The sequence below is a fragment of the Mobula birostris genome, chromosome 18, assembly GCF_030028105.1.
Source record: "Mobula birostris isolate sMobBir1 chromosome 18, sMobBir1.hap1, whole genome shotgun sequence".
NCBI lineage: Eukaryota > Metazoa > Chordata > Chondrichthyes > Myliobatiformes > Myliobatidae > Mobula > Mobula birostris.
In genome coordinates, this window is record NC_092387.1 from 27,421,426 (window position 1) to 27,493,514 (window position 72,089).

The 72,089-nt window shown below is 41.0% G+C and overlaps 1 protein-coding gene across 3 annotated transcripts; it reads right to left on the reverse strand.

Annotated features, from left to right (window-relative positions):
* Window positions 1-340: 340 nt before the first annotated feature.
* On the reverse strand, window positions 341-28,777 carry pkma (pyruvate kinase M1/2a). 3 transcript variants are annotated; one of them, XM_072282370.1, is made up of 11 exons: window positions 28,673-28,777; window positions 20,387-20,568; window positions 18,851-18,942; window positions 14,948-15,079; window positions 13,211-13,397; window positions 12,044-12,314; window positions 11,487-11,637; window positions 10,682-10,834; window positions 4,994-5,160; window positions 1,030-1,211; window positions 341-876 (listed from the first exon to the last, which is right to left on the reverse strand). In XM_072282370.1, the coding sequence occupies exons 2-11, from the start codon at window positions 20,547-20,549 to the stop codon at window positions 770-772; spliced, it is 1,605 nt and encodes a 534-aa protein (XP_072138471.1). In that variant the 5' UTR covers window positions 20,550-20,568; window positions 28,673-28,777; the 3' UTR covers window positions 341-769. The 3 variants fall into 3 exon arrangements, with proteins under 3 accessions (XP_072138471.1, XP_072138469.1, XP_072138470.1); XM_072282368.1 differs by lacking the exon at window positions 28,673-28,777 and adding an exon at window positions 27,256-27,338; XM_072282369.1 differs by lacking the exons at window positions 4,994-5,160; window positions 28,673-28,777 and adding exons at window positions 5,518-5,684; window positions 27,256-27,338.
* Window positions 28,778-72,089: the final 43,312 nt, after the last annotated feature.

A 72,089-nucleotide genomic window follows, 5' to 3' on the forward strand; every position in this document is an offset into this window, starting at 1 on the left:
TCTAGATAGCCACTGACCTCTTTACAAACTGGTAGTGACATGACCCAGTCTTGAGTGGTTCATGTCACTCGTGAATTTTAATAGTCCAAATTGTTTACTGCCTGTACTTAGACTCTTGCATCAGACAGTATGAATAATCATTCTTACATGCAGCAACCTAGCCCAGCATTTTGTACATTTCCATAGAAATGGGGAAATGCTATTTAAAGGTTGCCGTGTACCTTTTGATATGTGCCTCAAAAGGATTAATGTTTTCTGAACATGACACTGGCTAAATTTACATGAACCAAGCTGTAGGATAATCCAGACTAAAACATCTGGTCAGAAAAGAAACAACATACACTGAGGAAGAAAGCATTTATTGATGTCTTCTGCAAACATACAACATTTAAACAGAATTCTACTGCTATAAATCACAACAGCATGTTGCACTGACAAACCAGACTGATTCAGGGAGGATTTAAACAGTTTAAATCTGGAACTAAAAATAATTGACATATAATAGTGTATTATTGGACACTAATTTTAACCAAAATATAAATAAAGGGTTGTATGGGTATGGTACACTTACAGTGCACTGACTGAAGCATATAGTCTTACATCAGGCAGTCAGGTGCTGCACAGCAGAGCAATCAGGTGCAGAACACATTACAAGGGTTGCATTCGCTTTAATTTGCTGAAGTGAAGATGCTCTGCAGTACACAAAGCTATGGCTGCCTAGGAGGAGGTGATACTGCAGTGGACATCAGATATCCAGTCCTTAGCACGCTCAGGAAACTTGCAGTACGCGCATGGTGTTGGTGGATCCAGATCCTGGGCGCCAGCCAGTCAATACAATCACTAGGTCACATGGCTTGAAGAAACCACGAGCCTTGCCTGAAAGTCAAGTTGATCAATTAATTATGCAGCCTTGTTTCAAGCATACTTTGTCTTGACTCCTAAAAATAATTCATGCACATATGCTACCACCTCTCACTACCCCCTCCCCCCACTATATTACAAGAAAATAAGTTTCTAGACTTGACCTACCAACTTCCATTGCAAAATTCACTCTGTGATCAACATCATCAGACCAGACAGCATCGGCTGGTGGTTTGAAGAGGACTGGGAAAACACCCCGGTAAAGATGGGCCTGCCGTGCAGTCTGAGGTTCACGAGTTACAGCAAGGATAGGAGCTCGCGGGCGATATCTGGACACCAGGTGTGCAGACCTAAACAGAAACAAGGTTAGGAACCAAAAGGCAACTAGGTAAGATCATACAAGTTTCATATCAATTCCACTCAATATTACTTTAAAGCTTCAGCCTAACTTGTGCTATAGACAAAAGCCAAGTTATTTTTAATATTTTCCCCAGACAGCAACTAAGAAATGGCAAATGGAGGCCAAAACAAGCCAGTCTATGGCATCAGGGTCTCAACTATTTTTAAACTATGGTCTGTAGGTCATTGTTTCTGCCAAGCAGAAAACTAGCTAAGAGTTTTGTCAGGCAGATTTCCTGCATTAACAGAATACTCAGGATTCAGCCAGTCAGCTGAATAAACTACAGGAGTTATGGAACTAAAAAACTTGGACTCGCTACTTAATGACATAGTTGGGGTCTGTTTATGCAAGCTATCTGACTGAACTTAGCAACACCACTCAACCAACCTGCAGAGGAAGGTAACTACTTCATTCAGGATATGGGCATTCCACGTTAAATTTATTAGAAAATAAAATCAATTTAAAACAATTACGAAAATAGCTGATAGCATCAAGTTAAAATTTCCACCATGTCACATGAATTGGGATATCATTAGATTTTATACAATAGGCATTTTGCCCACTTTAATCTTTTTAAATGTACATCTAGCACCCAGTACTAACAAACCTTAGTTTAAGCCCCTTTTAATAGCTCAAGGATGTTGACAGTTTACGGGTAACAAAAATACAATCAGTACAGCACATTCAAATTATGGTCTCACTCTATACAGTATAATTCCCAATTGTTACATTACTTAGATTAAGCAAAAAGTGTTCTTCCTGCCCAAACTCAGTCATGAAACAGCAAGGGTGAGGTGATTTATTTTCTCACAATATTCTTTTCCAACTTAGCCTCCCTTTCCAACTGCCCTGTCATAAGATACAGCTGTTAGAAACTAGCACTCAATTTAGACCAACAATACACCCACATTTAGAAATTTTCACAAAATTTTTCAGCACTGATTTGGAACCCACCTTGACCTTATACTGCTAAATAGGCCTTCAGCCTCACACCCCCGAAAATAAGTTAAAATATTCAAGGAATTCAAAGTACACTTTCAGAGGCTGAAAATTCAAATCCAAATCTTTCAATAACCACATTCCACTAGCCAAATGGATAAAGATCCTTCTTACACAATGTTATGGAATCGAAAACCCATATGCAGTCAGTTATTTGCCTGTAAAGACGATTTGACAGCAGGCCATCAGTTCAGGAGAAACCCAAGATGGTGAAAAGAGCAGCTAGATTTTGTACTGTCAGCTCTGCCACTACACCAAAAAACCACTGAAAAGGTCAGGTCAAAGAAACCAACGTTGTTTCAGAATGCCAAGAGAAAGCGTGCGACAGGCACTCAGCAGCAGTGTTGACCACATGTCAGAGTCCACAAAATCTTGGACACTACCAGTGCTTAAAGAATCCAAAGCACAATTATATCTGGCACTGCAACAATTGCTACCATGGGCCACATGTATAGCAAGAAAGCAATGTCATAGATATATAAACAAGAATGAAATGAAATCCAAAGAATAAAGCCATTCAAAAAGCACAAAGCAGATGAAAACAAGCACCTTGGAAAATACTAGCTGGACAATTAAGGTAGCCAGAAAAAAAAGGTACAAGCAGACAAGCAAAGGTAGAATGAAGATAACATTAGGTATCAAGGAAAAAAAACTACGGATCATTTCTCAAATTAAGATGCTAAAGCAGAAGCGTAACAGAGTTATCTGCAGGATAAAAGATGCAGTGGATAGGCCCAAAATCCAGGGAGAAACAGCAATCCATGTATACGATTTAAAGTAATAGGGGCAAATCAAACAGGAACTAATATAACCCCTTTATAAAGACAGAAGTTCAGAATGGATAATATACGATAAACTTTAAGAGCTGATGAAGTTTCTAAAAGAGCAAAATCAGATTTGCGTAAAGTTCATTTTGAATTATTTAGTCCTGAGTTTGAGGAGGCCGATGACAAATAATACCATAAAGTTTAAATTGGGGAGAAAGGAGATTGGCCAGAAAGACAGAAAAGGCAAGAGTCTGGAAAATAGAATATTGTAGCGGTCTGAGACAAACAAGCTGAACAGACTGAAGTCTTGTTGAAATTTGCATATATCAGCAAATTAGGATAGTTATTAAGAGCAACACCAAAACAGGAAAAGCAAGATTGGCTTCAAAGTGAGAAGGTAAATTGCAATGTTGCCCATTTCATATAGAGGAAAGAACAATCTTCAGAAGCAATGGAACTTGAGGGACAGCTCAGAAACGAAACTTAGAATAATATAACAGAGTGCAAAGAACTGGTCAACCAACATGCAAGATAATTGTGGTAAGGAACCAAATTACACCGTGCAATATGGAGTTCTGGACAATAAACAATGACTGGGGTTCTCTTTAGGTTTACTCAGAAATACATTTATTGTAATGACCAGACCAATTTACCCAGTCTATGCTGGCTCATAGCAAAGCCAGTGTCATTCCTCTCAACCATGCCCCTGCAATTCATTATTTTATGTCCATCAGGTTCCTCCCAATTTTCCTACCACTCAACTACACAAGGAGCAACTTATAGTACCCAATTATCCTCCAGCACACCTTTGGGACGAAATGAGAAACAGCATCAGTCAGAGTATGGACAAACTCTACATGGACTTCAGAGGTTAGGGCCAAACCTTAGATCTGAAGCCCAGCAATAACACTTACTGTCACTGCACCATGTTAGTGCTCATGACAGTAAATACCAATTCCTAACTTGAGTAAAATCTTGAAGGTGATAATGAAAATAAAGTACAAGCTCCTTTATAGTGGAAGATGAAATAACTGACATATGGAGTGGATTCTGCAGTGATTACTGGTGTATTTGGGGCAAGACATAATGCATAAAAGCAGGGGCAAGCTGAAATAAGGCATATAGAAGAGACTTGATTATAAATAAATGGGACAACTTAAGCCAAAAATGTCTGATGTCACTTGTGAATTTTACAGAACTTAACTTGTTCATTGTTTCAAAGTTGATCTAATTACATTGCTTATTACACATTAATAAGGTAAGCAATATGAGCATGCTTATAGAAATGTCATTACTTTTTAAAAACTTTTCCAGTTTTCTATACAATCGGAAAACAAGGCAACTTCAGATGGGTGGATTGAGGAAGGACACAGGTTGGAGAACATTTCTAAAAAGTGCACCTGTAAGACCAACCAACTATGAAACATGGAGCCATGAAGCCCAGAGCAATCCCACCCCACCATTACAAAGTCTTGCAACTTGATCACAGGTCCATCAATGTTATTGGTCTACAGAGGGACAATCTTCATTATCCAATTAACCTCCTTAGACTTAAAAAATCCTAAAATTGGTTGTTGAGCATTATATCCAAGCTTCATGTTACAAAGGACAGCAAATGAAGATGACTCCCAAATTTGCCCATGTGCTAAGGCAGCTTTGACTGGAGGAAAAAGTTGATACCGTTTATGCCAGAATACTCAAATGAGTGGGGTCATGCTCAGATTAGTTGTATGCCAGTCTCAAATGTCATGTGCATAACAGTACATACATGGTATTGAATACTCTGAGATAAGGTCTTGCACCAACTTTAACAGATATTGCTCATAGGAACTGCATAAAAGCCAGATTGACATTAAGTTGGTCAGCTCTTTGCACTCTACAAGGAGAAAGGATAACCAGCTGATGGGACAAAAATAGGCTTGCAAAATGTCAGAAGTTCAGGGACAAGCAATGGAATCATTCCTACCTTCCAGACTTAGTCAGCACTATCACAGCTGCAGCACAGCACTTGAAAGATGCCTCCACAGCACCAATGGCTGCCACATCAGATGGATCGTGAGAAAGAGGTGACAAGCGACGCAGCTCTTCAAATAGCTGCCTGTGGTACATGGCTGCTTCAGCCTCTCGAGCAATCTGCAGATGCCATACAAAACAGCACCAGGGAAGGGAACAGTCCAGTCAGTTACCACTTCTGCTATGTCAATCCTAACATCACCCTGAGCAGCTTATCAGACAACTTTCACCTACCTTCCAAGCCTAACTCAACCAAAATTGATCTGCACCAATTGTTGGACATGGTGAAGATAACCCGATAGTATGTTGAGCATACAACATCTGGATGTATGAAGATAATTTTCTATAGCCAACCTACATGGCATTACATTTCTCCCATGCCAATTGGAATAGCTTCAAACTTGATTGGCTAGCCAACCACCTGCAAGGAGAAATGGTTAACTCATCCTGCACAGAATTATTCATTTACTACTCTACCTGCCAGATTTGGTCAGGACTATAATACCAGCAGCAAGGCATTTAAAAGAGGCCTGCACAGCACCAATGGCAGCAGTCTCCGTTGTGTCTACCGTGGGAGGTGCTAGATGAGCGATCTCCGAATACAATTGTCGATGATACATTGCAGCCTCTGCCTCACGAGCTATCTGTGGGCCACAAAATAAGACAGGAACAGAAAGATGCAAGAGTGTGTCAGGTTACATGCAATATTAGCGAAAGCAAGATGTAGGTAGTTGTGCAATAATTGCATTGTAAAAGTGTTTAGTAGAATGAAATAAAAGTCTACTCTATTTGATTATGAAGGGAAGGATAGTTTCCAAATTTTTAATGTCGAGTTGGTTTCAAATATTGGAAACTAATTCACTATTGTAACTTTCAATTAGCGAAGATGTTCCAAGTTTTATAAATCAAAATTGTAAAATTTTTAAACAATGGTCCTAGTCTACTGCATGCAAATTGCACGACTAGCCAGACTAACACTAAACCAGGCAAGCGAGAGAAATACATGCAAATTTAGTGCTCTATTGCAAAATTAAACTTTAAGCAACTTAAGATGGAGACCACTATTGTCCAACATAACTGGTTGGGTCTTTGCAAAATTAAAATGAGAGGCTGGGTGTAGGGTTAGGGAAGAAAAAGCAGAAAGAAAGAGAGCACATCTTTGAAGTGTTGTTGACACTTCTCACTGATACTTGTTCTCCCTGGGGAGGAACTGTCATCTTGTATCAAGGCATTTGTAAACAATGGAACTTTGATCTTGTGCAAGAGATTTCAAACCAATTTTTCTCTCAATCTTTCTTACCCAATACCAATGAAGTGCAATATTGGGTTTGGGCTGGGCTAGGCAGGAGAGGAGAGAAACTGAAAATACAGCATGTTTTCTTTCACAGTAGCAGAGGTGCCCAAACATTTCCAATGAAAATAGTATACAGACTCCATATGAGTAAATATGTTTCAGATTCAAGCAAGCAAACTTTACAGCATGCAAGTGCTTCAAGTATTAAGCTACTACAAACTCATTGTTTACACCATTTTTATCAAAGTAATTATATAGGGTATAAGATTTAAATTCAGATTCAGGTAGAGGCCATGGTTCCAAAGAAGTGAATTAGGGAATTTTTCTCTACATGACTGAACAAATAAAACAAAAATCCATTTTCAGGATTAGAAATTGTCATGCATTTAACACATTTTATTTTCTTTAAATCTGGAAACCAATCATTGTAAAATGCATCCTTTTCCAATCAATTTGCACTACTACATAGGCGTACCACCATATCTATTCCATTTACTAGAAAACTCAAAGCAGCAATTTAAAATTTATACTTTTCTCCAATCCTTGACATCTGGACCCAACGCAACCAGCTTTATTAGTCTTCTCAGCACCCTACAAGTAATGATTCAGTTGCATGGGGAAGGTATAGAGGAGGATTCATCAGCATGTTTGAACTTGTTCCAGTGGAAATTTGGAGCATTTTCACCAATGAGTGATCATAGAATCAGAAATCTACAGCACATTACAGGCCCTTCAGCCCACAATGTTGTGCCAACCTTGTAACCTACTCCAGAAACTGCCAATTACCCTACTGCATAACCTTCTATTAAGTTGGATTTTCCTTGGAGCTGTGAAAGCCGTTGAGATGACAGATGTACAAAATTCTGAGAGGCACAGATAGGATAGTGGGAAATTTATGACTAGATAGCATAATAGATGATGGAAGCTAGGAAAGAATTTTATCTAAGGATTATGGAACTGGGGAATAAACTGAGCTGAGTATTTAGTTTAATTGCAATGCTGAACAATCAAAATAATATACACAAGTCTTGTTAGCAGTATTCATGTTAAATAGAAGGGCCCAATTCCATGCTTTTACTGCTTCCTTTCCAATATTCATGTTAGCTCAGGGCACTAGAGTTGTATTGTAAATAAAGATTTGGATGCTGTTAAACTAATTTGATAGGGAAATATCCAGCAGCTAGTTCCTCAGAGGCAACATTAATCATGCTGTGCAAAGAACTTTTCATGGCCTAAAGCAGACGCAACCTTTTTTTTGGATGTGCATGACTGAAGGCAGCATACGTAAACAACTACAAAGTTAAAAGCAGGATTATTAAGGCCAGCAAGTCAGTAATAAATGCAAAATTAGTTTTACATATGAGCAGAATGAACAATGCAGCTAAAAGTCAAAACAACATCTAGAGTCACCAGGAGTTGAATAGTATCACTTCCACAATTCCCAATTTCAGCTAAACATTAGGTAAAGCTAAAGTTTTCTTAAAAGAAAAATCTTCAAGTTAGTGGTTTAGACATTTCAAGTCATTAGAATCTCCATCTGCCACTACTACATCGCAAAGTCCAATGGCATAGAAGGTCTTGCTAAGAGATCCTAACATTTCTTGATGTGGACAAGTTATTACTAATCCCACACCAGGGGAATGAACACCTGCTAGTGTCTGGGATGGGAAGGAAGACAGCAGTCGTGACAAATAAATATTGTTCTGCGGGAGACATTTCACTTCTGGTATAGAAAGATGGTAGGGATTTCAAGTTTGTGCATTAGGCAGGAAAGAGAAAGAAATTTAACCATCTGAAACAATTTTTTAAAAATTTCTAAATGCTTGATTTTTAACTAACCAAAAAAGTTCATTTCAATTTTAATTACGATTTCTGAATGTTCAAGACCTATTATTACTAAGAAATTTAAAAATGAGAAGACTTCACTGCTATATTTTACAAGTTAGTTGGGGGGCTTCCTTTGTACGATTGCTTGGCGAAACACAAGGATAATCAGTTCAGTGTAGGTATGGAGACCATAGGCCAAATCCATCACAATCCAGCTAAATTCAAACACCTTGAAAAACTATTAGAACTGAAAACAAGTATTCTCCCCACCCCCAACAAAACAAGATCAGGTCAGTGGGTCTTTCCTTTCCAATCAATTATTTCTTGTCTGACTATTAAATCACCGGAACAAGCTCAATATTTATTGATCAAGCATGAATGCGAGGAAAGGAAAAGCGAAAAGGTTCCCAAAGTAGAAGTTAACAGCATTGATACAGAGTCTACATGCTGCGCTGGTGGAGACCTCCAATCTACTGAGTCATATCTAAAATGTCTGTTTTTCTATTGCTCTTGAACATCGAGAAGTTGCATACTTAAATTTGCAGTTCATTAACTGGCAAAACTACACCCACTGTGCATGACAACATTTCGTTCACAAGGATGAAATAGCACACCAAACCCAAATTAAAAGTATCCGATCTCCACGTCAGCGCAGCACCAAATGAAGCTGCTGCAATCTTAACTGAATATTCTATAAATGGCAGTTGCATTTTGTTAAGATAGATTTTCATGCAACAGGATAGGTTGAATCTGTAAAAAAAAAGCCATATAGCCTATTAAGGATTTTCCACTTGAATTATCCACTATTAAGTATACACACAGAAATTTTGTTAAGAGAAGCCAGTCTTTGGACATGAAGTAACTAGTTGATCCACCAAGTACAAAATTTCAATGTACAATACTAGTTCAATGCACTTAAAATTTAATTAATATACCGAACCTCAAACTTTAAATTTGTCAAACGAAAATTAACGTTTGACAAATTCAGTTGGTTGTGCTCTCAGATTTGGTTTGATGTGGGGATTTCAGATAATGTGCAGGAGTCAGTAACAGTTGCTTGATGATCTGAACCACAAGCTTTTCAAAGAATGGGAAAGTGAGATTCAATTTGGGAGAAAAAAACAATGATAATAGTGTGAAGACTATGGGTAAGCAGCTAAGAAAAAAAAAATTCCAGTGCAGCTTAAGAATTTCTATTCTTGTGAAGCGATGGGATAAAAATGGCTGTGAGGCAAGAAATCGCAAATACATGACAAAAAACTAAATAAGCTAATTGAGAATATTAGTTCAGACAAACAGAATGCAAACAAGCAATAAATAAAGGAATAAATACAATGAGCTTAGAAAATGTTTGTGATTTGACAAGCTTTGACTTCCCTTCGAGTAGGAATATTCACAAGAAAACTACAGAACACTTAAGGGTCAATAAAACATCCATAGTTAGACAATCTTGAACCTTTTTTTTTAAATCTTAAAATGTTGTGTGCATGAAGAATGACTGATCCTTGTGAAAAGATATTTAAGCTACATGTCTTTGGGAAACGGACAAACAGAACTTGATCACATGTAACCAAAATGAGTTAATTCCTTGCAAGCATTTGTCTACCCATGATACAAGGTGCTGCTTAGCCAACTCAAATGAAAATCATTGTAGAACAAGATCAATGCAGCTATAATAGAAAAGACAATGCAGGGTGTATGGTAGTTCTCAGTAAGTACAAGCTGTCACTCAGTGATATTACCATATTTTCCTCCCTCCAATCCCAATACAGTGGATCCTGATTAACAGAGACACATTTGGACCAGTATGTATTTTGGCCCAAGTGCATTTTGGCAAGTCTCCTAGCTATTTTCTTAATTATTTTTTGTTCTTTAGGAGTTATCACAATTAAGTGGTTGCTCTGATTAACTGATGGCTCAATTAATCAGAATACACTGTATTTTAGTTTTTTTTCTTATCCCAAACTTCGTGTAATTTGGTTAGGAAGAAAAGCACATGCTATGAAACAAATATTGTAATAGTGAACAATTTGATGGACCAGCTGGATCTTCACTGCTTAGCACATTTAACTGTTAAAGAACATGGATATTACAAGGATCCTGAAATACACTTCATTGAATAATCCACCAAGTAAAACTCAACATGCTTAAAACCAATAGCTTAATTTAGAAAACTGAACCAGTAGTGTTTTTTTAAACTTAAAAAGCTCATGCTAATTTAAACTGTCAATGTGGCAAATTAATAACTAGTATAAGTACAATCAACTTGCTAATATGATGGCTGAGATAAATGAAACAAAACATAGCTCAAAGCAGAAAGCAAGGCATCAACTATTTCAATAATTACAATTTATGAAACAGTTCAATTGTCAAGGAATGTGCAGACTAAGATTAACAATCCTCATAGCTACTTGCAAATTGAAACTGAGTCTTAAAACCACTACTATGGCCTCTACCTTCCATGAGTATTAACGGCAACCAAAAACTGATCAAGAAACATGGTTAATGTTAACTACATACCAAGTGCTGCATTTTTACAGCCTCCAGGGGATAATCTCCTTTAGCAGTTTCTCCGGACAACATGATGCAATCCGCACCATCTAGTACAGCATTAGCTACATCACTGCCCTCGGCTCGGGTGGGTCTGGGTTTCTTGATCATGCTCTCCAACATCTGCAAGTACAAATTAAAAACACATAGGTATAGATATTCTTCATGAATGTTTCATTCCCTGTACCTAGTCTCACATACCAACAGAAGCCAATTCTCCCATCACCCCCTACACTAGGGCAATTTAGAGACAGCATGGTAACAGGCCTTTCCAGTCCAACAAATCTGTGCTGCCTGATTACACGCATGTGACCAATTAACATACCAACTCATATCCTATGTCATTGGACAGAGAGAAACGGAGACCACCTGGAGGAAGCTCAAAGTCACAGGGAGAATGCACAACTTTTTTCAGAACTCTGGTTACTGGTGCTATGATAGCATGTTAACCACTACGGTGCCATGCTGCCCATACAGTAGCCAATTTAGTAGCTGAGCTTTGAAAAGTAGTTATGAAATTTGTGTAACTGGGAAGGCGATTCCATGAGTAATTAGAAGACAAAGCAAAACTGCAAATATGAAGTGCTGGGGATCAAACCTGTATTACTAATTGCCAAACGGTGACAGATACAAATGTCTGTAATCTGTACAAGCTTAATACAAATATCCTTCACAAACATAGAATGCAGCCACACTAGGAACACTATTCATCACAGGCCCACAATTTTAGACCTAATTTTGGGAAATGGGCAGGGAAGAAAGGAGAAAACTATACCTGGGTAGCACAGATGACAGGTTTGCCTGCTCTGTTACAACGTCCAATCATCATTTTCTGAGCGAGGAAGACTTTCTCACTTGGGATTTCAATGCCCAGGTCACCACGAGCAACCATGATGCCATCACTGGCCTCCAGGACCTCATCAAATCTGAAATAAAAATAGTAGCCAGTAGAGACTCTTCATAAATCACACAGCCTATAAATGGAAAAACAAAAGATGGCTGCATGTTCAAAATAATTGGATAAAAACAACTACTTCCACTTGATAGGCTACCTGTCTTAAAACCACTCTAATAAATTAGTCAGATCTTTTCAAAAGACAAAACACCTGCGTGAAAAGATGTGATGTTTAACACCTCCACGAACAGCAAATGAATCCAGGCTTAATTCAATTCCATGGAAGTGCGTGGAATAGTTACTTAGAGTTAGGATTACTGATGATGCATCAGCAGGTCTTAGAGCTCAATAGGTGTATTCGGGATGTTATAATCTGTACTGCATTTTGCAACTGAAGCTGTATTTATCATATAATTGTAATGCTATTGACCACTCACCGACGAACTCCCTCGTGATTCTCTATTTTGCTGATGATCTTGATCTGCTTTCCTTTCTCACCAAGAACTGCTCGCACAGCATCAACATCAGCACCCTTACGAATAAAGGAGGCAAACACCATGTCTACTCCTTGCTCCACACCAAATTTCAGATCTTGAATATCTTTCTCTGATACTGCTGGAAGGTCAACTGCTGCTCCTGGCAAGTTGACACCTTTCTTGCTGCCCAAAAGACCACCATTCTCAACCTCAGTATTACAATAATCTACACCTGTAAAGGAATAAAGCAATGTAAATGACAATAAGCAAACCAACGACACAGATCAAGGTAAAGCAACTCAATGACAGAAATTCACCAAGAGCTAGACAAAAACATGTTTGCAGCCCAACAACCTTCCAAGATTTGATTAAGTAAACAAATTTACTATTCTTGCCTGTCTAAGGCTGGTATGGTAATGTAGCAGTTAGCTTAATGCTTTACAGCACCAGCAGTCAGAAGATCAGGGTTGAATTCCTGCCACTTGATTGTAAGGCGATTGTATGTTCTCATGACTATGTGGGTTTCCTCCAGGTACTCTAGTTTTCTCCCACATTCTAAATACACAGGTTAGGTTTAGTAAATTGTGGACATGCTACAATGACATCTCAAGCACGGTGTCACTTGTGACCTACCCACAGAACATCGGACTGTATTGATCATGATCGCAAATGACATTTTCCACTGAATGTTTCGATATTTTGATGTACATGTGACAAATAAAGCTAATCTTTAAATCTCCTATCTAGAATTGCACAGATTTGAAGCAGTGGTCAACTTAAACATCCTCCAAAATATTCTAACAAGCCATTCAGTTCAGGGAAGCTTAAGGATAAACACTTGTCTTCAAGAATGTCCCAATTTCCTGAAGCAACTTAAAAAATCCAGTTATAAATAATAATGAAACAAAATCCAAAATTTAAATGCTCAAGCATCATGCCATCACACGTCAGGAGATGTGATGGAAATGAATTGCTAACAAATCTCAAGGTAAAGCAGGCAGAATATAGTAATTAATGCCAGAGAGCAGAAAATGTTTGTGTTTTTTTTTCAAATCTGAAGTATATGACATTAATCAACCAAAATTGCAATGCTCCTAATATTAGGATAGTCTATTACACAACACTGACCTTTGTCCAACACGCGGAGGCTAATTAAGCCATCATCTACATAGATTCGGCTGTTTTTTTCAACCACTTTAATCAGATTCTTGTAGTCCAACCACAGAATTTTTTCATCACATTTGTCTTTATAGGCATCATCAAGTGTGATTTTAAGCTTAGCTCCTTTCTTAAGTTCAACTTCAGCAGTGCCACTCTGCAGGAAAACAAAAAGGCAAATCAGACAAGTCAAGGTAAGTCGACACAAGCAAATGCAGATGCTGCTGTCCGGAAAGTAGAGGAACTCAGTGGAGCAATCAATCACTTCCATAGGAGGAAAAGAATAATTGACATTTTGGGTCAAAAACCTGCATCAGGATCGAGAGCAGTGGAGTGAGATGGCTAATATGAAGAGCATTAAGATTGCACCAACTTTGGGGTCACGTAGATAGATGTAATACAATTTAAATCTGTTGTGATTACTTAACAAATACAAAATGCACACCATATTCTGTAAAGAGAAACCTCTGTAATCCTAGCATACTTAGTCAACAATGATGGACAACTAAACAGCTAACGAGGTTGCAATTCCAATTTCAATGATGGCAGGGATCAGCTCAAATGTGAAGGCAGAGGCATTCCCAAGCATATTCAGCCAGAATAACAAAACCAAAGATAGCCTTGTTTCCAATGGGCACGTGGGCACTTGTGTAATGCACACTGGGACATCATAATTACAAGTGCAGGAATGTACTGGAAGCTACAGTAGAGTGCTCAGTCTCCCAATCATGAAGGGGGGAAAACAAAGGTGATGACTGTTGATCAAATCACTGATCACTTCACTTTACATAACTGCTGGATGTGGCAGTGCTCAGCCTGGCAGCAACATTTGGGGATTGTTAGAAGAAAACTCCTTTTTGCCCTCAGTACCACGATGGAGCAGATCTACCAGCTTCAAGTCCCAGCTCAGAGTGGAAAGTTGAAGGTGGGTGAACTGCTGCTAGCATCCTTAGGTGAATGAGACTGCCTGGAAGCAAATGACCTTCCTTCCCCCCCACCCCACCCCACCCCCAATGTACCCAAACAGTATACCAGCAATGCACACTAAAAGTCTGCAGATAAAGATACTTAAAAAAACCTGTGCCAAAAGAACACAAATCCTGCCATGTCTGATTAAACAAGCAATTGAGACTGAAATTAAAGGACTTCCTACTTTAAACAGTATGTACAATGGCTGCAAGGTCAAATTAACAGCTCCTATTCCTGATCCTTGTAGACTCATGACTTAAAATTGTCATTTATCAAATAAACTTAAACTGATAAAATCAGTGCAAAAACAGTAAATGAAGATTTACAACACTGGTTCTCTGGCTTAAACACTACATCCGAAATCAAATACGATCATTTCCAAATTGTAATTATTTGCATTTTCTACACTGAGGCATGGCTGTTTTCTCCCCTAAAAAACTTGACAACTAGCTTTAATCAGAAGTACATTAAATAAGACAAGTTCATTTTTCTAACCATCTACAGTACACATCACGCTCAGAAAGAAATGGAACAGGATTTGAATGCAAATTGAACTTAGTGACAAATTTAGCCTATGTTAGTGTTGCCCATTTCAACTGCCAGATAAAAATCAGCAGATTTACCATACCATTTTACCACAAAGACTAACCACATTGTAACAATGTATGCTAGTCTACCTCTAACTTAACAAACCCACAAGCACTGAATTCAAATGAAATATTTAAATAGAATACTTACTCCCTTGATGAGTCCAGTGCGGATTTCTGGTCCTTTTGTGTCCAAAGCAATGGCAACTGGCCTATAGTTGATGGGGTTGTCAGCAAAGCTTTCTGTGGCTTCACGGACATTCTTGATAGTTTCTGCATGGTACTGCAAGGGAGAGTTCAATTTAGTTTATTCTGCAATTTGAAAGATTTTTTAAGCTACTGAAGAAAAATTTTGAACGAAGTTGTTACAGTTCAATACTATACATGGACATCCTACTGCAATAGCGTATACTTCACAACATAATTTGACAATATTTTTGAAAGTGGAATGTCCAATTTTATGCAAAAATTTGAACTGGAAAAATAAATGGAAATGCTTAACCTTTAATATCCTGCACAAATAAAGACCATTTAAAAATGGACAACATTAATCAACTTAATTCATCTGCAAGAAACATACAACACAGATGAAGCACTCCAATCCTCCCTAGCAAGGTCACTTTCAGCCACTGCTTTCCACCTTACAATCCCAAACCACCAAGACTTTTGATACAAAAAATTAGCACCTGAAATAAACATTAGAACATTTGGAACTCCTCTCATTACAACAGCAATGTATCTACATATATACAGGCAAGTCTTTGAAAGAAACAAGGTGCCAACTACAAAATTTGATCTGGGTAAATAGAACACAAGAAATAGGAGCAGGAGTAGGCCATCTGGCCTGCCGAGCCTGTCTGCCATTCAATAAAATCATGGCTGATCTTACCATGGACTCATCTCCACCTACTTCCCTTTTCCCTATAGTCCTTAATTCTCCTACTATTAAAAAATCTATCCAATCTTGCCTTAAATGTATTTAGAGGTAGCCTCTGCTGCTTCATTGGACAGAGAATTCTACAGATTCACTACTCTCTGCGAAAAGCAGTTTCTCATCTCCGTCATAAATTTATTCCCCCGAATCTTGATGCTATGTCCCCTAGTTCTAGACTCACCTAACATTGGAAACAACTTTCCTGCCTCTATCTTATCTATCCCTTTCATAATGTTTCTATAAAGATCTTCTCGCATCCTTCTGAATACCAGCGAGTACAGTCACAGGCGACTCAATCTCCTCTCAGTCTAAAGTAGAGGGGGTCAGAACCATTTACTGTGCAAATTCTTCCAACGGCAAAACTAAAACAATTCACAGATTAATCCAGTCCCAATATTACCTTTATTGACAAGGATCACAAGCAAATTTACATTATTTTCACTACACTGATTGCTGGCCATATGAACAATTATAATACTTTGTGCCAACAATTTACATGAGAACACAGGATCAGGGCAATTATGTTGCCAAGGCTAGACAAGAATAAATCTATTCAAAGGACTGACATATTCCCAAATAGCTTTGTTAACAATTCTAGTTATCACTCTAGTTCTTGTTATTGTACTGAATGTCAAAATCCTCCAGTTCCATTGAAAAGCAAATAAAGAGCTTTATTCAAACTCGAGACCAAATAAAACCTTGAATTTTTAAATTAGTATTTCATGGGTGCAGATTTCAGACATCTGGGAAAGGAATGGATACCAATAATTTCTGACCTGTAGCATCTTATAGGTGCAAGATCTGAAGTTCAATTTAAGTTTGTTTAATGGCAGGTTGTACAACTGTTGTTAGAGCTCCATCTAAAGTGCATTCATAATTCCTTTCGTGCTGTATGCCTTTATCTGCATGCATTCCCAGGTGCACTGGTTTTCTCTCAAATCCCCAAGTGTGGGTGGGCATTTAATTGGGTATTAATTCGTCCTCTACGAGAGCAGGACTGGCAGGAAGGGAAATAATTAAAGTTAGGGGAATGTGGGGTGGAAACAAAGATTACAGGGAAAATTAGTGGGCAAATGAGATGATGCAAACTAGCATAAGGCCAAACAAAATGGCCTCCACATCTCAAGGAAAAAAATACTTAAGACGAACTAATTCTACCAGTATTCCATTACTGTTCATTTATGATATAAAAGGAAATTAAGCATGAAAGGAAATTATTAAAGGAAATTAAGCATGCTGGAATTTCACCACGTGACAGTGCCAAAATACAGCCAATATTCTGGGACAGCAGGGTGGTAATCCAGTAGAGCTACTAGGACTTGATATTTGGTATTCAATGAAGCTAGGACATCAGACTAGATCAATTAAGTTACACACGTCATGAGAGGAACTTAAATAAAGAAAATACCTTATGTTATTTCTGCAAACAAACACCAATAGAATGATTCTTTCATGAATTATGGTACAGTATACTTGAAGCATTCAGTGCTGGCTTGAAATGTATGAAGTGGATACAAGTTGTTACATGAATGCCACAAGATCCATATATAGGCAAGCTTGATCAATGGATCATATTACATTTCTTTTGACCTATATCATGCCGACAGTTTTAACAGCTGAAAAGATCTAGTAGTCACAGCTGTCCTTGCTGACTAGCCAGTTTTTGATAGGTCAAACAAGTAAAACCCTGATCTTTGACCTAATATTCTCCAATTGCTTTGAACTTTCTAAACAAATTTTATCTTACAATATGTCAGGGATCCCTGCAATTTGTACATAAAAATCCAAAATTGACCGCTTCCAGTGGTTATGGTTGAAACACAGATACAACCAGATTAACCTTTAAACTAGTAATTTGCCAGATGATTTCCTCCTTCCTCCCACTCAGTTACTGGAGGTTATCACTGCCAGACCAAAGAAAGCAAATCACTAGATAAGTATAAATCTGTATTTAAACCACAGTATCAGAATAATCCACAAAAATCCATTATGTTTAAAAAGATGCTACACCAAATTTTTTTTTAAACCCATGATGAAATTTTAGAATTCAATGTGGAAAAATTTATCTGCTCAACATTCTTTGTAGTTTTGACCAACTTCATATTCCTATACAAATTTTGTCTCCTGTACCATTAAATTTCAATCATAGCATTCCAGGGGGTACAACCTTCATTAAACCTTGCCCCTCCTGTCTTTCTGGTAACCTACACTGCAATGTCTCAAAAGGTTAATACATTCTTTCAAAGTTGCAATGCCCAGAATGTTTTTAGTGATACAAGTGCAATCCAATTCTATTCTTAGAAATAAACTGGTTATAATTCTCTATTCTGACACCCAGATCAGCAGGAGCATCTTTTTAAATACATTCTTCCGAAGTTGCAATGCCCAGAATGTTTTTAGTGATACAAGTGCAATCCAATTCTATTCTTAGCAATAAACTGGTTATAATTCTCTATTCTGATACCCAGATCAGCATGAGCATTTTTTTAAAATTTGCCTCAGCAACCAAAATTCAGCAAGAAACTTTAAGTACAAGCAGTATTGCTATCATGTGTTACATCAGTAAGAAACCTCATGTTATAGAAGCTACAATTGCTTTCAAATCAAATTTAAACATGTTTTCCTGATCATGCTATGACCAATTTAGCCTGCATAATGCAAGTAGATCTCCCCTCATGCATTAATCATAACATGGAATGTCACATTACAGTAGATCTACCTGTATTGAAACTGCCTTGGAGAAGGAAACAAGAGCTATATCTTTTTTGTTCAGTTAGGCCTCCCATTACCTTCATAAAAATGTTCAATTTGTAACCTCACTCTCCAGAACTACCAAGTTTAGTAGTTTTTTTTTTGTACCGAGACTGCAAAATTGTATGCACCTTGATAGTATCTACACAATAGCAGCAGAATGAGTCAAAGCTGTTTATGGGTTGAAATTGACAACTCGTTACAAAACAAAGCCCTGGCTTATTTTCCACTCTCTGTTGAAGGTGTACAATTACTTTGTGCAATTAAAATATCTGGCTTTAGAGCAGAATGAAAACCAGACCTGCTGACTTGTTTTATGTACTTGTATCAGCACAAAACCATTCATGTTCCAGTTCAGAGCTGAATTACCTCGTGTGTTCCATGTGAAAAATTCATCCGTGCAACATTCATTCCAGCTTTGATCATCTCTTTCAGCGTCTCCACAGATCTTGATGCAGGGCCTGAAAATAATCACAATGGGAAGAGAGCAAAGACCAGTCAGAGGCTTCTGAATGACTGAAACCCAATGTAACATGAACTTAAGATATGCAACTAACATTTCCAAGTTACAAATAACGATCAAGAATGTGAAAAGCTAATCAAGTCAAAATGGAAATGATTAATCAATTTTAAAAAAATTATCAGCTTTAATTTGGATAAATAGATCACAAATCTACACAAAAACTGTGCACTCCAGAAGGGAAACAATAGAATACTCAAAGTAATTGGCAAGTAAAAACTTCACAGATGAATTGGAGTGAGAACATTTGTGGGCATTCATAAAATGAATTACAGCAATCATTAGGAGGATGGGCAAATCAGATCCATTTAGACACACAAGCCCATATTGCTTTGACCAACATCCTCCAATAAATTTGCCCAACAAAACATTAAAACTTTATTACTATCTGCAGAAATAACTTCAAATACCCATGATGCTCATATAGAATTTTCCATTTACAAAACCATTCCCAAGTTCTCATATTAACAAAATAAGGAACTACACATCAACCATTCCCATTCCAGCAATCAGGTTCTATGCTGATTCTGACAATTATTACCAGCCTAATTTCAAATTTCCTGCGTCGCCGCAACAACCCATCGCTACTGTTTTGGTAGCGCAATTACCAAAATCAGCTGTTGGAACGATCTTTAAAAGAAGCAAGTCATTTCTTGGTGTTACTCTGTATTGACTTTTAATAACCTGAGCAGATCTAGCCCCAGTCATGTCTTCATTGAAGAAAGGAAGTGATTCTCGTGGTGTAAAGTGCAAACACCACAAGTTATCTATACAAGGAAGTTCTGAAAAAACTCAGTAGTTCAAATGTGAAAAGTATGTGACTTATATAACATTGGCTCTTCAACTTGTACCATTTACAGTTTACTCTAAAGGTAGGGTGAAGTGATCAAGTGGGTTAAGAGGTGTGTGTATATACACATGCATATAAAAAAAATTCTAACGAAACTACCAGTAATTCAACAAAAATCACTAGGCTGGCACTGCACAGGTCCCAATCATTCCACATTTCTGGTGGTCAACCTGTACTACGTTGGGTGTCTTTTAATATCCCTAAAACTTCAACCAAATCCCCCTCTATACAACCCTAGTGAGTGCACTCTTTTTTGCCGAACTACACTTCAACTTGTACTCCACACTTTCATAAAGACAATAGGGCAGATGATTTATTTTAAAGCCAACATGCAAATCTTTTCAATAATTCCTCTAATCCTAGTGCAAGTGTTGAACCCGAACAATTGACTTTGTTTAAATATAGCACGATCCTGTACATAAATATTTTGCAGCTGAAAGTCAGTGAACTACTGTCATCAAATATGGATTTTAATTTCAAACAACAGCATACCAATGCTGTCATGCAGAAAGCTTTGACTTTTTTGTAAACTTACCAATGGTACAAACAATGCCAGTGTTGCGAGCAGTTGTTGCTTCAGAGTCTATATCCAACAAGCACAGGTGCTCCAGAAAAGTGTCAGCCATAGCAGCATGCAACTGCTGCCGTTGAATGAAGGCTGTTCCCATTTCGTGCTGCGCATCTTTTGATGTTGGCATGGTTGCTGCTGATTCTACCCTGGAAGGGACAAAGACAACATTAGCCTGGGCCATGCAGTGAGGTCTCCATCAGTCAGGGTCGACCATGGATATTGTGTCCTAGCTGTCCAGATAAGCAAGCCACAGCAGTACAATATGTAGAGCAAGCTGTTGCCCATGTATGAAGCTCCCACTCTCCACTCATCTGATGAACCCAAAGGGACGACAGATACCAATACAGTGTGGTACCAGCAGCGTCGCAGGAGTTACTAGTCAGCGTTTAACTTAACATTAGAGACTCACCCAACCCCCCCTCCCAGTTTACTCCCAAAACCTTCTCCATGAGTGGATATAGCCGCAAGGCAGCAGAGGTTTGAGATCAGAGTTTCCCTTCTTCTAGATGAGCTGCCAACCATGGCAGACAATTTCCATCTGCCCGATGCAGTGGTCAGTCAATAAATACGACCTTGATGCTAGAATCCTGAGCAACACACAAAACAATGGAGGAACTTAACAAATCAAGCATCACTGATGGAGGAGAATGAACAGTCAATATTTCAGGCTAAGAACCTTCAACAGACCTGGTAAAACAAATAATTTGTGGGTTGGGACTAGAAGGGTGGTAGCAATAGGTGACAGATTTCCAACCTGTCCCTTAATTCAACCTCCACATATTTCAGTCCCAATGAAGGGCCTCAGCTCCAAAACATCAGTGTTTATTCCCATCAACAGATGCTGACTAATTTGCTGAGTTCCTTTAGGATTTTGTATTTCCCTAACGGTAAGCATGTTTTTTTTTTAAAACCACACCATCAATTCTGCAAAAAACGACACAAAACAGTAATTTTTCTTTGGGGGGAAAAAACAGCTACGGAAAGGTACAAGCACGCAACTGCCCTAGTTCGTAACAGGAAAGGAATTGTCAAGTTACTGCCTTTTGTTAATAGCGCAGATGTCATGATACAAGAAAATTAATAACTTCATTTAAAATAATAATTAAGCATCAGAAGAGATGCCCAAACTTTTTTGATTGAATTTCATTTTTAAATCAGTTTCTTTTAATACTAGAGAATTTCTAGATATTCAGTCTTCAAGGTCTCACAATGACTACCTCCCCAACGAGGGCTGAGTTGACCCACAATGAGCTAGCTAAATCTCAATCTGATCAGGTTGCAGCAGCCAAACTATCTCCAACAATACTATGCAAGGGGAAACGATGACTTAATCCAGAAAGCGTAAAGTGAAACTGCTGGCATTGAAAGAAAGTCATCCCAGTTTGAATTGAGCATTTCTTGATGTTTGTATGGCAGTTACTGACAATGCTGGAGCAAAAGGATACATCATAGCCTCTGCTTAGCACAGATCAACATCCCTTCTCTTTCTACAAAAGTATACATACACAAATATCAAATGAGAATACAAGACTCGTATTCCACACCAAATACCACTCACATTATGACTGAAAATCTGGACAGAATGCTAAAAGCATTAGCAAGAAATACAGGGTAAAAGCAACATGTGACTTTTGAATTTCACTCCCCTATTCGTATTGCAGAAACAATCCGGCTCCCCAATCTTCCTATCACACAACAGATTCTTTTGAGCGCCTTGCGTACTGTACATTCTAGACACCAACAACTGTTTCACATCAGTTTTGATTCTTTTACTGATCACCTTTATTCTACCCTACTTCATTTACACCGTTTGTAGTTCCCTGTACATCTCTTGTAGCTTCTTGTTCAAGGAGAACCACCTAGCTTTTTCAGTCTAGCTACATTAATCCTTTATCCCAGTCTAACCTCTGTTTGCTCACTCACACTTCTCCAAACCTCAGTGAAAAACTTCAAGACAGCATCTTGTATCCTAAAGGAGATATTTATTTAGCGATACAGTGTGGAGTTGGTCCTTCCAGACCTTTGAACTGCACTGCCCAGCAACACCCCAGTCCCCGATTTAACCCTCACCTAACCATGAGATGATTTACAATGACCAATTAACCTAACAACCAGGTGTTTGGACTGTGGGAGGAAACTGGAGTACCCGGAGGAAACCCACACATTTCACATGGGGGACATACATACAGATGATGTTGGAATTGAACTCTGAACTCTAAAGCCCCAAGCTGCAATAGCTTCATGCTAACCACTAGGCTACAGTACAGCCTTCAGAACATTCAATGCAGCAACCTCAGATGGTGCAATACCATCCTCTACTGCAGTTCCTTCCCCTTCTGCTCCTGAATATAATATTTTCAGCCATTTACAGCCTTCCAGACATTCTATTACCACATCTTTCAAACTATGCCCTGTTATGCCATTTAATCTCTATATTTCCTCCCCATCACTTTTACTTTCATCCTCTAACCCGCCCCCACCTTTCTATGCAACCTATACTTGAAATTTGAGATGTTTATTATCAAAATATGTAAGGTTGGTTATCTGTCATATAAGAGAGGAGAAGACGGCGGCACGACACAGCGGCCACTCCAGTGATGAATATCTGTTATTTGTCAAGTAGGGTGCCGTGCACAATCCTGATTTGATGGAGGCAGACGTGACAGCGCAGAGGAACATCTGGTGAAACTTCCGAAATGCCTGTTTTGCTGCCGCTGCTACTGTGTGATCCAGAATCTCCGGAGGGGAAGGCCCCGAGTCCTCGGCTTTGCTTGTTGCTCGGCAGCCGGGGCGAGGTCGAAGCGCTCGGCAGAGATGATGCTCGGCGGAGGCTCGAAGTTCCCGGACGGACTCAGTCGGCTGTTTCCAGGGTGCTGCATCAGCAAGTTTGCGGCGCTGGAGGTTCATAGCAGGGAGAATTTCTCCCTTCTACCGTCTGCATGAGATGATGGGGCTATCGGGACTTTGAGACTTTTTTTTTTTTTTTACCATGGCCGTGGTCTGCGCTTATCAAATTACAGTATTGCTTTGCACTATTGTAACTATATGTTATAATTATGTGGTTTTGTCAGCTTAGTCTTGGTCTGTCCTGTGTTTCTGTGATATCATACTGGAGGAACATTGTATAATTTCTTAATGCATGCATTTCTAAATGACAATAAATGAGGACTGAGTGTTCTCATAATCTAATCTAATATTCAACAATGATGGAATTCTCACATGAGAGTTTTTAGTGGAAAAGCCGTTGCACTGGGGCAGTTCTATTCCCTTGACCTCAGAAGTCTGAGTCTTGTGGTACGTGTAGTCGTCACAAACTGGGGTCTTGCTTGGTTGCAGTAAACGACTATTACTTCTTCTGTGCTTTACCATGCCCTTTCATTCTCCACAAAGTGTTGCAGAGCCACCATCCTAGGCTTTATATCTCACTGTTGATCTCATCCATCCAGTCCACCAGAGTCACCATCTCACTGGGGTATGAGGCCCACCAGCTGCCCTCAGCTGGCTGAGCCAAACTGTCAAAGAGCTGTACCAGGGCGTGGCCACTGTCATATGCAAATAGATCAGAGAACATGGCCTGGATGATGTCTTTGATGAATACTGCCTTCTTATGCCAGCACTCCATGTAAATAACAGATCCCGATTTTGATGAAATTTCCAGCATTTGCTGTCTTTATACAGAAGTCAGAATTTACTTCTACACTCTATTCCCAAAGTCAACAAAAGAATAACCTTGCTCATTCGCACTTATGTTCTGGTGATGGAGACCATTATCTTGAGATTTATACTTTAACAATTCATTTTCTTCCACACTATCTCAATACATTCCAATTATCTACCAGTAGCTCCATTACAAACACCCTTAAAATACTGGCTACAGAAACTAAATGCCAGAGTCAGTCTTGATAATTCATCCCTCAGCAGCTTTGTAGCCCACAGATTTGCAAAGTTATGCACCAATGAATGAACAGCAAATCTACTTCCTCTCCAAAACAGAAGTCAACCAAGTTGAGACGGTTATCAGTAATATGATCACAGTATCCCATATTCCAAATCAATCATGTAGAAAAAAGATTGAATTATGAAATTAAAAATAACTATTTTATTAAAAAAATTCTACCCCACTACCAAAATGAGCTAGTTGGTTAAAAAAAAATAAGAAACACAATACCTTACCATATGATATTATACTAAAAATGGCTCAGATCCATACTTTAATAACAGTTCAAAGATTGTGAAAGTAATTCAGAAAGGGTCCCCATAACATTAGAAAATCAGGTTTAGAATCAGAAATCGAACAACAAATTTTCTCTAGATCAAGGCACAACATAATGTCAGATAGAGTGGGTGGGGCGGCCTCCTTCCACTTGAGCAAGACCGCCCTCCTGGCCATAAGAGACAAAGGCCAAATACCCGCAAATTAGATGGCTTCAGTTTTGTAGCACTATCCTAAACAATACCAAACACGGCAGTCAAAGGATTGGGTTTAAAGCTGACATTGAAAAGTGCAGAGAAAGTGTGAAATATATCTTTCCAGAATTTTTCAAGGCTCGGACATGTCCAAAACATATGAATTAGTGTGGCCACTCCATTAGTACATCTATCACAGTAAGGGGAAATATCTGTGTAGAAATGAGAGCGCTTGTCTTCAGACATATGAACTCTAGGTACCACTTTGAAGTGTAATAAAGAATGACCATCACATAATGAAGAAGAATTAATCAATTTTAAAATAATCTTTCAGCTCTCTTCAGATATGAAAATCTGTAAATCCTTTTCCCAATCTCCTTTAATTTTATCTAAAGAGGCCTTTTTCAGTCCCAACAGTAGACCATAAATGTAAGATATTGAACCGTCATCAAGGGGTTTCAGGTTAAAAATTGTATTATATTTTTGTCTGGACTTGTAAGAAATGTATGTAATTTTGACCTTAAAAAATCTCTAGTCTGTAAGTATCGAAAAAAAGTGAGTGTTGGAAAAGTTAAATTTCGTTGAAAGTTGCACAAAAGAGAGATTCCCTCCATCAAACAAATCCTGAAATTGTTTAATACCCAATCTATCCCATTCTTTAAAAGATAAGTCAATTAAAGATTGTTTAAAAAAAACAATTAGAAAATATGGGACTTGAGAGGAAGAGTCTCAATAAACCAAAATGTTTTCTCAACTGTAACCAAATCCTCAACACCTGTATATGTTTAACCACCACATTGTCAATTAGTTAATTTAAAGATAAAGGAAGCAAGAATCCAAGTAAAGAAACAATGGAAATTTTTATAATAGAGTTGACTTCTAAAGAAACCCATATAGGGCAATTCTTATGGTTAATGTAATATATCCCGAACATAATATTTTGTATATTAACTGCCCAATAATACAACCTAAAATTGGGTAAGGCAAATCCTCCATTCCGTTTGGTTTTTTGAAGGTGAGCTTTATTTATACGAGGTTTTCTTATGTAATATTATCCGTATTATTTACTTGTATCTTTATGAATTTTGTATTTGTATTCATGCAATTTATATAATATCAATAAAAATATTGAAAAATAGACAGTTATGAAAATGTTAGTAGAAAAGGGAGTATTTCCAATTGTGGTAAAGAGCAAACAAGCATTTTCAAAAGAAAATCCAAAACAAAAAAATCCAACAGATTAAGAAACTGCATCAACAAATTATTGATTGTCGAATTGCTTCCAAATGACACATTAATACAAATAATGAATATGCATTCAAATTGGGCCTAGATAAGAATGTATGGAGGAATAAAAGAAAAATCAGTCATTTTGCTGAGATTTCAAGAAGAGCATTTGTGTTGATTACCAAATGCTTTTCTCTGAAAAAGGGTGTGATCTGCTTATCTATGAAAGTAATTTTAAGCTCTCAAATATACAGAGTTGCTTCATCATTTAGACACTATAAACTCTTACAGCATATTAAGATATTTACTGAGATTAGGGAAAACCTTTACCACACAATAAACCCAAACCCCAGGCAACCTGTTCAGTGGCAAATGACCATGATAACTATTGTGACAATACAAGATATAATAATGTAGTTTTTAAAATCACAAACTCTTGAGGTCTGCTCCAAAATTCAAAGTAGTTCTCAGCTTAAAACACAGCTTTCCCATCAGATATCGATTACATGCACATGGAAATTACTAGGGGAACACGGGGGGGGGGGGGGAAAGAGAGAAGAGAAAAAAAATAATCAGTAGATGCTGGAAACAGCTTTCCCAGTAGTGTTGATACAATGGCACAAGGTTATACGGTTCTGTGTTAATTCAGACCCTTTAAAACCGCCACCAACCCAAACGCTAACTCTTCACAGATGCTACTTGACCCCAGCGTTTTCAAAATTATCATTTCAGATAACAAGCAGAATTTTACTGTTATGTTACCCTTTGAAAAAATACAAGCAACGACTGGCTGAGATTAATGCTGCAGAAGCATCTCAAGCCACGTGCCAGTCACGTCGCAGTGGCACATCGCGTACGTGCCATCCGGCTCGCATTCAGAATCGGACCCAGTGAGGGGATTGGAAAGAATCATACAATGACATCACAGGAGAAAATGTGAATCATTCCGGAAATTGCTCAAAAGCTTACAAGAAAAAACGGCAACCGATACATTTCAAAATTATATGCGCTTAATCAAATCAGTATTCTTAATAGCGAATTCTTAAACCACCAAACTGCCTCGTACCGACCCCTTCTTTCACCTGGAGAATGGACATCATGGCGTCTGCTACCAGTATTCGGCTTTGAAATATCAACCTTTGTAATCAATTATAGGTTCCATTTTCCCTCTCCCCAGAAACAGAAAGAATTACAGCAACCTGCACTGATCCCTGAACCGATAGCTTCTCGGGTCCCAACGATCATTAGGACAAGTCTGTGGCTGCATTACCGTAAAGCCACGCAGCAGTTCCTAGTACCGGTAGTGCCAGCCCCACCTACACAATATTCACAATGACGTTTAAACACGCAAAGTGTTATACAAACTTGCTTTGAATTGTAATCGGAATGCGTTCCTACACAAACGGATTTATAACGGCCTCTCTAGGATTGTGCAAAAGCCATGCGCAACAAATACAAAAGGTATCTTTTTTAAATAATGCAGAATCTTTAACAGGGGAACATAGCCTGTGAGTTGCAGACCACTGGCATTTTTAAACCAAAACTCTCTTCTTGGGAGAGAGCTAAGTCATTGGGTCAGAGCGACGATCTCTCTCCAAAAAAGAAACTGGCTGGGTAATTCGATTTCAAAGTTCATTTTCAGTCTTGCTTCGCCGGCGCCAAGGTATCACATTGCTTGGCACCAGGAATCATTATTGCCGCCTTCACCATCGGTAAAGGGGATCCAACCTCTCAGGCAGATCGCGGTTACTGGAGATTTAAGTTAAACTAAGCAGCGGGCTATAATTCTCCGCCTGCCAATGCTTGAGTTGACCTTGGTCTCTAGTGAAGGCGTAAAAAAAATCTAGAAGTGCTCCAATGAGGTTCAGCAATATGACTAACGAACTAAAAGGAAATGCGAATTGATACGAATTTAATAAAACTGCGTAACTAAGTACATTTCAAGGGCAGTTGATTCTACAATAGGCCTGTCAAAAGTGGCTTCCACTGGAGAACAGTAACACCGGATAAGATAACAATTTTTTAAAAAAACTGATCAATATGGTAAATATTTAAAGCTTCTTAAAACATCTGGATTTTTAAAAATGCTAATCTCAATCCCCAGAACCTCGGCTACGTGCGAATAACCCACCGCAGGATGACTGCCCTTCAAGGAAGAAAGGTTGCAGCTCTCAAAAGAGGGGTAGGAGAATACAAATACAGATTAAAACGAAGAAAAGAATGAAGTCACAACAAGAATGAATACGAGCTGAAAAGTAATAAAATTTAAAAGCAAGACCTACATACAAATAATAAAAAAACTACGGATTATTTATAATGCAATAAAGCTTTTACGATCGAGATATGAAAATAGCTAGAACTTCACAGTCAGATTAAAACATCGGTGGAACATTTATAACCTAGTTTAACTACTGAATGGGATACTGGTTGTGAAGGTGGAAGCGGAACGGTAGGGTGGAGCCGGCTGGCCCAGATCAGGTCGGGTCACCTCGTCGGTTGCCAGGCTCGCGGACACAACCACCCTCGTCCGCCCATGGCTCCATCACCCGTGGTGCACACCGATCCAACCCGCCCTGAGTCCCCCCACCTCCGTTGAGCTACTTCACCGACACAAACCTCTCTTAACCGTACGCCAGCCAAGATGCTCCGACAAAGTGCCCGCCTCCCGTCTCTGCCGCTCCTCATATAGCGCAAGGAACCGGCGCGGAACTCCACTGGAGGACCAGCTTTTTCACTCTTGGAGGACCAGCTGCGGTTATCCATTCGCCGGTTGGCAAACCCACACAAAAAAAATCTAGCATAACTTTTTCTTTGACTTCATTAATTAATTAAGTTTGTTTGAAACGTCATAAAGTTAATAATTGTCAAAGATCTGGTTGGTATAGTTTTATTAAAAGGAACTATATTTTCTAGAGGATGGATTTCATTGCAAGCTGTGACGCAACAGCTGCCCAATAGGGAGGGTGTACTCAGATACACGTGATTGGGCTAAATTGAGGACTGAGCGGGTTCGCGTGTTCTGCGGGAGAATAGTAAAGCAGCTTACATTTCTCTTTTAGCTGTGCGCCTATCTAAGCGTCTCTTGAATGTTCCTAATGTATCTGCCTCTACCATCACTCCTGGCAGTGTGTTCTACGCATTTACCGCTCTCTGTGTTAAAAACTCTACCCCTTTCACTCTAATAAGAAAAGCCCAAACGTGCTCATTCTTTCCTTATAATACATACTATATCTCTGGGGACTTATTTATCGTAATGTTTTTGGAAATTTTCAACATATGCACTTTCTTAACCTCAACATGCACATTAGCCTGATCTACACTAATCTCCATCCATCAATATCTCCTGTACCTAATAAAGTGACCACTAAGAGTACGTTTGTGGTATCTGCTCTTGCAGACCAACCACTTTCAAAGTTCGATGGGCTGTGCACTCAGAGAGACTGTTCCGCATACCAGTGTTATAACACGTGGTTCTTGTTGAACCAGTCTGGCCTTTCTCTCCTGACCTCTTACATTAACAAGACGTTTTAACGCACTGAACTGGCTGCTTTTAGTTATTTTTCACCGTTCATTGAAACTCTAGAGACTCTTGTGTGTGAAAATCCCAGGAGATAGCAGATTCTGAGATACAATAACACCCTTTCTGGCAGCAACAATTATTCCAAGATCAACATCACTTAGATCACACTTCTTCCACACTCTGATGTTCAGTCTGAACAACAACTGAACCTCTTAACCATATCTGCATGCTTTCATGCATTGAGTTGCTGCCACATGATTAGCTGAGTAGATATTTGCATTAATGAGCAGGTGTGCCTAATTAAGTGACCATTGAGTGTGCATCAACTGTATTCATTATAATTCCAGAATAAATGTAATATGTTGAGTGTTTCCCTAATTTTATGCTTTTATTTCAGATTTCCAGAAAAAAAGAAAGTGTTTGAAAGATTGTGATCTATAGACTTCTGTTAATGTTCCATGGTGGGAAGAGGGACTGAAAATGCAGACAGCATTAATTTAAATGAAATGAAAATCAGAAAGAAACTGTGCTTGCAGGAAATCTGAAACTGGAAAATAAAACATGAGAAATATTGATTGTATTGTATTTTATTCTAGAATTATAATGAATACAGTTAACATTTACCTTTGTACAAGTCATTATATTTAACACAAAGTGTTGCATATTTATTGATTAATTTTTCCTCAAAGTAAACTCCTCTTCTGTAGTTGAAGCAAATAAAAGTACAAATGCAGGAAGTCTGAAATAAAACAGAAAATTCAGTGCATTTTGTATTCTGGAAGCCTCCAAAAACTAGGCCAAAATCCCATTCCTTATCCACTGACCTTCTGAAATTATTTGACTGTAAAGCAAATAACAATAAAGTCTGGTTCAGAGTAGCAAAAATCAGAATCAAGTTTATTTATATTGTGACATTTGTTGTTTTGTGGCAGCAGTACATTGCAATACATAATTTTAAAAAAAGTAACAAGAAGAAATATACATAAAAAATAAATGAGTAGTGTAAAAAGAGAGCAAAAAGCAAAGAAAAAGTATTGTGAGGGTCCATTCAAAAATCTGATGGCAGAGAGTAAGAAGCTGTTCCTGAAACATGGAGTGTGTGTCTTCAGGCTTCCGTACCTCCTCTTTGATGGTAGCAATGAGGAGAGGGCATTTCCTGGGTGATGGGCGTCCTTGGTGTTTGATACCACCTTTTTCAGGCATTGCCTTTTAAAGATATCCTCAGTGCTAGGGAGGCTAGTGCCCACGACGGTCTTTGGTGACATACTAATTCTCCGCAGACTCCTAATGAAGTAGAGCTCCTAATGGGCGGCCTGATAGCGTAGCAGTTTACTGCACCCATGACGGCATTCAGGGTTCAGTTCTTAATGCCGCCTATAACACGTGGGTTTCCCCTGGGTGCTCTGGATTCCTCCCACATTGCAGAGACATATGTATTAGGGTTAGTATGGGGTGTCAGGGAGGGGTAGTACCTCTGGTGGGGGAAAATGTCGCATCCTCTTCAAGACGGTTAGTCCACCTTTGGTCCCCACCTGGAACTCAGCTCTCACCTGTGGCTCCCCGTAGCTGTTTGCATGCGACAGCGGCCACACCCCAGGCAACGGCTTCGACAAGCCGGCTAAACCAGGTGAGGGTAGCCGACAGGTCTCAAACCCTCGGTGAGATAGGGAGTTGTCTATCCCAGCATGTGAAGACAGACTCCAGCGGATTGAGCAGACGACACCAATGGAAGGTCTAACGGTCAAGAAGGCGGTCTCTGCAAGCGTTGTGGAATGTGTAGAGCAGGATAAGACACAGAAGACGTCCTGGTCATCCACTGCGCCTAGTCCCATCTCCAGCCGTCTAGACTCTGTCTTGCCACTGGATCCAGATGGGAATTGGGAAGGGAGAGTGAGGCTGACGCTGCACAACTCTCCCTCACTTAAATCCAAATCACGTGCTAGTCTCGACACCATCATTATGGTGTCGAGGTCCTCATCGATGTCAACGATGGACGAACAACAACAGGGTTAGTATATTATTGGACATGCTATGTTGGCACTGTAAACGTGCGATGCTTACAGCATGCCTTAAGCACAACCCTCAGTCTGTGTTGGCCATTGTTGCAAACGCCACATTTGATTGTATGTTTGGATGTTTTGATGTACATGTGACAAATAAAGCTAAACTCTTTAATTTCTCTTTTTCATACTTATTTCATTGATTCACATACATGCTATCATTAGATACAAACCTCAAGGAGAAAATACTAATTTTCAAAAGGGGAAAAATCCTGCAGATGTTGTAAATCTGAAATAATAAACAAAATACTGGAGATGTGCTTTTTCATTGACTTGAAACCTTAACTCGGTTTCTCCTTCAAGTGTGCAGCTGGAAGATGCTAATCTTCTTAGGTGTTGTTATAGCTGGATTTATCTAGGTCAGAGACTATCCATTCTGCTTCTGACATGTGCCTTGATGGCAGAAATGTTTCGGTGAATCAATCATTTCAAGATATCTAGCATTTGACCTATTCTTACAGTCTCACTATTCATGTAACTGTTCTAGCTGAGCTTCTGCTCAATAGCAAGTCCCAGGATATGCACGTTTGGGTAATGGCAAAGGTAATGTCATTGAATATTAAGTGTGTGTGTTTAAATTACCTTTTATTAAGGATGGTCATAGTTTCATGATCAAAGTCAGATTTAATATCACTGACGTATGTTGTGAAATATTTTGCTTTGTGGCAGCAGTACAGTACAATACATAAAATATACTATAAATTATAAAAAGAACTATACATAAAAATTTAATTAATTAAGTAGTGCAAAAAGGAAACTGTGAAGTAGTGAGGTAGCGTTCGTGGGTTAGTTATTTGTCTCTTTAGACGTCTGCTGATGGAGGGGAAGAAGCTGTTCCTAAAACATTGAGTGTGTGTCTTCAGGCTCCTGTACCTCCTCTCTGAAGTTAGTAATAAGAAGTGAGCATGTCCTGGGTGCTGAGGGTTCTTCATTTCCTGGAGGTCCTGGGGGTGGAGAGGTTCATAGTTTGACATGTAATGACGTAATGACATGAATTTAAATTGCATCTTATCAAGTCTTATCTGAATGTAGGGGTTTCTTCCCACATTCCCAAGATATGCTGGTTGGTATTGTAAATTGCCCATAGAGCAGATGGCTGGTGAGATAATCAAGCAAGCACCAGGAGAAAAGAATGAGGCAACTGCTCTGAGAGCCAAGCAGCCTCCTTCCAAGTAATAAGGAAACATAATATGGTAAGTACCCAAATGCACCTCCTGACCAAATGTACTTTTGATCTTCAGTAAAATAACAGTATATGAAAATCTCTTGCAGAGAAAAGTTGCCCCGAACAATTCAATATCTGAGCAAAGTGCATGATATACTCTCTGAATGATTGTACTACAGTTGAGATGTTAAACTGAAGTTCCATCTGTTTAAAATGCTAGAAATTATTCCACATAGTACATGGAGATGACCCATACAGTAAATCCGGACCATAACAACAGTCATTGATTGGCCATTTTTCATAATACCTTGTATGTAGAATCCTATTGCCATTACCCATTTAACAAGTTACTAGATAACACATTAGTTGCGAAAGAGGTGAAACAGATAAGTGCAAGTACTCACTTCTCGCCTTGCAGGCTGTTAAAAATGTTCACAATACCTTAGGGAAAGTGGTCGTAAGTAATAGTTCATTATAGAATGTGCAGACATTGGCACTTCCTTAACACATCCAGGTATTGCTGCTTGTACATTTTAGTGTGTGGAAAACATACTGTTTTCACCACAGTTTCATTAATATAAGCTTGTACACGGTGGCAACAAATGAGTTTCTCTTTGGCCTTTAACTCTGCAAATTTAGGTTAAGAACAAGGTAAAAAATACTTTTAAGCTGCTTCATCCATTCTTCTAAATCACTATGTTCACGGCAGCATTTTAGAGTGAAGAGGTGGAATAAATGTCTGTTGGCGGCCCTTCTTTCATTCATCCTGGCTGCAAAACACTGATTGATGTTACACTGCAAATGCATATTGAGGTGGTTGCTGGGATCAACAAGGTTAGCCTTCAGCTCATGGGAAATGGGTACCATTCATTGTTGAATGAATGCATGGCAGGAAAGCTCGCAGATGTTTGTAATCTGAGCTGCTCTTCCTTTGAAAGCTACAATAGCTATTTTGTACCCTGTGCATTTCTGACCACAGGGACTGGGGAATGTTTACACAAAGGATTAGTTCACAGCTGCCCCCAACTCCCACCACCCAAATGTGATGCAGGGTTACTTCCTTCCCTTCCAAAAAAAAATAGGAATCTTTTGACACAAGAAATTTTGCAGGTCATAAACGCAAGAAATTCTGTAGATGCTGGAAATCCAATGCAACACATACAAGATGCTGGAGGAACTCAGCAGGCAAGGCAGCATCTATGGAAATGAACAAACAGTCGACATTTTGGGCTGAAATCCTTCTTCTTTGGTACTGAGAAAGGATCTCAGCCTGAGATGTTGACTGTTTATTCATTTCCACAGATGCTGCCTGATATGCTGAGGTACAGGAGCAGGGAGGTACTACTGCAGTTATACAAGGCCTTGGTGAGACCACACCTGGAGTATTGTGCGCAGTTTTGGTGCCCTAATCTAAGGAAAGACATTCTTGCCATAGAAGGAGTACAAAGAAGGTTCACCAGATTGATTCCTGGGATGGCAGGACTTTCATATGTTGAAAGACTGGATCGACTAGGCTTATACTCTCCGGAATTTAGAAGAGTGAGGGGGGGATCTTATTGAAACATATAAAATTCTAAAGGGATTGGACAGGCTAGATGCAGGAAGATTGTTCCCGATGCTGGGGAAGTCCAGAATGAGGGGTCACAGTTTGCGTATAAAGGGGAAACCCTTTAGGACCGAGATTAGGGAAAACTTCTTCACACGGAGAGTGGTGAATCTGTGGAATTCTCTGCCACAGGAAACAGTTGAGGCCAGTTCATTGGCTATATTTAAGAGGGAGTTAGATATGGCCCTTGTGGCTAAAGGGATCAGGAGGTATGGAGGGAAGGCTGGTACAGGGTTCTGAGTTGGATGATCAGCCATGATCATACTGAATGGCGGTGCAGGCTCGAAGGGCCGAATGGCCTACTCCTGAACCTACTTTCTATGTTTCTAATATGCAGACACTGGAAATCTTGAGCAACACACACAAAATGCTGGAGAAGTTCAGAACCTATGGAGGGGCATAAATTATCAATGCTTTAGAAACCGAAGGGTCATGGCTCGAAGCAAGACTGTTTATTGAGTATTTATGGTATAGCTAATTCTGTACTTTTGTGATTAATTTGACTGTAAGCCTGAGATATCATAGCAGAGTAAAACAAGGCTGTCCTTGTTGTTACTATCAAAGAATATTCCTTTATCTGTCCAGCTTGAACAGATCTTCAGTAGAAACAATGACCACGAAGAGTGCGGGTGTTACACACAATAGTTTATTGTTCTTCCTTTGTTATGAGCATCTAACAAAATAGACCGTAACCACGAGGTTTATGCTTCATTTTTATCTTCCTGAGAACCTCCTGGATGATATCATCTACAGATCCATCATACTCTACTTGGCTCCCTAGTGGTAGAATCTGAGGGGTGATGGAAAAATGGGAAGAATAAAATAGAATTAATATTAGTGTGCAACTGCTTGATATATAGTGCTGATTCATTGAGTTGTCTCTAGGACTCTAGGACAATTGTACAAATAGTAGAGATAGACCATTTATGATGAATTAAGGAGAAATTTTATTCAGTCACCAGTTGATGAATCTTTAGAATTTGCTGCCAAAAAGGCATGTGATTGTCAGCCCTGATGAAGGGTCTTGGCCCAAAGCATCAGCTGTATGCTCCTTTCCATAGATACCGCCTGGCCTGCTGAGTCTCTCCAGCATTTTGTGTGTGCTGCTTTGGGTTTCCAACATCTGCAGATTTTCTCATGTTTGTGATTGCTCAGCCATTATATTCATGACAATGATCAATAGATTGATGGATTTCAAGGAAAGCAGAGCAAATGGATTAGTACGAGAGAAGAGCACTGAGGTAAAAGATCTGTTATGGTTTTATTGAATAGTGTGGTAGATGTGGGATGGGGGAGCAGGGCAAAGTGCTTCCACTTGCTCCCATTCACTATGTTCAGTGAACATTGTGTTCATTGTGTTTGAAGTCTTTTGCAGTAATGAAGTACATGTTTGAATGATAGGAGGTGGCACTAAATTAATTGTATGATGAGCATATGTACAATTAGATCTAATTATATATAAATTTACTCATTTTACAAATTTGACGGGAAAATCACTGGTAAAGGAGCAAACTGGCAAGCTACTCAAGGTTCAAAGTTCTAAGTAAATTTATTATCACATTATGTATATGTCACAGTACTATCCCTAAAATTTATTTTATTGCAGGCATTTACATTAGAAAAAAGAAAGACCCTGATGGGAGTTATATACAGACCCCCAAAAAGTAGTAAGGATCTGGTCTACAAATTGCAACGAGTGATAGAAAACACATGCCAAAAGGGCAATGTTACAATAGTCATGGGGGATTTCAATAGCAGGTTGATTGGGAAAATCAGGTTGGCGCTGGATCCCAAGAGGGGAAAATTCTAGGACGCCTAAGAGATGGCTTTTTACTAGAGGATCAAATATTCCCTGATATATGTAATGAACCAGAATTGTTTAGAAAGCTTAAGGTAAAAGAACCCTTAGGGGAAAGTGATCATAATATGATCGAATTCAAAGGCTCAGAGGTCCAATTTACAGTCAGACAAATGTATACAATATACATCCTGAAATGCTTTTTCTTCGCAACCATTCACGAAAACAGAGGAGAGCCCCAAAGAATGAATGACCGTTAAATGTTAGAAACCCTAAGTCCCCCCTCCCTCCCCTCCCTCCCACGAGTAAGCGGCAGAAAGCAACAATCCCCCCTTCCTCCACTGGCATAAAAAAACCCATGGGCACCTGTCACTGAGCACTCAAGCATGAGAAAAGCAATAGCAAAGATACAGACTTGTAGTTACCCCAAAGACTTCGCGTTTCACCGAGTATACGACATATCACAGGCTCTCTCTCTCTTCCTAATAAGGGAGAAGGAGGTGTCTCCGTTTTCCCAGCGAGCAGGGAGACATAACAAACAACTCGCTGGTTTACGATGTTAAAGATCCTTTACGTCGCTTTTTTCGAGCTCTGTCCCCAAAGATAAGTCTCTGGGCACACAGCTGCAGATATTCTGACTCCCCCGATGACACACGGTTCTCCTGTCATGACACCGACCCTCGATCTGCCCATCTCCAGAGCACCAAGATCCTAGGCTTCCAAATCTGAGCCAGACTCTTAGGCCGAGCTCTTGGGGTGCTGAACAAAGGCCAATTGTGAAACTCCGAGAACGTGTCCCATTCTAGCAAAGAACCAAAGTCAGCATGTAACTCCCGGTCAGGGTCTTCAAAAGAACACTGAAAGGGAAAAATAAAGATATTAATGATGGAAATAGAGCTGTTTCTGAATATGCTAACAAAGGAGTCTCTGTTTAGCACCATCATTACTCCTTTCTGCTCACCCTAAAATTTGAGAAAGAGAAGCTATAAATCAGATGTATTGGTATTACAGTGGAGTAAAGGGAATTACAAAGGTATGAGAGAGGAGTTGGCCAAAATTCATAGGAAAAGAACACTGGCAAGGATGCTGGCGGAGATGCAATGTCTGGAATTTATAAAAGCAGTTCAGAAAGTGCATGATATATACATCCCAAAGAGGAAGAAGTATTCTAAAGGCAAGATAACACAACTGTAACTAACAAGAGAAGCAAAGCCAACATAAAAGCCAATGAGAGAATATATAACAGAGCAAAAATTAGTGGGAAGTTAGAGGATTAGGAAGCTTTTAAAAACCAGCAGAAGGCAACTAAAAAGATGGACTCTGAAAGTAAGCTAGCCAATAATATTAAAGAGGATACCAAAAATTTCTTCAGATATATAAAGTGTAAAAGAGAGGTGAGAGTGAATAACTGGGCCACCGGAAAAAGATGCTGGAGAGGTAGTAATGAGGGACAAGGAAAAGGGGAACAAACTATATAAGTATTTTGCATCAGTCTTCACTGTGCAAAACACTAGAAGTGTGCTGGAAGCCTGAGAGTGTCAGGGGTCAGAAGTGTGTGAAGTTGCCATTATTAGGAATAAGGTTCTTGGGAAACTGAAAGATCTGAAAGTAGGTACGCCACCTGGACCAGATGGTGCATACCCCAGGATTCTGAAAGAGGTGGCTGAAGAGATTGCGGAGGCATTAGTAATAATCTCTCAAGAATCACTAGATTCTGGAATGGTTCCGGAAGACTGGAAAATTGCAAATGTCACTCTGCTCTTCAAGAAGGGGGAGAGGCAGAAGAAAAGACATTATAGGCCAGTTAGTCTGAACTCAGTGGTTGGGAAGATGTTGGAGTCAATTGTTAAGGATGTGGTTTTGGGGTACTTGGAGGCACATGATAAAATATGCTGTAGTCAGCATGGTTTCCTCAAGGAAAAATCTTGCTTGACAAATCTGTTGGAATTCTTTGAAGAAATAAAAAGCAAGATAGACAAAGAAGAATCTGTGGATGTTGTGTATTGGATTTACAGAAGGCCTTTGACAAGGTGCCTCATATGAGGCTGCTTAACAAGCTAAGAGACCATGGTATTATAGGAAAGCTATTAGCATCAATAAACTAATAAACGATTGATAAACAACAGCTGAGTGGTAAGACACAAAGAGAGGGAATGAAAGCAAATTTTTCTGGTTGGCTGCCGGTGACTTGTAATGTTCCACAGAGATTTGTGTTGGGACCGTTTTTTTTACATTATATGTCAATGACTTGGATGACAGAATTAATGGATGACAGAATTAATGGTTTTATTTCAAAGTTTGCAGATGATATGAAGATAGGTGGAGGGACAGGTAGTTTTGATGAAGTAGAGAGGCTATAGAAGGATTTAGATAGATTAGGAGAATGGGCAAATAAGCGGCAGGTGGAATACAATGTCGGGAAGTGTATGATGATACACTTTGGTTGAAGAAATAAAAGAACGGACTATTTTCTAAATGGAGAGAAAATTTAAAAATCTGAGGTACAAATAGACCTGGGGGTCCTTGTGCAGGATTCCCAAAAGGTTAATTTGCAGACTGAATCCTTGGTGAGGAAGGAAAATGTGATGTTAGCATTCATTTCAAGGTGATTAGAATTTAAAAGCAAGGATGTAATGTTGAGATTTTATAAAGCTCTGGTGGGGCATCACTTGGAGTATTGTGTGCAGTTTTGGGCCCCTTATCTCAGAAAGGATGTGCTGACACTCGAGAGGGTTCAAATGAGGTTCACAAAAATGATTGCAAAATTGAACAGCTTGTCATATGAAGGGTGTTTGATGCCTCTAGGTCTATATTCACTAGAATTCAGAAGAATGAGGGGTGATCTCATTGAAACCTATGGTGGGAGAGTCTAGGATCAGAGGGAACACTTTCAGAATAGAGGGACATCCTTTTAGAACAGAAATGAGGAGGAATTTCTTCAGCCAGAGAGTGGTGAATCTATAGAATTTGTTGCCACAGGTATCTGTGGAGGCCAAGTCTTTACATATTTTTAAGGCAGTGGTTATCAATTCTTGATTAGTCAGGGCATGGTGGGATATGAGGAGAAAGCAGGAGATAAGGGCTGAGAGGGAAAATGGATTAGCCATGATAAAATGGCAGAGCAGATGATGAGCTGAATAGTCAAATTCCACTCCCATAGCTTATGGTCTTATGGTAAGTACAAAGGAATCAATGAAAAACTACACAAGAAACAAACACTGACAAGCAACCAATTTATTTCTGTGGAAATACAAAAATATGTTTTAAACAATATTAAGAGCATGAGTTGTAGAATCCACAAAAGTGAATCCATACGTTGTGGAATCAGTTCAGACTTGAGCTGAGTGAAGTTATCTTTGCTGCTTCAGGAGTCTGATGGTTGAAAGGTAATAACTGTTCCTAAACCAGAGGCTACTGTACCCTCTTCCCAATGGCAGCAACAAGAAGAGTGCATGGTCCGCTCCGCTACTACTTTTGACTTATTAGATCAGTAATCACAGGCGTCTTGGGAACCACCAATCTGGTTAACTTTAAACTAGTGTTTAGCTCATGAATAATCAGTTATAAAAGTATTGTTATTGCTGGTAATACATGTGAATGAATGAATGATTAATATAGCTCTTTTAAGCACTCAGTAGGTGGTAGTGGGTGGTACCCTGTGGCAGGAATCTGAGTCAGAAGGTTAAAGATTATACAGATAATCTGCTGGAGGAAATCAGTGGGTTGAGAAGCATCTGTGGGGGAGGGGAGGGGATAGAATTGTCAACTTTTGGGGTTGAAACCCTGTATCAGGATTTGATTAAGGTCCACTCATCCTGAACCTATAATTCTAACTGATGGTCATGCACCATCTTGTTTCCTCTCTCTCTTAGGTGGCACATTAAATGGAGATCCCTTCTAACTCTCAGATGTACATAAAGCAACCTGACTTATTCTTCCAAGATGTTTTTCTAGTAAGGTTTCCCACTTGAACAACTTCACTAAAAGACTGATTATCTGCTGCTGCAAAGACAACAAATATCACGACATATGTTGATGATATTAAACCTGATTCTGATTCTGATAATCAATGTTGCTTTCTGTTAATGGAGACTTGCTGTGTGTGAAATAAATCAGATAAATCTTTTTCTGGCTTTAGTCGTTGTGTTCATAGATTTTTGTAAAATCTCTGAAAAGTCACGATTTATGTCAGATCCTTGCATTAACATTAACTATTCCAATTCTCAAAATTGCAACAGCTATAGTCAGGCAAGTATGTATTTATAAAATCCACTTGACCCCATCAGAGGATGAGATTAATAAGACATCTTTAACAAATGAAATTAATATTTCCAAGGCTCTGTAGATTCCTAGGCTCAAGATAACACTAAACGTAGATTTAAAATGCATATTTTAAACATTTCTAAGAATATTGTAGCCTTAAACATCAATACTTTAGAATATTGATCAATCAGATATAGAAATATCTATTTAAATATAGATTTTGATTTGCTATACCTGCTGCATTATCTTATACTTGTAGTTTGACTTTACTTGTAACATTGCCCATCCTAAAGAAATATAATTACTGAAAATGTGGAATTTCAAAGATTTTGGGACAATTTCCCTTCACAGACCAAGAATTCAATGAATTGCTCGAGGTACTGCCAATCAGAGCAAGAGCGGAAAAAGTTGTGCTATAGCCATGATTCTCCAATTATAGGAACTGGTCGGCATTATTGATTGGCAATCAATATTGATTACTGACCAATCATTGACAAGAAGGCTAAAACTCCTAAAGCTTTATCTAATCAGATAACAGAGAGGTTGTTTTTTAAATTATTCACAAGTTTGCAAAAGTGGCTTTAAATATTTGTTGCGGGGTCTTGGATTGGGCGTGTGGTAGAGTAAGGAAGTGATTGCAAAGAGACATATGATGAGACATATGATTGTGGACTTCAGGAAGGGTAAGACGAAAGAACACATACCAACCCGCATAGAGTGATGAGAAGTGGAGAGAGTGAGCATAGAAACATAGAAAACATTGAAAACCTACAGCACAATACAGGCCCTTCGGCCCACAAAGTTGTGCCAAACACGTCCCTACTTTAGAAATTACTAGGCTTACCCATAGCCCTCTATTTTTCTAAGCTCCATTTACCTATCCAAAAGTCTCTTCAAAGACCCTATCGTATCCGCCTCCACCACCGCCGCCGGCAGCCCATTCCATGCATTTGCCACCCTCTGCATAAAAAACTTACCCCGACATCTCCTCTGACCCTACTCCCAAGCACCTTAAACCTGTGGCAGCCATTTCAGCCTTGGGAAAAAGCCTCTGACTATCCACACGAGCAACGCCTCTCATCATCTTATACACCTTTATCAGGTCATTTCTCATCCTCTGTCGCTCCAAGGAGAAGAGGCCGAGTTCACTCAACCTGTTTTCATAGGGCATGCTCCCCAATCCAGGCAACATCCTTGTAAGTCTCCTCTACACCCTTTCTATGGTTTCCACATCCTTCCTGTAGTGAGGCGACCAGAACTGAGCACAGTGCTCCAGGTGGGGCCTGACCAGGGTCAGACCCCACTTGAGCAGTTTCAAGTTCCTAGGTGTCAAGATCTCTGTGGATCTAACCTGGTCCCAACATGTTGATGCAGCTATAAAGAAGGCAAGACAGTGACTATACTTCATTAGGAGTTTGCTGAGATTTGATATGTCAACAAAATCACTCAAAAACTTTTATAGATGTACAGTGGAGAGCATTCTGTCAGGCTGCATCACAATCTGGTATGGTGGGGGGAGGGGTGGCTACTGCACTGGACCGAAAGAAGCTATAGAGGGTCGTAAATTTATATTAATGTCAGCTCCATCTTGGGTACTAGCCTACAGATTACACACAACATCTTCAAGGAGCGGTATCTCTGAAAGACAGAGTCCATTATTAAGGACCCCAGCACCCAAGGCATGCCCTTTTCTCACTGTTACCATTAGGTAGGAGGTACAGAAGCTTGAAGGCACACACTCACACTAAGTGATTCAGGAACAGCTTCTTCCCCTCTGCCATCCTAAATGGACTGAATCCATGAACACTACCTCACTTTTTTAATATATATAATTTCTGTTTTTTGCACCATTTTTATTCCATATACATATACTGTAATTAATTGATTTATTTATTGTTATTTTTGTTCTTCTCCTATATTATGTATAGCATTGAACTGCTGCTGCTAAGGTAACAAATTTCACGACACATGTCAGGGATAATAAACCTGATTTTGATTGTTTGGTGGCTGCATTGTCAATGTGGTGATTTGAATGGTCTAATTCTGCTCCTATTACACTGACAACAAAATTTTTCAAATGTGTTGCTTTCTCAGAATTTTTTTTGTGTTTATAAACCACTTGAAGCTGAACACAAATGCAATTTCAAGCTACTTGTATCACACAGAAATTTGAAGAAACCAGAAATTAACTTTTATTGAATATAATATGTTTAATTGCATAACAGTGCTGATGCTTTGCAATAGTTCAACTAAACTAAACATGTTTTGTTGATGAATTTCATTTGTACTCGGTGTCTGAAGCTTCTCAGTTTAGTGTCCAAAAATAATCAGCCAGCATTGATTGATTCCAGATACCCTGATACCATTTCTCCATGACCACAATGTCCTAGTGAAACCTTTCACCATGCTTGTCACTGACAGTGCCAAAATTTGCAGGGAAGAAGTCTAAGTGGGTAATGCAGAAAATGAATCTTTAGTGACATGTTGCACTTCCTGGTTTTGTATGCTGGAAGCATATTGTTAACCAACTGCACATAGTCGGATGCTCTGTAGTTGCCAAGAAAATTTTCAACAACATTCTTGAATGTCATCCATGTAATTTTTTCCAGACTCACTAGAAGTTCTTTGAGCTGCCTATCATTGATGACCTGTTTCCTTTGTGGACCAACAAAAATGCCTTCCTTAACCTCGCCATCAATTATTCTGACTTGAATTATGAATGGATATAATAAATATAGGCAATTTTTTAAAAAAAAATGGTGTTTGATACAGAAACTTCATGGTGATTTTCATGATCAGCAGCCCAAAGTCCAGAAGATACACCCAAATGTATTCAGGAAGCAAAATCTTTGTTGTCTAGTATTATTTGATTGGATAAAGCGTTAGAGGTCATAACTTATCCCTGCAACCAAGCTAAGTGCTACACCCTCCCCTATACTTCCTCCAACCCCACCATTCAGGGCCCTTAACAGTCCTTCCAGGTGAGGTGGTGCTTCACCTGTGAGTCTGATGTGGTCATTTAAATGAAAAAAAAAATAAATGCTGCTGATTAACTTATTTTGGGGTGCAGTAGTATGTGATGGGGAACATATTGAAGTTCAAGGCAGCCAGGAGAAAGGCAGTGGGGAAGAACCACAATCTAGGATCCTCCTGCCACTAGACACCGAGGGGCTTGGTCCTATCAATTGTATGTTTTACTGATACAGGATTAAAGGATGAAACATTAGTGATATTGATAAATTATAAAATCATGAGACAGAGGAATGGAATTGGGCCATTTGGCCTATGGGATCTGCTTTGTCATTCAATCTTGATTGATTTATTTTTCCTTTCAACCCCATTCTTCTGCCTTCTCCCAGTAACCTTTGACACCCTTACTAATGAAGAACCGATCAACCTCCACTTTAAATATACCCAATGCCTTGGACTCCTCAGCTCCGTGACATGCACACTAAAGCGTTTCACTCTATACGACCATAAGATAGAGGAGCAGAATTTTTCCATTCAGCCGAACGAGGTTGCTTTGCCATTCTTTTATGGCTGATATTTTTCAGCCCCATTTTCTTGCCTTCTCCCCATAACCTTTAACCTCTATACTAATCCAAAACCTATCAATCTCTGCCTTAAGCACGCTCAATGACATGGCCTCCACAGCACTCTCTGGCAACAAATTCCACTGATTCACCAACCTCTGGCTGAAGAAATTCTTCCTCAACTCAGTTCTAAATGAACATTGCTTTAATCTGAAGCTGTGCTGTTGAATTCTAGACTAACCCACTAACGAAAATATCCCCTCCATCCAGGCCTTTCAATATTGGTAGGTTTCAATAAGATCCTGCCTCAAAAATATATATTGCATTGTTCAGTTGAATGAATGAAGATTATTACATCTTCAGATTGCATGTATGCATGAATAAAGTATAACTTTAGGAAAATTAATTTTGAAATCTACCTAATGCTCAATATTATGGAAATTGAGGATCTCTCTGTATCCTGTTTCTGCCACAATGAGCTGGATTGCCCATGTATTTCTGAAAATCTCCAGCACTATTTCTCAGAGCTAAGCAGATGATTAGAAGGAAGATGAGGAGAATACCTTTCAAAGAATCAAAGGTGCTGATGAATCAATATATAGGAGGGAAATTGAACATTTGGCCAATTAGTGTCACAACAACAATCTCTTACTCAATGTCAGCAAAGTCAAAGAACTGATTATTGATTACAGGAGAAGGAATCCTGAGGTCTCTGAGCCAGTGCTCATCAGGGAATCAGAGGTGAGGAGGATCAGTAACATTAAATTCCTCAGCATTATTATTTCAGAGGATACTGGGCCCAGCGTGTAAGTGCCATTACGATGAAGACATGGAGTTTAAAGATTCGGCATGTTTTCTAAAACTTTGACGAACTTCTATAGATGTTTGACAGAGCGTATACTGACTGGTTGCATCAGTCCTGGTATGGAAATACCAATGCCCTTGAATGAAAATCCCCCCAAAATAGTGAATACAGCCCAGTCCATCAGGGATAAAGCCCATGTTCTTGATATTTGTTCTGCCATAGTTGGATGCATCAGCAAGGGAGATGAGGCTGAGTACAGGGCTACGGTAGGAAACTTTGTCACATGGTGTGAGCAAAATTATTTACAGCTTAATGTGAAAAAGACTAAGGAGCTGGTGGTAGACTTGAGGAGAGCTAAGGTACCGATGACCCCTGTTTCCATCCAGGGGGTCAGTGTGGACATGGTGGAGGATTACAAATACCTGGGGATACAAATTGACAATAAACTGGACTGGTCAAAGAACACTGAGGCTGTCTACAAGAAGGGTCAGAGCTGTCTCTACTTCCTGAGGAGACTGAGGTCTTTTAACATCTGCCGGACGATGCTGAGGATGTTCTACGAGTATGTGGTGGCCAGTGCGATCGTGTTTGCTGTTGTGTGCTGGGGCAGCAGGCTGAGGGTGGCAGACACCAACAGAATCAACAAACTCATTCGTAAGGCCATTGATGTTGTGGGGATGGAACTGGACTCTCTGACGGTGGTGTCTGAAAAGAGGATGCTGTCCAAGTTGCATGCCATCTTGGACAATGTCTCCCATCCACTTCATAATGTACTGGGTGGGCACAGGAGTACGTTCAGCCAGAGACTCATTCCACTGAGATGCAACACAGAGCATCATAGGAAGTCATTCCTGCCTGTGGCCATCAAACTTTACAACGCCTCCCTTGGAGGGTCAGGCATCCTGAGCCAATAGGCTGGTCCTGGACTTATTTCCTGGCATAATTTACATATTACTATTTAACTATTTATGGTTTTATTACTATTTATTATTTATGGTGCAACTGTAACAAAAACCAATTTACCCCCGGGATCAATAAAGTATGACTATGACTATGACTATTTATTGTTTCTTTCTTTTTTATTTGTTTTTAATTTCCTGCTGTACTTGTGTAGTTTGTTATCTTTTGCACGTTGTTAGTAAGTGTTTGTTGTTTGCAGCTTGTATTTTGTATTTACTGTGAATGCCCGCAAGAAAATGATTCTCAGGGCTGTATTTAGTGACATATATGTACTGTGATAATAAATTTACTTTGAAATTTGAACCTTGAACTTCTGCAATTTGAAAGCACAGGATGTAAGACGCTGCACAGTGTAATTGACTCAACCCAGTACATCATGGGCACACCCTCCCCACTATCATTAGCACATACAGGAGGTGCTGCCTCAAGAAGGCAACATCCATCATCAACAATCCCCACCATCCATGCCATGCCATCTTCTTGCAGCTACCATTGGGCAGGAGGTACAGAAGCTTGAAGTCCCACAACACCACGTTCAGGAACAGCTATTTCCCTTCAACCAGCTGGCACAACGCCAATATTTACAATTTAACAACATTATGGCCACTTTGATCACTTTGCATGAAAAGGAACTTTATTTTTTTTCTTTTAGTTGAGTTCTTATTTGTGAAAATTCTGTATAATCCATTTTTAATCTAGGGTTTTCTTGTGAATACTACTTGTATGATATCATGTGCTTCTAATAGTGGGTTTTCCCTTGCATCTGTGCATTCATGTACTTGTGTATATGACAATAAACTTGGCTTTGCCTTTCTTATTTCAAGAAAGAGTGATGGAAGCAGAATAATTCTGTAGTGAAAATTAGGCCTAACAGGATTCTGCCCATTTCAAAATTTTCTGCTGTGTGTTCCATCAGCTGGGGATTCCAGGGGTAGTTTGGACCAGTGTATTCTAAACAATGAATTCAACCTATGCCCATGCATCATTCCCTCAGAGAATAGAACTAAGTGATTTCCGTTACTCCAAATGACATTGTACTTCTCGGTTGTACTGCTAGGAAGCTGTAAGTATTAAACCTCCATGAATGTTATATATATTCTGAAAGTGTCAATTCTATAAATATTCTCCTGAATGAGTCAGCTGATGCAGTAAGCATTTAAATGTAAGGAAGGATATTATAAGGGAATGTCACTCCTAAAGATTTTGACGTTTTCCATGCTTTGTCTTAATAACAAAATAGAAAATGGGTGCCAACCTTTTAAAATTGCTTTAAATTGTAAATGGCATAGAAAAGGTGGATGTTAACAGCCTTTTCTCCAGGAGAGTAAAGTCCAAGGCTAAGCACAGAAATTTAGAGTGAGAAGAGAAAGACTTAAGAAAGATCTGTGGGGCAACTTTTTATTGCAGAGTATGGTGAGTTCCTGGAATGTGCTTCCAGAGGAAGTGGTTGAGGCAGATACATGTAAGGGGTTTCTTTTTTGTTATGTCACTGCGTAGTCTAATTAAAATGGCTTCTTTGTTATGTTAACTGCTGAGAAAGTTCTCCCGCTAGCAGTTTGTTTGGATCACGTTACTGATAAGAAAATGTTACGAACCAATTGGGATAGTTGTTATGCTTGTGGTGTGTCTGTAAGATATTGTATGTGCAGGGTTTTGGGGCAGAAGGTGGGAGAGAGAGAGACAGAGGATGGACCAGGTGCTGTGAGTCCGCTAACGGGGTCGGACCCCGAGTGGGACGGTCTGCGAGGAGAGGAGACGGAGACGGACTCGTGTGGAGCGTCTGGTCAACTACCGTTGTTGGTCCCAGGTGGCCGGTCGAGGTGGTCCGAGGGGTCGCAGGGTGAAGAAGAAGGGTCCTGAGCTCCAGCTGTTTGTGCATGAAGAGATTGAACTTTGATAAGTGTGGTGCCTTTTATTTTCCTTTTATATTTTATTCTTTATTAATTATATAGTTCCAGTAATATCTATAAACTGTAACTCATTTAATCGTATCTGGTGTTTTGTCTGTTATTTGGGCGGGGTGGGGTACATCACACAGCATCCACACAAACTAATTACCCAGTTTGGTGGGGCCGAGGGCTGTTTCCCTAGATGACAGCGAGCCAAGCGACCCTGAGGCTGGCCAGGGGGCTACATACAATAATAGAATTTAAGAAGCAGTTGGATAAGTACGCACCGAGGCAGGTCTTAGAGGGAAATGGGATGAATACGGGAGATTGGGATCAGCCTTGTGGATATCTGATTGGCATTGTCTCAAAGAGGCAAAGGTCCCAATTCTGTGCTGTATTGCTCTGTGACTTTATAATTCTAAATACAAGCTGTATATAAAATCCTGTGATCATTAATATCAACAAGATATATCATATTTCTTGTGATATTTATTACTGGCAGTATTTGTATAATTTTTCGTTAAGTTAAATATCTAGAGTGTCTGCTTTCAGCAACTAGTGATCTGAAATATTGGCATACGCAAAACCCTTGGCAATGTCAAAGATCCCTCCAATCCGTCCACCAGTCTCTTTGGCCCACTACCATCAAGCAGAAAGTACTGTAGCATTAGCTCAAGGACTGTTAGGATGGGAAACAGCTTCTTGCCCAAGACCGTGAGACTACTGATCTCCCTTCTGCCACCTGGGTCTCACCACATATGAACCGGCAGTAGTATCATAGTGTTTCTTTTTTAACCTGTGTCATAAATGCATCTTATTATTTGTTAATTTATTTATGGTAATACTGTTGTATGCACTGTGTGAGTTATATGTCCCGTGTTGTGAACTTTGTTCCAGAGGAAATTTGTTTTGTTTTGCAGTATACGTGTATAAAGTTGAAATGACAATAAAGTTATATCTAGCAAGATGGAGCCAGTGACTAATGGCAACATCCTGCAGACAGCTCATGAAACTGATAGATACTCTTCTATTTTTAAACGTACTCTTTTTTTCCTGAATTGCAATTGATTGCAGCCTGTAATTTCCATTTTAAGGATATATTTTTCAGTCGACTAAATGATCTGAGCTTTAGTGATCTCCGGCGGAAATTGGCAATATTAAGAGCAAAGTGTGCTTGGGCGGCCATCAATTCCTAATGGCGGAATGCGAACCCGGTGGTCAGGTCCATTTCTCCACGCCCATTAAAGTGTTGAGCAACATTCAAATCAACGAGGACGGGAGCGAGAAAAGAACAGTTTTCGGCACCTCTTGCAGCTGCTGGCGGAAGGTGCAGGAGTCTTGGTCCCATGCTACAAGGTCCAATCACCTTAGCGGCTTGTGGCCATGGACTCATTTTTGGGGGACTCTGCGGTTTGATTAACGTCATCAGTGCTGAATACACTCCGCAGCTATGGATTCGCTTTAGGGGATTCTGCAGTTCACGCTCCATGTGTTTTTTACTACTTGCACAATTTGATCGAGGAACTTTGACGCAGAACTGGCTCTGTGGTTATAGCCTGCAGCAATTGGTACAGTGCGGAACTGACCGATTCGGTGGCTGCGGCTCCAGGTCTGTTTCGGGGACTCTGTGGTTTGATGCATATTATCTGTGTGAAATTTACTTGCTTTTTGCTGTTTGCAGGAATTGTTCTTTTTTTCTCGTATTGGATATTTGATGTTCTTTGTTGTTTGGGGTTTTTCTTTAAATGGTTGTCCGGTGTTTCTTTGTTTCTAGGCTGCCTGCAGGAAGACAAATCTCGGGATTGTATACCTATGTTGATAATAAATGTACTTTGAAACTTGAACTTGATTAGAGATATTGCAACAGAAAGTCATTGACTTGTAGATTAGATTTTCTTGCACTCTCCACAAATGCTGTTTGACCAAACACAAGGGCTTACCTTATAGAGAGTTGAAAGCAGAGAGTCAAGAATGGGGAGTAGGTGAGTGTTGTCGGTCGGAACTTTTTGATGAATTCCCCCAACAGCGGCTTTATTCCTGACACCAGCCATGAATCTCCTTGACTTCATCCCAGAACAAACTGTCTGGGAAGTCTCACTGTCAGCCCAGACCAACAAGAAGTTTTTAATTCCATCAGTCAATTAAAAAACAGCCAGTGGATGAATAGTAGCATAGTTCAGCAATCACAAAGGCTTTGTTGGAAAGGACTACTATCTGGAGTCCAGCCACCACTAGCCACTGAGGCGCTGGATCCTGTGTAGTGTACAGCCTCTCACAGGTTTCATTGATATAATGTTTAAGGATGAAACATTACTGACATAGATGTTTAATAAGGGAATATACAGTATATAACAACTTGGTACTATGAATGAACATGCCCCAATTGGATTACTGTAGGTAGCATTATTAAAATATACTTTTTGAGGGAAAAATACAGAATAATCCTCTATAGTAAAATCTCAGCCCATGACCTTGAACTGTTGACAATAGAGTGGAGAAGTGGAGGAAGATTTTATTAAGACCGTAGTCAGGAATGAAAAGGTTGAGCATGGTGCAACTAATGTCCTGAGCTGTGTATATTTCAATGCAAGGAGTATCGTAGCAAAGGCAGATGAGCTTAGGACATGGATCAACACCTGGAATTATGATATTGTAGTCATTAGTGAGGCTTGCTTGCAGGAGGGGCAGGGCTGGCAGCTTAATATTCCAGGGTTCTGTTGTTTTAGGCTTGACAGAGCAGGAGGGATTAAAGGAGGAGGGGCGGCATTATTAGTCGGGGAAAATATCATGACAGTGCTCAGCCAGGAGAGACTGGAGAACTCGACTAGTGAGACATATGGGTATATTACAGATCACCCAACAGAGTAGGGATTTTGAGGAACAAATTTACAGAGATTGCAGATGGTTACAAGATACATAAGATATCTATAGTAGGTAATTTTAACTTTCCACATATTGACCAGGACTCCCATACTGTAAAAGGACTAGATGGGATAGAGTTCGTCAAGTGTGTTCAGGAAGGTTTTCTTAGTCAGTACCTAGAAGTCCCAATGAAAAAGTGTGCGACACTTGATCTGCTATTAGAGACGGTGACAGGGCAGGCAACAGAAGTTTGTGTCGGAGAACACTTTGCATCTAGTGATCACAATACCAATAGTTTTAAAGCATATATGCAGAAAGATAGGTCTGGACTGCAGGTTGAGATCCTAAATTGGAGAAAGGCCAATTTTGATGTTTTTAGAAAGCATCTGGCAAGTATGGATTGGAATAGGTTGTTTTCTGTCAAAACTGTACATGGTAAGTGAGAGGTCTTCAAAAGTGAAATTTTTAGAGTACAAAGCTTGTACGTGTCTGTCAGAATAAAAGATAAAGATAAAAGGTGTAGTGACATTTTGTTTTCAAGAGATATTGAGGCCCTGATTTAGAAAAAAAGAAGGTACATTGCAGGTATAGGCAGGTAGGAACAAATGAGGTGCTTATGAAGTATATGAAATGCAAGAGAACACTGAAGAAAGAAATCAGGAGGGCTCAAAGAAGGTATGAGGTTTCCTTAGCAGGCAAGTTGAAAGAGAATCCTAAGGGATTCTACAGATTTGTTAAGAGCAAAAGGATTGCAAGAGACATAATTGGTTCTTTGGAGGATCAGAATGGTAATCCATTTGTGGAGTCAAAAGAGAATGGGGAGGTCTTAAACGTATTTTTTGCTTCTGTCTACAGAAGTGAAGCGAAATAGCATTAACCATGGACTCTATACAGATTACAGAGGAGGAGATATTTGCTGTCCTGAGGAAAATTAGGGTGGTTAAAGATGCTGACAAGGTGGTCCCTCGGACCCTATGGCAGGCAAATGCAGAGAAGTTTTGATAAGTAGATGGGTGGTAGGGGTATGGAGGGCTATGGACCCAGAGCAGGTTGATGGGAGAAAGCAGTTTAAATGGCTCAGCCTGGACTGGATGGGCCTAATGCTCTTTTTCTGTGCTGTAATTGTCTAAAACTCTACGACTAATTCCCTTCCCCCCACAGATGTTGCTCGACCTAAGGATTTCCCCCAGCGGATTGTGTATTTCAATGGAAAGAAATGTGGGTTTCTTTAGATTAAAATAAAATATTTAATTATAGTAATGATTTAAATGTTACTTAGGAAGCCAATTTTATAATAAATTATTTTTAGGTTTGTTCACGATTAATGATAATGGGCTGGGGAATCACTGTTGTGGGGTATTTCACTGGATTGAGTGAAGAACTCCCTCTTCTGGTGGAGAACCGTGAATTGTCTGGCACAATGGCAGACACAGTGTACGGCAGCTGTCAAGCAGCGAATTTCATTATAGGCCCAACGCAACTCATGCAAGGTGTGATTTTTATCTCCTTAGAGGTGATCCACATAAAGACGAAGTTGACAGGTGTCACATTGGAAGTTGGTCAGTGGCAAGAAGTATGGCTGAGCGAAAGAACTGTAGCCTCTGTTCAACTTTCTTGTCTCAGCAGTACCTGAGGGACAGCTTCACTGTACTGAGACAATCTATGAAAATAATAGATTGTACATTAATATTCCCTGTTGTCCTGTCCTCATTCTGTATAATCAAATTAGAGAATCTGGCCAACATTACATTTTTGTGATAGAGTTTGCTGGGTGCCACTTCATTACCTCATTTCTTTATTCTATCTTTAAAAATTACTTCATTAAATATTCTGGAGTGAAGGATATTCTATAAATTCAACTCTCTCTCTGTCTCTCTATCTCTACTTTCTTTTCTCTCCCATGCTCTCTTCTGGACACTTGCTCTTTCCCACCCAATCTTTCTCCACCTTGTTCTCATTTTATCACTTCTCTCTATCTCTCTCCTGTTTGCCCTCCCCTCTACTTCTTTCACTTTCTCTGCCCCGTCTTTTTTCTCCTCTCCCTTCCCATCTCTCTCTCACCATCTCCTTCATAATCTCTCTCTCATTCATTTGCTGTCTCACTCTCACTCACAGCTTTATTGAATCACCTCTAGCCTTAGTAACTCATGTGTTTCCTTAAAAGGCACATACATTGTTTACTATTATAGCTCAAGGAGCTTGAAAGTGAATTGAATGGAAAGTCGTTTTCTTCACCTCCCCATGTCATTGACAAGAATAACATTATTAATTGGGAGTTTGGGCTCAAAGTAGATCTGTTCCAACTTAGCAGCAGGTGAAAGGTACAGAGGAGTGGCTTCAGAGGGAAACTCAAATCACCCATGTCATTTCGGAAGCTTCATTCATTCTCACTAGTGGTACATATTGTATAGCATGAAATGTGATCAAGAGCTTCAAATTGAGGAGTGGTGTTCGACAAGTCAATTCAGAGTAGATTTGCCAATCTCCAGGGTCCATTCATCACTTGACTTCCATCATTACAAGCCACATACCCCTCCTACCCATTTACCTGCCTCTTGTGACAATGGTGGAGTGACTGGAAAAACCAATGGAATAAAGCCTATGCAACATACATCAAAGTTGCTGGTGAACGCAGCAGGCCAGGCAGCATCTCTAGGAAGAGGTGCAGTCGACGTTTCAGGCCGAGACCCTTCGTCAGGACTAACTGAAGGAAGAGTGAGTAAGGGATTTGAAAGTTGGAGGGGGAGGGGGAGATCCAAAATGATAGGAGAAGACAGGAGGGGGAGGGATGGAGCCAAGAGCTGGACAGGTGATAGGCAAAAGGGGATACGAGAGGATCATGGGACAGGAGGTCCGGGAAGAAAGACAAGGGGGGGGGGACCCAGAGGATGGGCAAGAGGTATCCCTCCCCCTCCTGTCTTCTCCTATCATTTTGGATCTCCCCCTCCCCCTCCAACTTCCAAATCCCTTACTCACTCTTCCTTCAGTTAGTCCTGACGAAGGGTCTCGGCCTGAAACGTCGACTGCACCTCTTCCTACAGATGCTGCTTGGCCTGCTGAATTCACCAGCAACTTTGATGTGTGTTGCTTGCATTTCCAGCATCTGCAGAATTCCTGTTGTTTGGGAATAAAGCCTATTCCAGTTTCATTATTATTAAAATTATTATTATTATCATCATTATTAAAATTAACACAGTTGATTTTTTTGTTGTTTCCATCATTGTTTTGAAGGCTAACCTTCAGTTCTTGGAAAAGAGAGACACGATCGTGTTACATGAATACGGGTTTCCATGCCAACACATGTTTTGATTGTGCCCCATTTTATAAGTCTTCTTGCATATGAAACTATATGGAGAAATGGTCAAAAAGATCATTTTTGGAGGAACTTTATAAATGTCCATGGTTTTCTGTATTTAATCTGAGCATCTAGAATAATAAGACTATTAGATATAGGAGCAGAATTAGGCTGTTTGGCCCAACATGTCTGCTCCACTATTTCATCATGGCCGATTCATTTCCTTGTCAATCCCATACTTCTGCTTTCTCTCCATAACCTTTCATACCCTGACTAATCAATAACATATCAACATCCACCTTAAATACACCCAATGACCTGGCTTCCACAGCCACCAGTGGCAATCTGTTCCACAGATTCACCACCATTATAAATGAACATGCTTTATTCTGAAGCTGTGCACTCCGGTCCTAGACACCCCCATCACAGGACACATCCTCTCTACCTAGGCCTTTCAACATTTGATAGGTTTCAATGAGATTCCCTCCCATTCTTCTAAATTCCAGCGAGTACAGGCCTAGTGCCATTAAATGCTCCTCAGATGATAATCCTTTAATTCCTGGAATCATTCTCATAAACCTCCTCTGAACCCTCTCCAATGTCAGCACACAAGGGGCCCAAAACTACTCACTATACTCTAAGTGAGGCCTCACCAGTGCCTTATAAACCCTCAGCATTACTTTCTAGTTTTCTCAAAACAAACACTAACATTGCAATTGCGTTCCTCATCACCTACTTAATTTGTGATTCCTGCATAAGGATTCCCAAGTCCTTTTGCATCTCAGATTTTTGAATTTCCTCCTCATTTAGAAAATAGTATATGCTTTAATTCCCTCTACCAAAGTGCATGACCATACACTTTTCAACACTGTATTCCATCTGCCACTTCCTTGTCCATTCTCCAAATTGGTCTAAGTCCTTCTTCAACCTCCCTGCTTCCTCAACACTACCTGCCCCTCTACCTATCTTATACCCAACATGTACCAAGACATTTGGCAGCTCACCTTCCTCCTTTAGAATGCTGTGGACCTGATCTGAGATGTCCCTGACCCTGGCACCTTGGAGACAACGTATGTACCATCTGGGTGTTTTTCATGTCCACAGAATCTCGTGTCTACCCTCCTATCACTGATGTAGTCCTCTTCTCCTACCTACCCCCTCCCCCCCCCACCGAGCCACAGTCAGTGTCACTGTTGGTTTTCACAAATAAAATGGCCGAAGCAACTTAATTTTCAGAAAAACGTTAGCAGCTCATTTATTGAACACCAATAACTGCACACAAAGTGCAGTAACAGACGTTTACTTAATTACCTCATCACGTCAGACCAGCTTCTGAAAGTGAACCCCAACCCAATGTCAGTGGTTGTGAATTCTGTACGTTTCCCCAATTACATTACCCTATACTGCCCGCACAGAATTCACAAAAACCGGCACTGTGAACCAGTCAGGAGATTAGATGAGCCGCCCGGCTCAGGTCCTATGTTCCATAGGTGGAGGAACAGTAGGTGCCTCTGGCTCGTCCAGAGGTATGTTGACACGTTCGTGGTTATGTTGTGATGGCAAGGTCATGGTAGCAGAATCCTCCAGATCTTGGTGGGCCAGTTTAAGGCAATCGACTGAAAAACATTCAGGTTTACCCTCTTGTCTATAATAAAAGTCTTTTCTCCCTGTTCCAGAACGAGGAACTGGCCATTGTAAGGGGGCCGAAAGGGATGTGGGTGTGCATCATGTTGGATGAAAACAAACAAGGTGGAATGTAGGCCAACAGGAACCCAAGAGTGCTCTATGCCATGATGGGAGGTAGGAATAGGTACAAAGGAATTGAATTTGCTGAGGAGGGTGGAACACTGTTGGGAGGCCGACCAGGCAGTCGTGGCATCTGGGAAATCACCTGGCACTTATATCAGCTGCCCATATACCAATTCAGCAGCGGACGACTGCAAGTCCTCTTTTTGAGCTGTTCTGAGTTCCAGCAGCAGCCATGGGAGACTATCAGTCCAACCCTCATCCGTCAGGCACCTCAGAGTAGCCTTTAAGCAGTGGTGAAAACGTTTGCATAAGCTATTGGACTGCGGGTGATGCACCGTGGTGTGATGTAGCCTAACGCTGAGGCTCTGGACCATCACAGCCCAGAGGTCCGATATCAGTTGGGGACCGTGGTCAGAGGAAATATCAGATGGGGGTGCCAAACTGAGCAACCCGTGTGCTGACGAACACTCGAGCCATGTCTGCAGCCATTGTCAATGCTAGAGGGGCGATCCCTGGCCACCTGGTGGACAGTCCACCATGGTAAGGAAATGAGTGAAACTACGGCATGGGGGAAGAGGACCATTAAGGTCCACATTGACATGGTCAAACCATCACTCAGGGACCTCAAAAGGTGCTAATGATGCCTAGATGTGACAGTTAATTTTTGCCCACTGGAACTTCACACGCTGCAGTCCAACCACGCAGTCCTTTCTAAGGCCGTTCCACACAAACTTTAGTGCAACTTGTTTCTCTGAAGCCTTCTGGCCCAGATGCGCAAGGCCATGTATGGAGTCATAAACAGTTCACTGCCGGTTTGCAGGCACTATGGAGTGAGAGCAACCAGTTGAGACATCACACAGGAGAGAAATCCCAGCTTCCCTGAACTTAATATCAAGCCCGTGACTGCTGTTCAATAAGCCTGAACCTCTAGGTCAGTAGATTAGTCAGCTCCTATGAGTGTGGCCTCAATGGCTGGTCATGAGAGGCAATCAGCCACGGCATTATATTCCCCTTTGATATTTTGTGTAGCAGTTGTGAACTCTGATAGGCATGGCGTTGCTGCCATGCAGACCAAGGGTCTCATATTTTGGCAATTTTGTGCACGAGGGGTTTGTGGTCACAAATGCTGCAAATGGTGACCCTCTGGAAGACAACAAAAATGGCAGACAGCTAGACAGAGATAAAGAAGCTCTTGGTCAAACATGCTGTACTTCCGCTTGAAGGCGGCAAGTGGCTGCCATATGCCTTTGACCAACAGTTCATGCACAACACCCAGAAAATCATCTGAAGCATCAGTAGTAAGGGCAATAGGTGTGTTAGGAAGTGGATACACCAGTGGGGTCGCGCTGGAAAGAGCTTGTATGCTATCATCAAATGCTGTGGCTATGTCGGCTGACCAGTCAAACACGTGATTAAAGGTACAGCCTTTGTGCACACTATACATTGGAAGCATAAGTTCAGCAGCTCGTAGAATGAAGCAGTGATAGAAATTGACCTTGAATAAAAACTGTAGTTTTTTTAATAGTGTGGGGCATTGGGAAATCCATAATAGTGGCTACATTTTAGCACCTTCTGCATAGATGTAATGGTCTAGAAAGTCAATGGTTGACAACCCAGACTGGCATTTAGTAGGGTTAATAATCAACCCCAATTGGTTTAAGCACTTGAAAAGAATGCAGAGATGTGATACATGTTTGGATTTGGATGCATAGGCAATGGGTATGTCATCCAGGTAAGCAAAAAGGAAATGTAACTCCTTTCATACAGAGTCCATGAGCATTTGTTCATCAGCTCTGTGCTGGTATTTTTCAGCCCAGACAGCATGCACAGAAACTCTAAGAGGTCAAATGAGGTTATCACAGCCATTTTGGGACTGTCCTCCAACCCGCTATCAGGGGTTGATGAGCCAGTAATCGCCACATGGGCAGAAACTACCATCAGAATTAGGGACCATATGGAAAGGGGAAGCTCAGGGCCTATTCAACCAGTGTACAACACCGAGTCTTTTCATGTTGGCAAACTCAGCCTCCATGTTTGCCAGTTTTTCTGGGTCCAGTCTAGAGGTGTGGGCATGGACTGGCGGGCCAGTTGTAGAACTGTGGCGCTGGACCCCATGTTTTGCAACTGTGGTGGAGAATGTGGACTTAGTGAGATCTGGGAACTTGCCCAGCAGCTGACTGAACTCACATGTGGTGGTGCATGTACTTGACTGAGTCATTGTGGGGAACCTGCTGGGGGAGCCGGGTAACGACCCAAAGTCTTTGACATCCACAAGCCAGTAGTTCTTAAGATTGACTAACAGTCCTTGGGCACACAGGAAATCTGCACCGAGCAGAGGTCTAGCCACTTTAGCCAGGACTAAGTCCCACGTATAATATTGCCTGCTGAAGCAGAGCTTCACCCGTTATATCCTGTAGGTCTCAATCCTGCTGCTGTCGATGGCCTCCAGTGAGATTTCATCAATAGGTGATGCTGACAGCACGCTCAATTGAGCACTCGTGTCACAGAGGAAGCGTTGCGCTGAAAGGGAGTCTGTAATGAACAGTAGATGACCCTGGCAGCTGGAAATCACCGTGTTCACAGACCTCTGATGTCTCGATGTGCTGGCACTGTCAAAGTTCCAAGGCGGTTGGCACTTCCTAGCGTTCCTACCAAAGTGTGCATGGTAAAAACACAAGTCCGACATCATCTGTTTCGCTGCCTCAGCTGTCCTTATGTTGGGGGCCTTGCTGACTGGGCTTATTGAGGTACAGAAAGGAGGAAGAATGATGTACCAGTGCCTGGCTGAGTGTAGACTATCTGCCATTTCAGCAAGTTCCCTATATTCCTTCACAGGCGCATCCACGAGTGTTATGCAAACTTGATCAGACATTTGCTGCATGAAGAGTCCTTTAAAAATAAAACAAGGATAGTGATTTCCCAGGAGAGGCAGCATGTGGTGCATTAGCTCCAAGGTCTTAGCATCACCGAGGCCGGGCAAGGAGAGCAGCTGTTTGGCATGCTCAGACTCCAATCGTCCAAAAGTCAGTAAAAGGTGAACTTTCAGCGATTGGAATTTATCATGTTCAGGCAGGTGTTCTAGTAGACTTACTACTCTTGCTGCCGTAGAGTTACTAAGTGACGCTCTCACATAGAAATATTTGGTGTTGAAGGCGGAGATTTCTTGCACTGTGAATGGGGCCTCAGCTTGTACCAACCAAGGAACAGCATTTTGCTCCCAAACTCTGGCAGTTTCATTGGCAAACATGTTCAATATCTCTGGAATCATCCTAAAGCATCGGGGTCACCAATGTAGGTTTTCGCAAAGAAAATGGGAAAGGCATTTTATGTTTAAGAAGAACTGTAGCAACTTATTTATTGAACACCAAAAACTGAACTCAAAGCACAGTAAAAGTCCTTTACATAATTACCTCATCTCATCAGACCTCTAAAATTGAACCCCAACCATTGTTTGTGATTGTGAATTCTATACATTTTCACCAATTACATTGCCCTACACTAGAGACTCGGTTGCTGCAGATCCTCAACATCCCCATGCCCTCACCAACAGTATCCAAAGCAGTATACTCATTATTGAGGGGAACAGCCATAGGAGTACCCTGTACTGGCTGCCCATTCATTTTCCCTCTTCCAACAGTCACCCAGGTACCTGCCTCTTGCAACTTAGAGGTGACTACCTCCTTGTAACTCTTATCTATCATCTCCCCAGTTTCCTGTATGGGCTGAAGGTCATTGAGTTGTAGCTCTAGTTCCTTAACATGTTCTCTGAGGAGCTACAGCTGGGTGCACCTGGTGCAGATGTGGTTATCCAGGAGGCTGGAGCTCTCCCAGAGTTCCCACATCTCACACAAAGAACACAACACAGACCCTGGAGCCATAAGACATAGGAGCAGAATTAGGCCATTCAGACCATCGAGTCTGCTCCACCATTCCATCATGGCTGATCCCAGATCCCACTCAGCCCCATACACTTGCCTTCTCGCCATATCCTCGGATGGCCTGACCAAGCAGCAAATGATCAACTTCCACCTTCAGTATACCCATGGGCTTGGCCTCTACCGCAGTCTGTGGCAGAGCATTCCACAGATTTACTACTCTCTGGCTAAAAAAAATTCTTCCTTACCTCTGTTCTAACGGGTTTCCCCTCAATTCTGAGACTGTGCACTCTAGTTCAGGATACCCCCACCATTGGAAACATCCTCTCCACATCCACCCTATCTAATCATAGAACCATAGAACATTACAGCACAGAAATAGGCCTTTTGGCCCTTCTTGGCTGTGCTGAACCATTTTTCTGCCTAGTCCCATTGACCTGCACCTTGTTGAATGTTGAATCCTTTCAACATTTGGTAGGTTTCAATAAGGTCCTCTCGGATTCTTCTAAATTCCAGTGAGTACAGGTCCAAAGCTGCCAAATGAATGGAGTAGCCATTTTCAGTACTCTAACTGTGCACTATCAGACTAAGAGTGAACAATAAAGAAAAACTTACCAGATACTTACCTTGCCCAAGCCTTTCTCTCCGAATCTAGTCTGGTCCACTCCAACAATAGCCACTCCGCTTGAACCTGCCTTAATTTTATTTGCCCTTGCTAACGAATTGCGATTTGATTGGACTACCAAAAGATGCTGAAAGTCCACGAATACTCCTTTTTAAATCTCTCTTCTCAGCCTGTGAGCTGCCTCTTCTCTCACTCCCAATTTCACTGGGCCACTGGAAAAATCAAAATAATAGTTCCTAGTCTAAATTCATTGGGAATATATGTCATTAGAAATGAAAAACAAAGTTGATTTCTTCATTCTTCTGTGATAAAGAGAGCTCCTGGGCTTTCAATCTGCAGCACAGCACTGCAGTGGTTATCACATTGCCTTACAGTGCCAGTGATTATCAATAGGGATTCAATTCGTACTGCTGCCCATTGTAAGAAGGTTGTTCGTTCTCCCTGTGACTATGTGGGCTTATTGTGGATGCTCCATTTTCCTCCTACCTTCCAAAGATGCACATTTAGGGTTAGTGAGTTGTGATGCTATATTGGCACTGGAAGTGTGGCAACGCTTACAGGTTGCTCAGCATGATCCTTGCTGATTTGATATTACTTGACACAAATGACGCATTTCACTCTATGTTTCAAGGTATATGTGACAAATAAAGACAATGTTTAATCTACCTGCACTGTACTTTTTCTGTAAACACAATACTATGTTCTGCATTCTGTTTTTGTTTTCCTTTTGTGCTCCCTCAACATACCCCCCTCCCGATGGTAATGATGAGAAAGGGGCATGTCCTGAATGGTGAGGGTCTTTAATAATGGATGCCGTCTTCTTGAACTGCCGCCGCTTAAAGATGTCCATGATCGTGGGGGGGCTTGTGTGCCTAATGGAGCTGGGTCAGTCTTCAACCCTCTGCAGCCTCTTACAACCCTGTGCATTAGAGGCTTCATACCAGGCTGTGATTCAACCAGTCTGAATGCGCTCCACATAGGTAGTTACAGAAGCCTTTGGTGACATGCCAAATTTCCCCAAACTCCTAATGCAGTATAGCTGATGGTGCACCTTCTTTGTGATTATATCGGTGTGTTGGGTCCAGGATAGCTCATCGATATTGTGTCTACATTAATTAGCATAATAACAGAAATATTGAAGGTTTTGAACTATTATTTTTTAGATTTTTTATGACTAAATCATAAAAGACATATCATCAGCCTTATGTGTCTGGATGATCAGCATGGCCAAAAAATAAACTGGATGCCATACTGTTTGAGATGGTAAAAGGTGCCAAGTACTGTGACCTCTTCAGCAACTCTGCAGATGGAGCACCTGTTGAGACCAGATGGCACAGTTCATTGCAATCATGTTTTCTCCTTCTGTCCCAAGCACTCAATACCAGGTCCACTGTAGTCACATTGGTGTTCTTCTCTGAATACTGCCTCCTTGCAAGTTTAGTCAGTAGTAAGGAAAGCAAATACACTGTTAGTATTTATTTTGAGATGATAGAATATAAAAACAAGGATGTAATGCTGTGGTTTTATAAGACATTAATCAGACCACATTTGGAGTATTGTAAGCAGCTATAGCCCTTACCTAAGAAAGGATGTGCTGGCATTGGAGAGGGTACAAAGGAGGATCACAACAATGACCCTGGGAATGAAATGGTTAATGTTTGTGGAGCCCTTGATGGCTTTGGGCCTGTACTCACTAGAGTTCAGAAGAACGGGGGGGGGGGGGGGTGGGATCTCACTGAAACCTACTGAATATTGAAAGTCCCAGACAGAACAAACGTGGCAAGGATGTTGCTTAATAGTGAAAGAATTGAGGATGAGAGGACACAGCCTCAGAACAGAAGTATGTCCCTTTAGAACAGAAAATGAAGAGGAACTTCTTCATCCAGAATGTGGTGTATCTGTGGAATTCATTGCCATGGGTGTTTGTGGATGCTAAATCATTGGGTATATTTAAAGTGGAGGTTAATAGATTCTTGATTAGAAAGGGCATCAAAGGTTATGGGGAAAAGGTAGAGAATGGGTTTGAGTGCGATAATAGGTCAGCCATGATCGAATGGCGGAGCAGACTCAAGAGCCGAATTGCCTAATTCTGCTCCTATATTTTAAGGTCTCGACAGTCATCTACAGGACGACTAGAAGGCTGGCAGGGGGATATTGGACCTGAAACTGCTAACCCTGGGAAACACCAAGGAATGTGGAAGCATAAATAACTCTTTGACTCCGTGATTAACTGCTGGGAATCAGCCAGTTGAATAACTGTTGTGTATTTAATATTTCAATAATATTTGAGTAATCCTGTAAATATGTTTTGATTAAGTGAATTGCATATGTCATGATGGTACCATGTGATATGTGTTTGCCTCAATTCGACTCACATTTCAGACTCCATTGTTTTCCTTTTAATTAATTTTATGTTACGGGAATTACAAACCATAACAGTGATGATGAGGAACTTTTAAAATGAACTGGAGGTGGCTACCTACCTGTGGAAACAAGGAAGATAATTGAGTTAAAAAAAAAAGCACAGCATTTGTCCTTTGGAAGGAAAAACACTAACGTGTTTTTAAAAAAGGCTGAAAACAGAATTCCGAGATTCGCAAATAGTGAGTACAGGGTGATAGTAATAATAAAAAAAAGAGCAGAATGGCTGGCTACATCAGAAAGATTGAATATCCCATTGCACAACAGATAACTGATATTGTGTACAGAGTGAATTGAGCCATATCTTAAAGCAAATGGAATAACCAATGACATACATGGACCAGTTTTACTGAGTGCATTGGGTGTAAAGGCAAACATCTTTCTTAGGTTTTTGACTGTTCCAACCAAACCAGCAGAAATGATTTTTACTGATTTTGTGAGGTAATGCAGAAACATTTAGAACCAAAACTATTGTTAATTACTGAATAGTTTAGATTTCATAAGTGGAATCCAAAGGAAGAGGAGTCCATTTCAGCGTACGTGACTCAATTGAAGAGATTGTCTGAGATCTGTCAGTTCAATAATGGGATGCACTGAGAGATCATTTAGTTTTTGGAATCTCACAAGAAAGCATTCAAAAATGGTTCATAACTGAAGCCCTACTTACATTTAAATGAGCAGTTGAGATTGCTGTGTCAATGGAAACAGCAGACAGAAACACGATTGACTTGCAACACACATCAAAATTGCTGGTGAACGCATCAGGCCAGGCAGCATCTCTAGGAAGAGGTACAGTTGACGTTTCGTGTCGAGACCCTTCGTCAGGACTAGCTGAAGGAAGAGCTAGTAAGAGATTTGAAAGTGGGAGGGGGAGGAGGAGATCCAAAATGATAGGAGAAGACAGGAGGGGGAGGGATGGAGCCAAGAACTGGACAGGTGATTGGCAAAAGGGATAATAGAGGATCATGGGACATGAGGGCCAGGGAGATGGAAAAGGGGGAGGGGGGGAAACCCCAGAGGATGGGCAAGGGGTATAGTCAGAGGGACAGAGGGAGAGAGAGAAAGAATGTGTGTATATAAATAAATAACGGATGGGGTACGAGGGGGAGGTGGGGCATTAGCAGAAGTTAGAGAAGTCAATGTTCATGCCATCAGGTTGGAAGCTACCCAGACGGAATATAAGGTGTTGTTCCTCCAACCTGAGTGTGGCTTCATCTTTACAGTAGAGGAGGCCGTGGATAGACATATCAGAATGGGAATGGGATGTGGAATTAAAATGTGTGGCCACTGGGAGATCCTGCTTTCTCTGGTGGACCGAGCGTAGGTGTTCAGCAAAACGATCTCCCAGTCTGCCACACATCCCAGTCTCTCTCTGTCTGCTAGAGAAAGCAGTAGCCACACATTTTAATTCCACATCCCATTCCCATTCTGACATGTCTATCCACAGCCTCCTCTACTGTAAAGATGAAGCCACACTCAGGTTGGAGAAACAACACCTTATATTCCGTCTGGGTAACCTCCAATTTGATGGCATGAACGTTGACTTCCCTAACTTCCGCTAATGGCCCACCTCCTCCTCGTACCCCATCCGTTATTTATTTATATACACACATTCTTTCTCTCGCTCTCCTTTTTCTCCCTCTGTCCCTCTGACTATACCCCTTGTCCATCCTCTGGGGTTTTTCCCCCCTCCCCCTTTTCCTTCTCCCTGGGCCTCTTGTCCCATGATCCTCTCATATCCCTTTTGCCAATCACCTGTCCAGCTCTTGGCTCCATCCCTCCCCCTCCTGTCTTCTCCTATCATTTTGGATCTCCCCCTCCCCCTCCCACTTTCAAATCTCTTACTAGCTCTTCCTTCAGTTAGTCCTGACGAAGGGTCTTGGCCCGAAACATCGACTGTACCTCTTCCTAGAGATGCTGCCTGGCCTGCTGCGTTCACCAGCAACTTTGGTGTGTGTTACTTGAATTTCCAGCATCTGCAGATTTCCACATGTTTACAATTGACTTGCAGTCAGGAATGAAAGTGGGTGTAAACAAAATTGCAATGTCTAAACAGAAATGGACCTGTCTGAACAAATTGCGTCACCATTGTGGTAGGGGTTCAAATGCACCAGACCAATGCAGATTTAAATGTGAAAATGCAACAGAGTCGGACATATACCAACAACATGTCGGGCAGACAGAAGTAAATGGACTGCACAGGAAGACATAAAGATAAAAAGTCAAGTTACACTTCCAAAAAGAGCTCTAATCTGCAAGCTGTAGATGAAAAATCATATAATGATGAGAGTGGCAGTGAACTGATAGCCTTAAGATTTACTATGTGAAAACTAACAAGAGACAAGCAATATAGCTTACACCAGAAGTGAATGACAAATTTATTAAAATGGAATTGGACGCTTATTCAGCTGTTTCAGTCATTCTACAGAATGAGTTTGAATGACATTTCAAAGATTCTAAATAAAGCTTGCAGATATCCATCTAAGAACTTATACTGGAGAAAAGAAACCATGTGGGAATGACATTTGTAACAGTGAAATACAACAATCGACAGGCCACATTGGGCTTGTATGTGGTAAAAATAGGAGGGGATGTGATTGGTGGAGGAAACTGCAACTTGATTGGAGATCCATTGACCATTTGCAATCTACATCCCCAACAATATAGCCAAATAAAAGCAAATTAAGAAAGTTACTGGATGATGCCACAGCATTGTTCAAGGATAGCATTGGAAAATTCAAACATATCAAGGGAAAAATAGCATTAAATGAAAATGCCTCACACAAAGGATATCTTTGCAAATCTTTCTGGAGGAGAACACTTTGGCAAAGTGGACTGTCAGGACTACCTGGCCACCCAAAGTGGCTGGAATATGCAGCAGAAACTCCAATTCCAACATTTTTAATAGTGCTAGGGTGAACTTGCCCTTGACAGAGGGTGCATTATGTGGGGATTGAGAGTTGTTGTACCATCCAAGCTGAGAGCTAAAGTGTTGGAGGAGCTACATGCCGGTCATCTAGGCATGGTCAAAATTAAAGCATTGGTTCAAAGCTTTGTCTGGTAGTCTGGAATAGTCCAGCAGATCGAGCAGCTTGCCATGCACTGCTTAGGATGCGAACACGTCCAGAAGACGCCAAGAGCAGAGCCTCTCCATTCCTGAGAATGGCCTGCATTGCCCTGGCAGAGGTTTCATGTAGATTTTGCGAGACCATTCTTGGGCACAAATATCTAAGTAATAATGGATGCAGCTACAAAGTGGCCAGAAGTGTTCCCAATAGCCTCCACCACAGCCTCATACACTGTTGATGAGTTGAGAGACCTCTTCTCAAGGACTAGTGTTCCAGAATACTGAATCAGTAACAATGAACCTTAGTTTATTGTGGAACAGTTTCAGTCATTCCTAAAAATGAATGGAATAAGACATATGTATTTGCACCGTATCACCCAACTGCAAATGGCTTGGTGGAAAGGTTTGTCCAGAGTCTAAAGAAGTCAACAGAACACACTACACTGACACTGAAATCAGAAGCTCAAGCTCCTCATTGTTTATCACAATGCAGCACAATCCACAACCAACAAACCAGCTATGCTGTTCCTGGGTCGTCCCTTGCTTTCACGCTTGGATCTCCTCAAACCCAGTCACAGAAAGAGTATGCAGGACAAATATCTGAGACAAATTGAAGGCTCCTCAAACAAGGAGGTTCAATGTTCTGTTGCTGGACAAGCAGTTCTGGGGAGCGACTACTCAGAAAGATTATGGACAGAACTGGACCACTCTCATACACAGTGGAGTTTGTATCTGATATCATCTGGAGGCAACATTCAATCATTTGAGGACAGCAGTGTCAATTGCTAGAGAAAAAGGTTGGCTACTACTATCAGAACCACTTCCTGCAGTCTCAGAGTCAACTCTTACAACCACCACAGAGAACCTGAGATTGCTTCTTAGCTGCAAGTCTCAGAGTGACCTCCCCACCCACCCCTTGTCAGGAAAGACATTATCCCACAAGAGTAGGAAAGCCTCCACAGTGATTAAATCTTTAGGCCTGAATGGGACATTTAAAGATTTACTTTGCTGTGGATGTCTGTGTATAGCAGCTGTAAATTTAGTATACGGTGTATTTAGTTGAGATGTATCCTCTATTGAGTTGTAGTTCATAGCTAAGCAGGGAGTAATGTTGTGTATTTAATATTTCAGTCATATTCAAGTCTTGTATAGATGTTGATTAAACATTCTTTGTTTGTTTAAATAATTATGGATTACTGTATATGTAAAAATAAGTGTATTGCATATGTCATGATGCTACCACATGATAAGTGCGCACCTCACTTAAAGTAAACACAAAGTTAAACTTGCACTTCAGACTCCTTTGTTTTCCTTCCAATTAATTTTATATTTTAGGGATTACAAAACATAGCTGTACTGTTCCCAGACTAGAGAAAATCTGCAGATGCTGGAAATCCAAGCAACACACATCAAATGCTGGAGGAACAGATCAGGCCAGGCAGTATCTATGGAAAAAAGTACAGTCGATATTTTGGGCTGAGACCCTTCAGCAGGACTAGAGAAAGAAAAGATGAGGAATAGATTTAAAAGTTGGGGGGGTGGGGGGGAGAGAGAGAATCACAAGGTGATAGGTGAAACCAGGAGGGGAAGGGATGAAGTAAAGAGCTGGGAAGTTGATTGCTGAAAGAGATACAGGCTAGAGAAGGGAGGGGGAATCTAATAGGAGAGGACAGAAGGCCATGGAAGGAAGAAAGGGGGAGAGGAGCACCAGAGGGAGGCAATGAGCAGGCAAGGAGAGAAGGTGAGAAAAGGAAAAGGGGATGGGAAATGGTGAGGGAGAGAGATGGATGGCATCCTCATGCTGACCCTCGCATTAGGGTTAGGGTTGGTGCATTTCGTATACTCAAGTACCACCTGTAGGAATGTGTTGTAGGATCTCACAGCAACCACCATGATCACTACTGCTGTCAGCATCAATCACTTTGCTATTCGTTAATGAAGGAAGATGCAAACTCATTCTCTCCTGGTTAGTTGCTGGGTATTTAAACAGACTATCCCCCTTTTCCCTGCTAACATCACACATCATGTTTTCCTCAGTCTGTGCGTCACAATCTCCTCGTGCTCTGGTGGCCCCTATGGGTGCTGCACCCACACCTTCCCTGATTCCACTTCCAACTCCTCTCCCACCTTTGGAGGATCTGACACTGCCAAAAGCTGGGATATCGGGGACCCTGCAGTACAGTAAACCACCCAGAAAGGTGCTGGTGGGGGTTATTAACTTACTCCACTGTTTCAACAGCCCATTGAATTGCTTGATCAGCCCTGCCACTTGTAGGTAGTAGGGGATGTGGAACACTCCACAGCCCACTGTTGGACTTTGGGTCCTGCAAAATGTGAGCGTTGTATGATTGGATCTACCAGGGGATGACATACATGCTGAGCAGTCCGGGAGTCCTGACTCCCTCTCTACTTGAGTGGGGTGGGTGGACGCCAAACACCACATGCTGCTGAAGGTCCGCCGGTGACTTTTCCAGAACCTCCAATGAGGGATACAAGGAGCCTTGAGCAGAATATGAGGAATCCTGAGGAAGGCAGAAGGAACCTTCATCTGAGGAGGTCTTGGAGAATGACCCTTCTCTCTTAATGGCTTCCTTGACTCTTCCTCTGGCAGTGTTCCCTCCTCATGGCATACAGTGTGGGAGGGTGAAACCCATCTACCTGCTCCCTCAGGACTCCAGCAGTAAATAACACTAAAAACATTTCCTTACAGGTCATGCAGGGCCCTCCACCTCCAGACTGCTTGGTTAAGTTGGTTAAAAGGGTGGCACTTTCAGGCCTGTCTGGGCTTGAACCCAGGTATGGGAGTCTGGAACTCTACCACTGTACCCAAGGGGCAGATTGAGAAATGAACCCAGGTGCCAAGATCACACAGGAGGCCAGAATGAGTATTCAGACAGCTATTTCTTCTAGATATTTTGCCAAAAACAAAGGCAATAACCCAAATCTGAAGGCTAGGCTGTGGTTCAATATAATAAAAACAGGAGTCAAGAAGCAGCAGGCAAGCAATTCCAAAAACTAGTACCAAAGCTCTAAAATAAAACAGGTTCAAAATACAAAACAAAATAGCAAAGCAAGGTCAAAAACACTCAAAAAGAATACAAGCAACACACACACAAAATGCTGGTGGAACGCTGCAGGCCAGACAGCATCCATAGGAAGAAGCCCAGTCGGCGTTTCGGGCTGACACCCTTCGTCAGGACTAACTGAAAGAAGAGATAGTAAGAGATTTGAAAGTGGGAGGGGGAGAGGGAGATCCGAAATGATAGGAGAAGACAAGTGGGAGGGATGGTGCTAAGAGCTGGAAAGTTGATTAGTAAAAGGGATACCAGGCTGGAGAAGGGAGAGGGTCATGGGATGGGAGGCCTAGGGAGAAAGAAAGGGGGAGGGGAGCACCAAAGGAAGATGGAAAGCAGGGAAGGAGTTATTGTGAGAGGGACAGAGAGAGAGAAAAAAAAGGGGGAAATAAATAAATACATACATACATACATACAATAAGGGATGGGGTAAGAAGGGGAGGAAGGGCATTAACGGAAGTTAGAGAAGTCAATGCTCATACCATCAGGTTGGAGGCTACCCAGATGGAACATAAGTTGTTGTTCCTCCAACCTGAATGTGGCTTCATCTTGATGGTAGAAGAGGCCATGGATAGACATATCAGAATGGGAATGGAACGTGGAATTAAAATGTGTGGCCACTGGGAGATCCTGCTTTCTCTGGCAGACAGAGCGTAGGTGTTCAGTGAAATGATCTCCCAGTCTGCGTCGGGTCTCAACAATATATAGAAGGCCACATCGGGAGCACCGGAAGCAGTATATCACCCCAGCCGACTCACAGGTGAAGTGTCGCCTCACCTGGAAGGACTGTCTGGGGCCCTGAATGGTGGTGAGGGAGGAAGTGTAAGGGCATGTGTAACACTTGTTCTGCTTACAAGGGTAAGTGCCCGGAGGGAGATCAGTGGAAAGGGGTGGGGCGGGGGAAATGAATGGACAAGGGAATTGCGTAGGGAGAAATCCCTGCGGAAAGCAGAAAAGGGGGGGAGGGAAAGATGTGCTTGGTGGTGGGATCCCGTTGGAGGTGGTGGATTTTATGGAGAATTATATTTTGGGCCCAGAGGCTTGTGGGGTGGTAGGTGAAGACAAGGGGAACCCTATTCCTAGTGGGGTGGCAGGAGGATGGGGTGAGAGCAAATGTGCGTGAAATGGGAGAGATGCGTTTGAGAGCAGAGTTGATGGCGGAGGAAGGGAAGCCCCTTTCTTTAAAAAAGGAAGGCATCTTCTTCGTCCTGGAATGAAAGGCCTCATCTTGAGAGCAAATGTGGCAGAGACGGTGGAATTGCGAGAAGGGGATGGTGTTTTTGCAAGAGACAGGGTGGGAAGAGGAATAGTCAAGGTAGCTGTGAGAGTCAGTAGGCTTATAGTAGGCATCAGTAGATAAGCTGTCTCCAGAGATAGAGACAGAAAGATCAAGAAAGGGGAGGGAGGTGTCAGAAATGGACCAGGTAAATTTGAGGGCAGGGTGAAAGTTTAAGGAAAAGTTAATGAAGTCAACGAGCTCAGCATGCGTGCAGGAAGCAGCGCCAATGCAGTCGTCGATGTAGCGAAGGAAAAGAGGGGGACGGATACCAGTATAGGCACGGAACATAGATTGTTCCACAAAGCCAGCAAAAAGGCAGGCATAGCTGGGACCCATACGGGTGCCCATGGCTACACCTTTAGTTTGGAGGAAGTGGGAGGAGACAAAGGAGAAATTATTGAGAGTAAGGACTAATTCCGAAAGACAGTGCAGAGTGGAGGTAGGGGGGAACTGGTTAGGTCTGGAGTCCAAAAAGAAGTGGAGAGCTTTGAGACCTTGCTGGTGGGGGATGGAGGTATATAGGGACTGGACATCCATGGCGAAAATAAGGCAGTGGGGGCCAGGAAACTTAAAATCATTGAAAAAATCCAGAGCGTGAGAAGTGTCAGGTGCATAAGTGGGAAGGGATTGAACAAGGGGGAATAAAACAGTGTCGAGGTATTCAACACTGGATTACAAGAGAAGCACACTATCAATTCTTGGTTCAAAGTCTGAATAAAGAACAGCACAATTCACAAAGCTTAAATACTCAGAATAATTAGGCATAGGTGTAGTCAATTCCCATACAAGTAACACAGCAAGGCTAGAAAGTTTAGAAACTAGAAGCCCACTGAGGGCTTCTTGTGGCCAACTGTAAGATGGACCTCAAAGCCCTGACAGGACTGCAACTCCCCCCACCCCCACCCCCAACCCACAAGGATGGTTAGGTTGACAACGGAAGTCCCGAATCAATTCCCGGTATGTCCTGAGCTGGGACCCAGGAACATTCTTCTGGGTCATATCCCTCCCAGCGCACCAAGTAATGGAGCCATCCATTAATCCAGCAGTTGGCAGACCATGAAGGTGGGCAAACCAGTTGTTCCCTCTAATTTGTAATAACCATTGTGCACAAAAATCTTAAACTGTGCAATTTTTTTGCCTAGTGACAACAACATGTGCGCACTGAAATTTAAATGCAAGTAAATCTGAAGCTATTCTAAGGATAATAAACTACCAAGTCCAGTTTGTTGTTCATTGTTTAAAATAAATAACATAACTGTCATTAAGAGCTTTGATCTTCTCAGGATGCAGGCTCATCCTTGATGACATCTGAAAGGCATGTTGAAAGGTGGCAATGAGTGCCTCAGGATTCTAACAACTCTCTTCTGTGAGGGTACAAACTTGATGGCATAGTCAGTTACAGAAAGATTACTCTGGCAAAAGCAGAGAAACTGTTTGCCTGTTTCGTGACCACCGTCAGTTTGATCAAAAACTTTCTTCATTTCATTGATGAACGGCTGATAACTGGAGCAAATAGGACTCTGCGGTTGGCAGATGGCAAAGGTTCAGGCAAGTGCTTTTCCGGCAAGTAGACTGATGATGTACGCCATGCGGGATTGCTTAGTGGGAAAGGCACTTGGCTGGAGTTCAAGGGTAGGGAAACACTGGGTGAGAAATCCTGGGCATTCCCCTGAGTACCATCATATTACTGGGAGGGCAGGCTGGAAGATGTAGCTCAAACCCCTGAACCAGTGGACTAGGAGGACCCAGCGAGGCAGATGAAGCAGGAGGGGAAAGAGGACCGGGCGGGGGGGGCGCGCAAATGTACTAGGCAAGGTTGCCAGGGCAGGGACTAGTGATAGAGGTTGCTGGCAGGCTGAGAGAACCTGCAGTGGATCTGGTCTAGTATCTGCTCATGCTTTGCTTAGGCCTGCTGATGTTGATCCGTGGTAGCCCCGTGACTGGCCATCACAGTCAAGAGGCAGTCAGCGTCAGACAGTTCTGAGTCGGGACGGCTTGTCTCCACAGGGTTCATCACTTTGGCCCAGTCTTATTGTCAGGCCTGGCTGGTCTTGAACCCAGGTCTCCGGCATGGCAGTCCAGAACTTTACCACTGTACCCAAGGGGCTGAGCGAGAAATGAACCCAGCTACCAAGATCACACAGGAGGTCAGAATGAGTATTCAGACAGGTACCCTACCAGATAGCA

What these genes read in the sequence shown, in the direction of transcription:
- pkma (XM_072282368.1), bottom strand. Translation starts at nt 27,323, where the DNA reads ATGCAGCCACAGACTTGTCCTAATGATCGTTGGGACCCGAGAAGCTAT. An exon ending in GCACTGGACTCATCAAGGGA is followed by an intron (nt 13,398 to 14,947) that starts GTAAGTATTCTA and finishes GTTTTCCTGCAG; the next exon opens with AGTGGCACTGCTGAAGTTGA. An exon ending in GAATTTTGCAATGGAAGTTG is followed by an intron (nt 877 to 1,029) that starts GTAGGTCAAGTC and finishes CTTGACTTTCAG; the next exon opens with GCAAGGCTCGTGGTTTCTTC.